A 55537-nucleotide genomic window follows, 5' to 3' on the forward strand; every position below is an offset into this window, starting at 1 on the left:
GCGCGCTCAGTGGACGTGACGTCACGCGCAAGGCTCAGCCATAGGCTGCTGCAGTTGCCGCAGAGCAGCCAATGGGCACGCGATTCGCCTGCCCTAGGTCTGCAGGCTGCCGCACTGCGTTGACAAGATTTTAAAAAATTAAGGATAATTTTTGGCTTCAGTATCTCGAGAAAGGAGACTTTCCCGCAGCGTAAGCTAGCTTACGCAATACGAGAGAACCTCTCGTAAGAGAACTACGGTGGCCCAGTAGTGCACAACACTACGACATTTAAAAAGCAAACAGAAGTTCACAACACAACGAAATTAATCCACAACACAACGGAAACAAGCCACAACACAACGGAAAATCTACAACACAACGAAATAAAGCCACAACACAACGGAAATGCTCCCGACCACTAGACAGCTCACGGAGCGCGATAAAGTTAGTTTTCCTTGTCATTGTTCATTAGAGAGTCAGCAGTCTATAAAAATATATATCAACACCACGATTAGTTTTAACAGTATGTAGCTAACCAAGTCATATTTTATGTTTCACTGTTAAAACTAATCGTGGTATTGATATATTAAGACTGCTGACTCTATAAACAATGGCTAGGAAAATGTCTCGGTTACGTATGTAACCCTCGTTCCCTGAGTAGGGAACGGAGACGTTACGTCGGATGACGACGATTGGGGTTTCGCTTAGAAGCCTATCACCTTCGAGTATATAAAACAAGCCAATGGCAATGAAATGCCATGGGTATGCGGAATTTGCATAGCGTATCTCCGCCCGCCGCAGGGGGTATATAAGGAAGTACGCCGGCAACATGCAGATATGTCTTCGCTGAGGAGTCGAGACTGGACCCAGGCGTTTTTCAGCGATACAGCGGAAGTGGCAGGAAGACGTAACGTCTCTGTTCCCTACTCAGGGAACGAGGGTTACATACGTAACCGAGACGTTCCCTTTCGTGGTCACTCCGAGTTACGTCGGATGACGACGATTGGGGTTCCAGTCTAATCACGCCACCTCGGCTGTCATCCAGTGCCCTGCGTAAGTCTGAGCTCCCTGTTGTGAGACTAGCACGAACGAAGGAGTCCTACTTAACACAGGAATACCAAGGTACACTGGGAAGCATATCTCAGGAGAAATATGCAATTATGTCCAACCATAAGGGGGGGACTTGAGAGACACATATGACCCAGAGGGATGCATATGGAGTATCACTGAGGTGTCCAGCCGCAGGTGGAATATTTAAACCCCAGGGGTGGCAAGGTGGCTTGCCAAGAGAAAGACACACGCTCAAAAGAGACTTATAGTGGAAATACACATGTGGGGGTCGCCCAGAGGGGGGACCATGCACATGGAGGCACCTAGTCAAGCGCAAAAGCTACGTTATGGCAGATTGGCATAAGTCAGGCGCTGACGTCACCGGTGCTGGAGGAAACTCAGAGCTTATCAGACTCACCTGAGAAGAAAATCGCACGTATCCCGTCCGTGGAGAGGAATGGCGAGCAAGCGAAGACACCTGAGCAGAATCTAGTACCGGCTGGTTGAAGCGAGTACATGAGTAGAAACTGGCTCTACTCGGAGATTATAGAATCTCGCGAATGTGTTGGGTGTCGCCCAGCCTGCAGCTCTACAAATGTCTGTTAGCGAGGCGCCATGCGCTAGAGCCCAAGAGGAAGCCACACTACGAGTGGAGTGGGCTTTCACACCAAGGGGGCATTGACGACCTTGCTGCTGGTATGCCAAAGCAATGGTATCCACTATCCAGTGAGATAACCTTTGCTTTGAGAGAGCCTTTCCCTTCAGCTTCCCACCATAACAGACAAAGAGCTGGTCTGAGGTCCTGAAACACTGCGTTCTGTCTACGTAAGCACGAAGGGCGCATACTGGACAGAGCAGTGTCAAGGCTGGGTCTGCCTCCTCCAAGGGCAGCGCTTGCAGGTTCACTACGTGGTCTCGAAAGGGTGTGGTAGGAACCTTGGGCACATATCCAGGCCGGGGTCTCAGGATCACGTGAGAGTTAGCCGGCCCGAATTCCAGGCACGCTTCGTCAACCGAAAATGCCTGCAGGTCCCCTACCCTCTTGATGGAGGCCAATGCAACCAGGAGCGCTGTCTTCATAGACAGGAACTTAAGCTCTACTGATTGCAAAGGCTCAAATGGAGCACTCTGCAGGGCAGTTAGAACCACTGAGAGGTCCCAAGAGGGTACGAGGGGAGGACGAGGAGGATTCAGTCTCCTCGCTCCGCTCAGGAACCTGATGATCAGGTCATGCTTTCCCAGAGACTTACCATCAACTGCGTCGTGATGTGCGGCAATGGCGGCAACATACACTTTCAGGGTGGAGGGAGACAGCCTTCGCTCCAACCCTTCTTGCAGGAAGGAAAGCACGACACTGATCGGGCATTTCGTGGGTTCTTGATGTTTAGAAGAACACCAGTTGACGAAGAGGTTCCACTTCAACGCATAGGCATGTCTCGTGGACGATGCTCTAGCGGAAGTGATGGTAGCCACCACCGCAGGTGGTAGGGAACTCAAATCTGCCTCGTCCCGTCCATTAGCCACACTTGGAGGATCCAAAGATCGGGACGAGGGTGCCAAAGGGTGCCCCGTCCCTGAGAAAGGAGGTCCTTCCTCAGAGGAATTGGCCAGGGAGGTGCTGTCGCGAGGAGTACTAGTTCGGAGAACCAGGTCCGGTTGTGCCAATATGGGGCAACCAAAATGACCTGCTCCTCGTCCTCCCTGATCTTGCGCAAGGTCTGCGCAAGAAGGCTCACTGGGGGAAACGCATACTTGCGTAGGCCCCGCGGCCAGCTGTGCGCCAGTGCATCCGTGCCGAGCGTGCCCTCGGTCAGGGAATAATACAGGTCGCAATGGGACGAGTCGTGGGAGGCAAACAGGTCTACCTGTGCGTCGCCGAACTGATCCCAAATCAGCTGGACCGACTGGGGATGGAGTCGCCATTCTCCAGCAAGAGGCCGAACTCGAGACAGCTCGTCGGCCGCCTGGTTCAGGTGTCCCGGGATATAAATGGCTCGAAGCGACCTCAGATGCTTCTGACTCCATATGAGGAGGTGGCGAGCGAGTCGCGACATACGGCGGGAGCGTAGACCACCCTGGTGGTTGATGTACGCTACTGTAGCGGTATTGTCTGAACGGACTAGTACGTGCTGACCCTTGAGCAGCGCATGGAAGCGGTGCAGGGCGAGACGTACAGCCAGCAACTCGAGGTAATTGACATGCCAAAGGTGCTGGGGTCCTGTCCAGGAGCCTGCGGCAGCATGTCCATTGCACATGGCGCCCCAGCCCGTGGTGGAGGCATCTGTTGACACAACAACATGCCGGGAAACTCGTTCTAGGGGCACTCCGGCCCGTAGAAACTTGAGGTTCGTCCACGGGGTGAAGGTCTGACGGCAGACTGGAGTCACTGGGACTCTGAGCGTGCCGTGTTGCCATGCCCACCTCGGGACTCGATCGCGAAGCCAAAGCTGAAGCGGTCTCATATGAAGCAATCCCAGCGGCGTTACTGCGGCTGCGGATGCCATATGCCCCAGGAGCCTCTGAAAAAGTTTCAGTGGAACCGCACTCTTGCCCTCGAACTGACGAAGACAAGTCAGCAGTAGCTGCGCGCACATGGCGACCGAGTCGATCTCCATACCGAGAAAAGAGATCCTCTGCGCGGGGCAGAGTTTGCTCTTCTCCCAGTTGACCCGAAGGCCCAGACGTGCTAGGTGCCGGAGCACTAGGTCCCTGTGTTCGCAAACCTGGTCTCGAGAGTGAGCTAGGATCAGCCAGTCGTCGAGATAGTTCAGGATGCGAACCCCGTGTTCCCGGAGGGGAACAAGGGCTGCCTCGACGACCTTCGTAAAGACGCAAGGAGACAGGGCTAGCCCGAAAGGGAGAACCGCGTACTGGTATGCCTGCCCCTCGAAAGCAAACCGTAGAAACGGTCTGTGTCGAGGTAAAATGGAGACATGGAAGTAGGCGTCCTTCAGGTCGATCGCTGCAAACCAATCCTGCGGCCGCACACACTGGAGGATGTGTTTGGCCGTTAGCATCTTGAACGGCAGCCTGTGAAGGGAGCGGTTCAAGACGCGCAGGTCGAGGATTGGCCGTAACCCACCGGACTTCTTGGGTACAATGAAGTAAGGGCTGTAGAAGCCGGACTTCATCTCGGCTGGAGGGACAATCTCGATCGCACCCTTCGCCAGTAGGGTGGCGACCTCCGCTCTCATGACAGGGGCATTGCCACCGACCATAGTGAAGCGGACTCCCCTGAAGCGGGGAGGAGATAGCGCAAACTGAATCGCGTAGCCGAATCTGATGGTTCTCGCGACCCAGCGGGACAGTCTGGGAAGCTCTAGCCAGGCCTCCAGAAAGTGCACCAGCGGGGTCATACGAACCACAGACGTACCGTCGGTGGGGCAGCGAGGCGGAATGACCGGCACCGGCGAGGGTGGCATAGCGGCCCTGTGCGGGGGCACGGTCATTCACCGCGTCCTGCCAGAGGAGGCCAGGGGAGGGCGCGCGTCCCACGGGGGCGTGCTCTGGCAGGGGTCTGGCGACAGAGGGGAATGAGAGGAGCGTGGCCCGTGGGCGGCGCGTGCTGTCATCCCACACCTCTGGAACAGAGGAGGGCGGAAGTGGCGGGACCCGAGGGTGGCGCGTACTACAGCCCTCGGACTCTGTTGGCTCAGGATTGGGGAATTCAATTCTGTCTTTAACCACATTAGGGTGCTGCTCGCCGTTGGACGAGCAGCGGGGAGTGGAGAACAAAAGATTCTCCCCCGGCCCTCCACCGGGGGAAGGAGTGGCCCTGCTACCATCTCCTGAACAGAAAAGAAAGCCAATCCTGAGCGGCCCGTCTCAGGAGCGCCGCTTAGCCTGGCGTTTAGCGGGCTGCGGGGCTAGAGAGGGCTGTGGCGCCTTCCTGCGGCTTCCTCCACGACGCGGCCCAGATGGAGGCTGCTGCTGGGGCCGTGCGGGAGGGGCGGGAGCCGCGGAAGGGCGCCCTCGGCGGCGAGCAGGCTGAGGATTCTGTGCCGACGGCTGAGCAGCGGAGCGTCGGGGCAGAATATGTTTAATAGCCTCAGTCTGCTTCTGGGCAGTCGAGAACTGTTGGGCAAAGTCCTCGACGGCACCGCCGAAAAGGCCGGCCTGGGATATGGGAGCGTCGAGCAGACGAGTCCGCTCGGGCTCACGCATATCGGCCAGGTTCAGCCAGAGATGTCGCTCCTGGACCACAGCTGTGGACATCACCAGACCCAGGGAGCGCGCGGTCACCTTCGTCGCTCGGAGAGCGAGGTCGGTGGCGGCGCGCAGCTCATCGAAGAGCCCTGGGTCTGTCCTACCCTCGTGCATGTCACGGAGCATCTTGGCCTGGTAGACCTGTAAGATGGCCATGGCATGCAAAGAGGCAGCTGCCTGTCCCGCCGCTCTGTAAGACTTCGCCACCATGGTAGACGAAAATCTACAGGCTTTGGATGGGTGCTTAGGATCACCACGCGATGAAGCGCTTGTCGGACACAGCTGCATCGCGACAGAACGTTCCACCGGGGGAATCCCAGTGTACCCACAAGCATCAGCCTTATCGAGGGGAGGAAAGGCGGAGAAAGCCGACGAACGATCACGGGAAGACATGGGAGCCTTCCAGGACCGCGTGACTTCCTCATGCACTTCCGGGAAGAATGGTATTGGGGTTGGGCGGTGACGAGTGTCAGCGGCCGCTCCCAAAAACCAATCATCCAGCCGCGAGCGCACTGGATCGGGTGGCGGGGACCACTCGAGCCCAATGGCTGCGGCTGCCCGGGAAAGCATGGCAGTCAGCTCGGGATCAGACTCGGGCAATGCTGGCACGCCCGAGGGCGGCAACACAGCCGAATCCTCACTTCCCGAGGACTCATGCCCACCTTGTGATGCAGTGATGGACATTGCATCCTCTGCTGGAGCTCCAAACGAAACACGCGGGGCCTCCGTAGAGGGACCAGCGGTTTCAGTTTGAATACTCGCGGGTACCGATGCTGAAGAGGGGCGTGTGGACCGTGGATGTATCGGCGGTGTGCTCCACACAGTCACCCTCAGGTCACCCCGGCCACCAGCCGGATGTTGAAGCGAACATTGAGAAATCACACTATCTGTCAGATCACTGAACAGATCAGCAGGGTAGTGAGCACTCGCTGAAATCGCCGTCACACCAACACCGGAGAGTGTGCTCGTCTCGAAGGGATGAGAAGAATAACTCCGAATTTTGGCTTGCAGGAGTGGAGAAGTTCTCAGCTCCGAAGCGAAAACATATCTGCATGTTGCCGGCGTACTTCCTTATATACCCCCTGCGGCGGGCGGAGATACGCTATGCAAATTCCGCAGACCCATGGCATTTCATTGCCATTGGCTCGTTTTATATACTCGAAGGTGATAGGCTTCTAAGCGAAACCCCAATCGTCGTCATCCGACGTAACTCGGAGTGACCACGAAAGGGAACTAACTTTACCGGGCTCCGAGAGCCCTCTAGTGGTCTGGAGCATTTCCGTTGTGTTGTGGCTTTATTTCGTTGTGTTGTAGATTTTCCGTTGTGTTGTGGCTTATTTCCGTTGTGTTGTGGCTTAATTCCGTTGTGTTGTGAACTTATGTTTGCTTTTTACATTTCGTTGTGTTGTGCACTACTGGGCCACCGTAGGGAAACAGTTCTGCTGCTTAATATTTTTTTTTTAAGTATTGTTATGGAAATTTTATATTTTACTCTTTCCCATTTACTTCTCAGATATTGTGTGGGTTTTCTTTCAATTCAATCATGTGTTTTACTCTCCTGGGATGTATGTATGTATGTATGTATGTATGTGACGGGAACAAAAGGACACACAGTAAAACAATTGGTCAGATGGGCCTTCGAACTCTTTTATTATGGATAATTTGTATTCAGGCTACAAACAAAGACTTTTCGGCCATACAGGTGGGAGAGCAATAAAACACAGAGGGGGGCCAGAAGGGCCATTAATTTCAACAAAAGGTAGACGGGCTATCTGGCTTCGACCTCACGGGGGTGAGAACGACCACTTAGAAAGACCACTGTACCTCTAGATCCAGCTAGATCTGGTTCATTGGGGGAGCGGAAAGTTACAGGAGAAGAGACTATAGGTATAAAAGACCGTCTGTTTTACTGTGTGGTCAGGTCTTGTTCCTACCACGAGGTAGCTGTCGCGGTATTTTTGTGAACAAACCTCTTAAAGAGAATAAACCTTTTTCTCTTTAATACAATTTGACTCTGAATGTTTCTTATGCCTTGATGCTGTTTTGTTAGTTATTGTTTTTGCCACAACAATTGGTGTCAGAAGTGCGATCCATGAGGTTTCTTCTGGCCCTGAGAAAGCGAATTGACGGACTGATCACCCTAAAGCACAAAAGGCTTTAGTCTTACCTCGCCGAATTGAGAGAGAAGAGCCAAAACTGCTATCAGGGCCAGGAGGAACCCACTGGAATCAGAAAGAACTCGGTGGCAGTAAAAGCATCTCGGGTAAGAGACAGTAAAATTATTTTAATTTGTGTGGTGTAATTTGATATAACTGGGTGAACCATAGTGGCTGGAACTATCTCTTTGGTACGGGCAGAGAAGGTTTTCGAGGGGGAGATTGTCAAATCAAGTCAAGTCAAGTCAAGCATATTTGTATAGCGCTTTTCACAATACAGATTGTATCAAAGCAGCTTCACAGTATTAAATTAAAATAATACTAGATTAATAGATTAAATATTAGATTGTAACCTGTAACAAGCCAATTTTATGCCAGAATATATTTATTAAGCTTGTGCACAAACACAAAAGTCAAGTCAAATTTGATGCCGAAAACTAGCTCGTAAACGTGGACGGAAGAGCCACACGGACGGAAGAGCCACACCTGATTAATTAGGTTTACTCAAAATCTCTGTAACCTGAGGAAGTCTTGTAAAAGTGGACGGAAGAGCCACACCTGATTAATTAGGTGAACCAGAATTAATCGAGCGCTAGAAAGTGCTCACGGAAAGATTTTGAGTAGACCGTAATTACAGGAAGCATATTTGCTAAACCTTGCCGATTTGAGGTGACAAAATCGGATCTGTTGAAGACGTTTAACAGATTATTAGACGCGCGTCGAAGGAAAATCCAGGAGAGATAGAAATCAGCCAATATGGGGTCATCTAACAGTAAACTGAATCATTTTAATACACCGGTTTTCTGTCAAATGAAAAAGAATTATGGACATAAATGTATGCTGGACATAGAAAAGTTGATAAAATATCATGATTTTCCCAAAGAAGGGACACTGAGCAAAATAAGACTGAATGTTGTGAAAAAAAATCAGTTGAAAAAAGTAGTGAAAAGGAACAGAGTTGTTGCGGTTGTTCTCATCATGTGTGTAAAGAGTGTGAACAGACAATAGATTGTTGGATTGAAGAAGCTGACAGGAGAGTTTCCCAAAATGCAGCCGAGATTGTCTCGGCGGCGCCGGCATATAACCATCACTACACCGGGGCAGAGCTGAAAGCACTGAAACTGGACCTCGATCTCGACCGCTCTCCATTGTTAATTTTTAAAGCTTGGACAGTGTCTGAAATGAGAGATGCGATGGCTCATCCGACAAACAAGCCTGCAACTCAACAAAAGACAAGAAGAAGAGGTGACGGAAAGAAATGGCGATGCTACGTGTGTGCTACGAATGATCACACGGTCAGAAACTGTACCAAATGCAGAGTGTGCAAGAAAGACGGCCATTGGAGCAATGCGTGCCCAAATCTGCTGTCGGATCGAAACAAGAGGAGCCGTGGCGATCAGGTCGCTGACCACAAGACAGGGAAGTGACCATTTATTACTAACACGCAAACACGACACACACACATACACTGATTTAAATTCTGCTATCTGCAATGAAGAAACTGCTTGCAAATCTTTGCGTGTGAATGACGACATTTTTGCAAAACATGTGTCTGCGGAGTTGTTTGAGAATGTATAAAAATTCAGGGTTTTTACAAAATACCCAGATTGTGGATTGCTAGCTTAAAAAAAAAAAAAAAGAGAAAAAAAAAAGGGAATATAGAAAGAATTAGCATTTAGGGAAAGATAGTAGGAAAATGTGGGTTTTTCCTGATAGAATTTACAAATAGTGAATTGTTGGATTAAGGATTGCAGATAAAAGAGAGATAGAATTCATGGAACTATTTATGAACGCCTGTTAAGGTAAAGTAAGTTGAAATGGTATGAAAAGTTTTATATGAAAAGTTTTATCAAGCAGAATGGGGAAAATTCTATATTTTAGTGATGTGAAAATGCTTTATTGTATTAATGATATGAAAACAAGAGTATTGAAGAATAGATTGCCATATTTTAGTAACAAGAGTTGAAGGTGCAAGCGGCTAAGATAGCTGTCTGTGTAATTTAGAGACTGAGAAGATTTAGAGAATCTTGTGGTTTCTGTGAAACAGTAGAGATAAGTGGGACTGAATAATTGTAATACAATCTTGTGATTTAAGTTGAATCTGCAAACTAACCATTTGATAGAAGAATAAGCTTTTAAAACCAGTGTTGATGAAATTAATGACACGTTGAAGTTTTAATACTGTATTGTTGGATTACAAATTTATTAAATGTTTAATTTAGTTTGCAACAGTAAAAGTTGAGTACATTGAAGTTAGCATTTTAAGGTTAGGTTAGGATAATGGTATCAACAGTTTCTGCCAGTTTTCTCTATTATAATTCACCCTATTGTCGTTAATGGCTCGAGCCAGTAGCCCCAAGACACACCTTTTGTCTTTAATGGCTCTTCGAGTCCCAGTATCACTCAGACTGATGGGATTAGCACACGAATGATTCGTCTATGATATTTGCAATGCAATAGACTGTTATGCTGACTGAATTAGGATAGGCCAGACATTCAGTCTAGGGTGGTAACTGAACAGTCCTGATAAATAGTGAGATAAAAGAGAGCAAATGCTGTAAGCAGCTGCAGAGATTTGCAGATGATGTTTTGTAAAAGTTTGATTGTGATTGGAAAGATAAACAATAACTTGACTGGCTCCAAACAAAGGAAGTGCCAAAATGACACAAATTTAGAGAAAAGTCTGTGTTAATATGGGTTAGAAAGTAGATCAATGTTAATATGATGAAGATTGTTTCAGCTATTGAAATTGAATTTGCAACTGGGACTGTAAAAGAAAAGACAGAGAACTGCTTATCAATGGGTCTGTTTGCATTTCCTGAATACAACACAATGTTTCAGAAGTGCAAAATAGGGTGAAGCTGTTAGAAAGATAAAAGGCAGAATAACAGAGAGTGTTTTATTGCGGTCAGCTGGGTCATTCAGTGACTGTATGCGCACTGTATGACTGTAAAAGTAAATGAGGGAGAAATAAAGTTGATAGTTGGAACTTTTGAAAGTTGTAAGAAGATTGAAAGATTTAAGTGTAAGGAATTCCTTTTGAAAGGAAAGAACTATAACAAGTACCAGTTGACGTAAAATTACGGATAAGACTAAATGAGTTGCAAAATATTTTAAAAGTACCGGTCACTAAAAGGATGATTGTGTTTTGAATGAAACGCTTTGATAAGGTTTTAGATGGTATGGAGAGACAAATCTAATGAATGATTTATAATGATAATCAAAAAAATGTATCACAAGCAGGGAGCGCAGCCTCAAAAGTTGAATCATAGAAGCAGATTGATAAACTCCTAGAGAAAACATTGAAGTCAGGTATTAAATTATGGCAATTGAAAACCTGACAACAAAAATTGAAATGAAATTTTAAACGTTATTAAGAACTAGAATAATTCTTATTATTTCTTTAAGATAAAATAAACAGAAGCAGTGTTACAGGATTAACAGTTGCTAAATGTAAAATGTGTAAAAGGCATTTGATTAAACAAAGGCTTGTTAATGTTGATTTTAAAAGATAAGATTGTGATTTGGCCAAAACAGGTTTGCTTATCTGAATCTGGCATGTGCTGTGACTGAAACTGCCACAGTTTCAGTGCAACAGAGACTCATTCTGAGTGGATATTTGTAATGTCTAAATTACAATACATGTAATTTATGGAAAAGATGCCTTAAGATGAGCTACAGTTGAAAAAGATGGTAGATAAAGTCTGAAGTTAAAAGTTTATGAGAATGCAGTGTACCAGTCCTGAATGCCTCAAGAGTCTCTCTCTCTCTCATTCAATATCAGCTGAAAGCTGTTGTCTGAGCCTGTGTAAAGCACAGTGTTTCAGTTGAAAATCATAGACACAGAGATGTTAAAGGAAATCGTTGCCATTCAAAGGGCAATTTGTACTAAATGTTCTAGAAGTAAAACTGAATGACTTTAGAAGTCTTTACAATAACACTGTTTAGGACTTGCTTATTTTAGGACCAGAGACTTTTAGCTCTCATTTTAGCTTCCACCATAAAACAGGGCCGATGGCTCCGGCTACAGAAGTAACAGTACACTGAATGTACGGTTGTGATCTAAATTCACTGACTATAATCTAAGCAGCTAGGTTGCTACCTTTAAGATGATTAATGAATTTAAGTGATTAAATACTGTTGTTATTAACTTGTTTCCCTGTGAACACTATTAGGTCCGAATGGCTCTGATGACTCTTGAATGCGCCTTTTCCTAAGCTCCAGAAAACAACAGATTATGTTGAAGAAAACGGTCACAGATTCTGTGATGGTAAAGAGCGGTAACCACGTGTGTACGAAGTGTTTACCCCAGAGACGGGTAAGACCCTCTGGCCAAAAGGGCAACCTAAGACAGGGGAATTCACGCCACAAACACTGGGCATCTCCTGATGGAGGTGTTTTTATGTGAGAAAGGTATTAGAGTTGAGCGGTGACTGTGAGGCCAGCAGCATCAGCAAATCATTGAGAGGCGAGATGAGCTGTAAGAAGTTACGGCCGTCTGACCCAGAAAATGTGAGTTCCTCTATATACCACTCACCAGAAACCGCGTTGATTGAATGGCTTGTTTTTCTGACAAGTGTCTGCAACTATGCCAGGGGACAACACCCTGAAGAAAAGACAATTATAGGTTAAGAGCTGATCTGAATGGGCATTCAGGAGCCAGCAGAGACCATTGAACTAATGGTTATCTGTTGTAGAGACAGTAAAAAAAAAAAAAAAAAAAAAAAAAAAAAAAAAAGTTGTAATGTTAGTTGCCTGATGGGCAAGGAAAACACAGAGATTTGTGTCGATGCTGAACTAATGTGTCAATTCTGACTCCTGCAGATCATTAGACATGACAAAGGACCATTATAAGATATGGTGGTGGCTAAAGATGAGAACAGCTTGTGATGAGTCAAGAGAATTTTCTGGAAAACAAAGGTTAGGTAAATTGGGTATTTAAACTAAAGATAACCTTAGAAAAGATCATAGCATTATGTATTTTAGATTGTTGTAATGGTTCTAATTTGAGTCAAACATTTGTATTTTGACATGTGTGAACTATTAAGGATTGACTATGACTATGATTATTTTAGTTACAGTCCTAGGAGGCTGTTGAAAAGATTATTCGCTTATAGTGAGAGATAAAGAGACTGCATGAGTGGAGGAAGGGATGGTACTCTGTCTGTCTGTCTGTTATCAGTCAGCCAAAGAAAGCTGAAGCAAAGTAATAATTATGTACCAAAACAATCCAGCTGACTTTTCTAAAATCAAATGAATAATGAACAGACATGCTTTGAAATTGGTTAAGAGGCCATAAAAACATTAGATAAAAGATACAGGAAAATGTAAGGTTAAAATGTCATTTAAAATTTAAATCTTTTTAGAGAAAAGATATGAATAAGAAATATGAGCAGTTCATAGTCAGGGATGAGTGTGAGTGTTAATTCATGTTTGTACAGTATGTGTTAGTTTAGGACAACTATTCTGTCTGAATAGTGTGTATAAATTTGTCATTAACCTCTGGAAAGAGTGTTTTAGCATTATAGATGGGTTAAGGCAAATGACAAATTTGAATTTGAATAAGCTGAGGATTGTGAGTCAATCTGATGAGAAGGCAACACAGAACATAGGATGAGCTTTAAGTTGATTGATCATCGAGCTCTGTCTATTAATTATTATTTTGGTCATTTATGATGTGCAGTAGATTTGAATTACTTTCTGGACAGGTTTAAGTATTGATGTGTAAATTAGAATTGTGAAGTCGTAGATAGCCGTCAGTCATGTGTTGAGAAAAGTTATAGATTTGACAGCAACAAACACGTAGGCTAAATAAATATCAGATTATCCAGAGAGCCCTTAACAGTTATGTATTGTAAAAAGGGAAGATTGTTATTCGACTGACGTTGACGAAGTGTACTGACGTTGACAAAGTGTACACGACCTGACCTGACCAATTGATGACCTGGAGAATGTTCGTAGATGACAGTTGATTAAGAGACCAAACAATAGGCCTGAAAATCAAGAAACGCTGTGAGACTAGGGGCCGTTGCCTTAAAAAACAATTTGATAAGAAGATGAAATTGTGGCTTTAAGTAATATTTTTATTTCAGAGGCAGAGAAAGATGGGAAATTTGGCTGAAGGACAACGTTTGGGTTAGCAAACTTTATCCAAACAAATGTTACCAAATAAATATGAACAAATATTGCAGTTTTCCTGTAGCTCAAACATTAGAGTTTGGCACCTGTAACGCCAAGGTCATGGGTTTGATTTCCGAGGGAAAGCAAGAACTGATAAGAAAGTAAATGTGTACCTTGAAATGTAAATCGCTTTGGATAAAAGCGTCTGATAAAAGCAAGAGAATTGTATTTTGATGCACGAGATGGGTCGTGCATCAAGAGGAGGATGATAACAGTTGCCAAATATGGTTTACTAAGGGGTTCAGATTTGCTAAAAGCAACCGCACAGGTGGGATCTGTCTGTAAGTGTGCAAATAACAAAGATTGTTTCAACAGGAAACGCCAGGGCAGATGTGGCAACAAAGGCCACGGCATGACAGCCGACAAAATCAGGGCAGAATGTGCCCAATAAAATAATGGCTACGGCTAAACATCCTAGCCTGGGCTATTATTGTGGCAGAAAGAAACAGTGCCTAACCTTGCGCAGCGCTTAACTTAAAATTTTAATTTTGCAGGATGTCAGGATGGATTGAATCAAACAGAACTGATTCTGTATTGTTTTGTTAACATGAGCAATGTGGGTTGAGTGTTTTTTTCAGGGGAAAAGGACCCTGAGTGCTATTCAATGAGCAAGAAATTATCAGATGATATGTTTCAGGTTGAAAATTCCACAGGTCACAACCAAAAGGGACGACAAGACAAGCGGTCACTAACAAAATCACTTAAGGTCTGCTTTCACAGGTGACAGCAGACAGTAAATGACTCATTCCAGTGGGGGTGCGATCGTGATCTAAGGGAAAATCTTGTAAGGATTTGAAAATGATTGAAGAGTGTTAGACCTAAGTCCAAGCATCTCACCTTAAACTACAAAACCAACGTCAGCAACCCCACACGCCAACGCAAAGAATAAAGTGGGGGGGGTCAATGATATGTGCTAGAAACATATCTCCCCTGCCTACGGTGGAAAATCCTCTCTACGGCATGCAAAGTGTCATATTGGTGAAAACGGAACATCCATGGGGCAACGAGATGATCAACATATCTGGAGAAAATGTTGACCAATTAATGGTTGAAGAAAAGTTTTGTGATTTTATTTGATTGAATCAAATTAGGGCTTAGTATTGATATAAATCTAATAATTTGACTTGTGCAAAGAAAAATGTGTTTTCAGGTAGAAGATCTATTAATTAATGTGAAGTATGGTGATAAGAAAAAAGACGGTATGTAATGGAAAAGTCAGGGATAATTTCAAACAACGAATGATCAAATTATAAAACTTTTCTGGTTAGATTTTATTAAATAGATTTTAATTAAATATAGCTTTAGAAGTAAAACCATTTCCTGACAAAATATTGTGATTAATTGAAAAAGGCTGAATACATAGTGTTATGATTGTATGTGTTATTCTGATAATTTTGTTATTAATGGGTACGGTCTATCCTAAGGGTGAACAAAATGATGCAGATCGTACGAGTAACAGAAGTTGAAATTATAATCATTTATGTTTTTTTCGGTATTATAATATCCTTTATTCTTACTATACTTTAAGTTATACTGGAGTGACTGAGGGTCCGATTTATCGGGAATGCGGTAGCAGTGCTTATCCATTTAGCCCGGCTTCAGATAAAATGTTTACTTGCTTGCTGCTAAATTTTATTTTATTTTTATTTTTATTATTTCTTTCAAGGTTCAAGTAGAGTGATCAGGTATATGAAAATCAGATATGAAAGGTAACTGTGATGTAAAGACTTGAAACAACTCTTATCATTTATGGGTTTGATGCAGAATTAGAAACAATCGTTTTTTTTAATTTTGAAGAAAAAAAAAAAAAAAAAAATGTAAGTTGTTATGACCAAACCTAATGTTAATGAAACTAAATCGTTTATCAGAGAATGATAAAGAGGAGGAATTGTTATGGAAATTTTATATTTTACTCTTTCCCATTTACTTCTCAGATATTGTGTGGGTTTTCTTTCAATTCAATCATGTGTTTTACTCTCCTGGGATGTATGTATGTATGTATGTATGTATGTATGTGACGGGAACAAAAGGACACACAGTAAAACAATTGGTCAGATGGGCCTTCGAACTCTTTTATTATGGATAATTTGTATTCAGGCTACAAACAAAGACTTTTCGGCCATACAGGTGGGAGAGCAATAAAACACAGAGGGGGGCCAGAAGGGCCATTAATTTCAACAAAAGGTAGACGGGCTATCTGGCTTCGACCTCACGGGGGTGAGAACGACCACTTAGAAAGACCACTGTACCTCTAGATCCAGCTAGATCTGGTTCATTGGGGGAGCGGAAAGTTACAGGAGAAGAGACTATAGGTATAAAAGACCGTCTGTTTTACTGTGTGGTCAGGTCTTGTTCCTACCACGAGGTAGCTGTCGCGGTATTTTTGTGAACAAACCTCTTAAAGAGAATAAACCTTTTTCTCTTTAATACAATTTGACTCTGAATGTTTCTTATGCCTTGATGCTGTTTTGTTAGTTATTGTTTTTGCCACAACAGTATTCAAATAGAAAACTATTATTTTAATTTGTAATAATATTTACAATAATAATATATTGTAATAATAATATTTTAATATTTATTTTTGATCAAATAAACGCAGCCTTGATAAGTAGAGACTTCTTTCAAAAATATATATAAAAAATTTAATGTTTCCAAACTTTTGACCTGTACTGTATATATCATTGGTTTGCATACATAATTTGAGATTTTATACACAGGAAAAAAAAAAACCTACAAGGTTGAATATCTTAATATATATTTTCTTAATTAATTCATTGTAATAGGCTACATTTAAAAAAAAATTTTTGTCGTTGTTATTTATAGGCCTAGGCCTGAGGGATGAAACAAGAGTAATATTCAACAAGAAAAAGGAAAACAAAGCAGTTGAAATGAAAATGTTTGGATATAAAATAAAGAAATTAACAACCTATTCAAGAGATGACAATTTTGGGATTTCGTAATAAAAATAAATAATATCGTTAAGGATAAAACGATGGGTCACATTAGTAGGGTTAAATATAAGAACTTAAAGGTCCCGTTCTTCGTGATCCCATGTTTCAAACTTTAGTTAGTGTGTAATGTTGTTGTTAGCTTATTTGCATTTAAAGGGCACACACTAACAGTGCGTTTTTCTGAGCCCCCAAAAAAATGACAATTTAAACATGCTGTAAAAAAATTATCTGTTGGGTATTTTGAGCTGAAACTTCACATACACACTCTGGGGACATCAGAGACTTATTTTACATCTTGTGAAAAGGGGCATAATACGGGACCTTTAAATCAACCCTAAATGTATTCACAAAATAAATGGGCAGCAGTTTATTCAAAAAGACCACAAAATGAGCAAGTTAATCAATATCAAGATTACAGATAGATGAATTAAATGTGTCGTTCAAATCTTTTAAGTTGTTGCGCGCGGAGTGTGATAACGTGTCGTAGGTTGTTGCGTGCGGAGTGTGATAACGTGTCTACTACTTCTGTGAGCGAGCTGTCAATCATAGTGCGCGAGGTCACTGTTGATACGCTGGAGCACTGTCTATGAGCAGAATGGCGCCTAGCGATTGTGGTGTTCTGTTCTTGGGTGTAATAAGGAACACAGCAGTAATTTCGATGTTCCTAAATCCGAACCGCTGAAGAGCTTTGTTTTCAAAGGGAATGTTCCCCACGATCAACGTCAATGCTTTCGTTTGCGCGAATCATTTCTCACCAGACTGCTTTACAAAGGAGGGTCAGTATAAAGCTGGTTTTGCTAAGAAGCTGCTCCTGAAAAAAGGATCGGTACCAACTATTCATGTTCCTGCTGAACCTCCAGAAGAAGAAGTGAGTGTAACGTTTTATTAACCTTTATATTAATATTTATATTAATCTTTGCAAATCGCTAGCACGCTTCACAATGAATACGGCTAAGGTTTACACTCAGGGTACATTACGGCATGTTTTCTATGTACGACGTTCTCAATATAATTCATAACCCCACGTTTATAATGAAGAACGCGTTATGGTTATTGTGTTATTGTGTTACAAACGGTGTACCCACAGAACAGAGGGGCGGGGTGAGCAAAGCTCATTATCATTTAAAGACACATGCACTTAAACGGTGTGCTGAAAACAGAGCTGTTTTTGACCAGGTGAAATGAGTGTTTTCTTACAATACTAATGAGAATTTTTTATTAAAGTATATTACAAACTTTTAATTTTAACCCTAAAGAATCATATTAGCTTGTACAAAAAAGGCATTATATGACCCCTTTAACAAAGTAAATATGTCAGAAAGGTTAGCACAAAGATGTGTAAACGTGTTAAATTAACACTTTATGTGCTTTCCTTCACTGCACACATTGTTAAAAACATACATAAAATCATAAACAAACCGTTAGCATTTGACAAAATGAATGTAGAGTCATTGGTTGTTTAGCTTATACAAGTATTATAATGAAACATCAACCATTATAGCCTACATTCATAAAACTGCAGAATATCAATACATTTTTAAGCAGTCAAAAAGGAAATGTCAAACACAGGACAAAACACAGTTCTTTTCACAATACATGACACATAACCCCACCTTCAAAATAATTTCACTTATTTACAAAAAAAATTACAATACAATTTGTTGGATTCATGTACACTGGTGGCTAAAAAAAGTATTTAATTGTCTTAATGTTTTTGAAAGAAGTCTCTTTGATGCTCAAGAAACATTTCTTATTATCAATGTCTGACTGTCTACTCCTCCATCTTTTCAACAGCATAGGAGTAAAAGTCATCATCAAAATAATCTTTGTGTCACGGTCACGTTCGTATGTCTTCATCTGTGTGTGTACTACACTTCCCATCATCCTCCTTGGCACACCTGCACTCATTCAGCCATCATCATTATCACCGTCACCTGTGTCCCATCACCAGCACTCCCCTTATATACTCACAGTCTCCCTTCATTCAGTGTCTGGTCTCGTTGATGTTCGCCTTGACATGACCCACAGACTTCTGAACAACTTCCCTGGATTCCTACCTGCCATTTATCCTCTCCAATCCGTCCTGCCTGTCATCCTGTTCTGCCTTCAGCCCGACGTCATCTGCAAAGAGAAAGAAAGACAAAGACATTACCAACCAGCTAAGCATCCACTGTTGGTACTAAAAATGTTAATTAAAAATGATGGATGGCACTATAACACTGCAGGTAAAACGTTAATTAAAAATGATGGATGGCACTAGAACACAGCAGGTGCATGTGACCAAAGATATTCTTTAAAAATGTGTAAATATGTGGACATAGGAAGTGAAATACCTGATGAAATTTGGGATGAGGTTCTTAATAGAGTAAATGGATCAACCTCTTGTGCACGCCTGAGCCTTATACAACTTAAAGTCTTCCAATGTGCCTACTACACAAAATGTAGACTTTCAAAAATGTTTTATGTGATCGATGTAAAGGTGACAAGGCAGACTTTTTTTCATATATTTTGTGCTTGTGAAAAGCTGAGTGACTATTGGACATTCATGTTTAAAACATTAAATGAGGCCTTTAGCTTAAAACCCAGTGTTGAAGTTGCTATTTTTGGAGTACCAGAACATAAAGTATCACTGACAAATAAAGTAAAAAATGTTATTGCTTTTGCCACCTTATTAACGAGTAGAGGAATATTATTGTAGTGGAAGTCAACAAGCCCACCTAAAGCCTCAATGTGGTTATATGATCTACTTAAAATTAGAGAAAATGTAATGACAGGATCTGTCCAAAATTTGTATAAGACTTGGCCACCCATGATTACATATTTTGAGAAGATGAAAACTCTCCTGCTTATTGATCAATGTTAAATATTATCACCAATTGGAGTTTTGTTTTATAATTATTTCCGGACCATAGGCTATGTCAGGAAATTGTATTATTAGCTATGTATGTGTGTAAATATATATTTATTATTTTTATTTCATTATTTTTTGATATTTAAAAAAATATTTAAATTGTTATTATTATAAGTGTTGTTGTCTTAACCTTTATGTAATGTATGGTTAATTATTTCGGCGTAAAGGGTTATAAAGGTGGGAAAAGTAATACAGGTGCACAAATATGCATTAATTCATGCTTAACTAATGCACAGATAATCATGTGTTAATGTATGACTCAACCATAAATTAATGATTACTGCATCATTAACTAATAAAGATTCTAAATGATAGATTAAGTAATATATGAATTGTTAATAATTAAATGTGTCATAATGTATTAATTTCTTAATAACATATTTTATTAACTAATAGTGTAAATTAATGCGTTAATTACCACAATGGGTTGGAGTCATGTACTTCAACTTCGAATTGTCTGCTTTAATTAATCATTAGCTAATGATTTGGTGTGCTGAAACGAGAGAAAGGTTAGACCAGCGTTTCATTCTGCTCGAGACCAGAGTCTGTCTGCTCAGCATGTGCTGCTTTAAACTTGCTTTATATTGTTATGCTTTATACTTTTATGGCTGTGGGCTGATTGGGAGCAGCTGTGACCAATCAGTCGGAGGTGAGGACATGCAGGTGTTTTGCGTTGGTTGCCAGCCAGGGCGACGCTGATTCTGGTGTGCTGATATTTGTGTGCAGCCCAACTCACCCATCCTTCAAACACATTCACTGACATTACATTCACTGCATGTGCAAACTGTCAAAACCCATAAATGGCATATTACTTAACAATTAGTTAATTAGTCATGTGCCTCAACAAGTCATAACGATACATTTGCAAATCATTAGTTAATGATTAATTAAAGCAGACAACTGGAAGCTGAAGTACATGACTTCAACCCATTGTGGTAATTTACGCATTAATTTACACTTTTAGTTAATAAAATATGTTATTAAGAAATTAATACGTATGACACATTTAATTAATAACAATTCATATATTACTTAATATATTAACCATATAGAATCTTAAGTAGTTACGGATGCAGTAATCATTAATTAATGGTTTAGTTCTTCATAAGTCATACATTAACACATGATTAGTTAAGCATGAATTAATGCATATTTGTGCACCCGTATTGTAAAGTGTAACCACTTTAATTGTATGAAGCTTTCTGTTAATGCTTTGAAAAGTTTATAAATAAATTATAAATAAAAAAAAAACGTGAAATTTCCTTGCTTTTTTTTCATGATAGCAAAGGTCTAGGGGCTATGAAACTACCATAAGTTTCAAAACAGTCGATCCACAGACAAATGCACACAGCCTGCATAAAGTAGCTGTCATAGACAGTAAAAGAAATGGACACAGCGACCCCATTGGATTCAACGGAGACAAAGTGAAGCCAATTAGAAACTCTTACTTCCTGGTGGTAAAGCGTACTGCGCAGACTCAAACTGAGTTTGACGACGTAGATGTGACGTGAGCAACCCGTCTGTCTTCTAGTAGCTGTGCCAAGCGAAATCTGAATCATTCCCTTCCGAATCTTGCAGAGACGGAGAGTGTGAGTAGGAGCCGTCCATGAGCTGTGAGCAAGAGAAACGTTTGCTATGTATTATGATTAATTATTTTGTCACTTTGCCTCCACGTCCCCCCGATTGCGTGCGAGCTTCTCCTCCTGTCCATACGGTAATTCTCTACTGTGCAACAGAGAGTCGCGTGGTTATGACACAATCGTTAGCCTAATTTTACAAAAATTGCTTCTACGGGGCCATAACAGAAGCTGCAAGGTAATGAAGCACTTTATACATTTTCGTGTTTCTTTAGAAATAAATAATGGACAAATGGAGTCTTTAAACGCCTCAGATGTGAAGTTATTTGCTGTCAAAGTGACTCCAAAATGAATGGGAGTCAGTGGAATGCTAACAGCAGGTGGGGGTCCGCTAGCCAATGGCGGCGCCCGGGGGTATCTTCAAAATAATATGAAACCCTGACCGCCTGGTAGCTGTGCCTTTTCACGAGCCATTGTGACTTCCATATAAATGTGATGTCAGCAATACTCAGTCCCCGCCTTCAGTCACCACCCCCACCAATGGTGTGTCACTCAGAAAACAACAGGCCAATCAGAAGAGAGGCTCATGAATATTAAGTAGAGAGGCCAAAATCGACCCGTTCTTGGCAGAGCTCCTGAGAAAGAAGCTGTAAAATATACATTGAGATGTTTTTGGTACTTATACAGCAAATATATATTGTTAAGGACATCAAAACCTAAAATACAACTTCAGAAAGATGCACAATATGGGACCTTTAAATAACAGATGCTACCCTCACCACCTGGTGAGGGGAGATATATCGGTCAAAAGACACAGGACACAGAGCTGCTGCAACATCTTCTGAGTCTCTGTATTGTCTGAGCAGCGTGCCCACTCCCCCAGCAGGTGAACAAGTCCCAAGGCAAAAGCAATCAAATGATCGATCGTCCATAGGCAAGGAATATCAATCATCCAAAATCATATATGCATTAATGACATTCAATTTCTTTTTTCAATGACAACAACATATTCTGATGACACTAATTATTTCTTTTCTTTTCTCTGTTTCTTAATTTTTTTTTGTAACCACCACACTAGGCATTGTCTTCAATTATGTTTTTAGACACACATACCTCTGTTAAAATTTAGTTTAGGGTCTCATGACCCTTTAAAAGAATGGTGACAAAACTTTTCTTATCATGTGACACATTCATTCATCTATCATCATTTTCGATGTCAACAACATAGCATGACATCCACTTCATTTAATCGTTACTAGGCAACCAGCAATGGGAACGCCTGCTAGCGAACTCTCTGGGCACTGAAGACAAAAGTGAAAGGGAGAGTTGTAAGAGTGTTTTGCAAACGGCTAGGGAATATGGTTAACGCTTTAGTTTTGTTCTGTGTGTGCTTGTGTCGTCTGGTTGGTAAGTTATTAATGTTTTATGACTTCACTTCTTGTACTTTTAGTTAAGCATCCGTTTAAAAATCAGTCAGGATTGTTTTACTGTTGTTCCAATAAAATAATAATAATAATAAAAAAAATAGGTTTTTCAGTTTCTCATCATTTTAATATCTTTACAAAAGCAATTTTATTTATTAGTTTAGGAGCCTGATGTGTAATTTTGCTGAAGGAATACTAGGCCTACTACAAATGTAGGCGACCAAAACAAAGTTGATCTTCTTATAAAATTCACAACTTAGAACGAAATTGAAATCAATGTTATAATATAACATATTTTCAACATTCATTTATCTTAAGATGCTTTATAACATTTCTTAACATAATGTTTTATTTTCTCATGCAAATTAAATTAGTCCATGATCCAATCAGTAAATATAACATGTAAACTGAATAACATTAAATCAGCTGATCCACAGATGAGTGTTTTAATGTTTCACTTCTGTTAGTACACAAAAATAAGTGCTCAAGAAATATCACGTGACACTCAAAAAGAAGAATTGCTTGTGTCCATTAATGAGGAACAAATAATTTCAGAACCATCCAAAACAGCTTGACACTTCTGCAGTCTTGCAAATGCTCTTATTATATTATCAACAGTAGACCTGGATAAATAAGATATTTATTGTACATAGTGATGTATTATGGATTGGGGCCAACGCCGAGGGGCCCTTGATTATCAGATGCTGTCCAGAAGTTTATTTACTATGTGTGCCTCGGAGGCTTTTCTCAATTTTTCTCTAATTTATTCAATATTTCAATAACAGTTTTGTTTAAAGGGGTCATGTATTGTTGTCTGAGGTCAACTTATGACGTTCGCTTGGTTTTTACATTCAAAAACATCAAAATGAATAATAATCGGCTATAGTTTCTACCGTGGTTTTGAGCCTAGCTCCTGAAACGCTCGGTTTTTATGGGTGTGCCGCATTGAAGACTTGGAAGTAAATGCCCACTGCTATGATTGGATAACAGTTTTGCATATTATAATGAGTTTCATGTAATGTGCGAATCGGTGGGCAGGGCTAAACAGGCAGTGTTGAAGTAGGCATTGATCTTCTGCGGAGGAGGTGTTTGATACCCTTTGACGTCATAGATCCCCACTTTGAAAAACCCGTTGTTCGCTTACACAAACCAGCTCTACGTATGATGAGAGATTCAGAGACAGACTGAAACTGGATGATCAAACCGGATCTCTGACCATCACAAACACCAGAACCACAGACTCTGGACTTTATCAACTAACAATTCTCAGTGGAGAGACCAAATACACAAGTTTCAATGTTACTGTCAATGGTGAGTTGACCATTATGGTTTAATTACTGACCATTCTTCATTTGAAATATATCTTTGTCAATGTAATATTTTTAAATGTTTGCTTTCTATTATTTTCAATATTCCTTACATCCACATTTTATGATTTTGACTGCTTTAATTAAGACCAGAAGTGTGTGATGAGACTGACATCACAGTTATCAATCATTATCAGTGACTCCACAATATTCTTCATCATCAGAAAGATCGTCAAGCTCAAATTGTGTGACGTTCAGCTGGGCTGTGAACAATTCAACCGTCAACCAGACTGAGGATGACAACATTACTGAACTCTATCAGCCAAGTTCAGGTACATCACTGATGATATTAGTGTTTATTTACAGAGCAGAACTCTGTTAGATGTGTTCAGGTAAATCAGTGTGATATTAGTTTTTCAGAGAAATCCACTGTTAGTTCATAGTGGCCTGTGTAATGGAGCTAGTAAGAGCTGTGCAGGTAAACCTCACTCCCCTGATCTCAAGAAGCACACTAGCGATTGATACTAGGCTGTGGTCTTTTGCCTCCCATGCCGTGGACCACGGTTCGAATCCCACTCGGAGCAGGTCAGTAGGACTGGTTTCACCTGATCGAAGTTAAAACCTAATACATATTCATTGCATTGATGCAGTATATATAGGTATTGATTCATATTACATCTGGTGAGCACCCTATAATCGACTGCATTCATGCATTTGGAAGATGCTTTTATCATGCTTTTATCTATTTTTAAGTGATTTACATTGCATTCAGGGTTTACATTTGATCAGCTCATGCATTCCCTGGGATTTATGGTTTATGGCTGTTGGGGGTAAGGCATTTGCTTGCTTTTTTGTATGTGAGTTTACAGAAATTGTGAACAGACAGCAGAGGAGCGACAGAGAAGTGAATCCCGTGTCTAAGAGCCGTGTTGGGTCTGCTCTATAAAACATTAGGCTAGTCAATGAGAAAAAGATCATGGAGAAAGAATCACATAATCAATCACATTTCTAGGAGAACTGAGACTAAAGACAGCGCTGAAGCCATTAGAATTGCAGATATTAAACAACCCTAGCTAATGTTATTTGGCTGAGCAAGGAAAGTGAGCATGCAGACACACACACACACACACACAGTAAAGCTTGTGGATTCATTGCCTTCCCAATAAATGGTTGATCTCCCAAAAACCCACAAAACCATCATCTTTTTTTTTTCAGACCACATCCACTGTTGTGGTTTCACTGAAGCTGTGATCCGATTGGCTCTCTCTGCTCTGGTGGGCGTGGCTACTGTCGCTGTGCTGGTTTATGACATCAGATCTACAAGAAGTGAGCTGATCAGAGAAGAAGAGACCAGACATCACTGTCAGACCTCTGGAGTCAAATCAGGCCAACAGTGTGAACTGAGCAGAAGGTTTAGTTCCAGATATGTATAAAGCAGATATAAAGCAAACTTACATTGATTCTCTGCACAATTCCTGTTCCTAGCACAGCTATTTATCAGCAGATTGTTTTTCAGCGTTCTCCTGTCCACATTTATAACGTCACAAAACAACATAGTTCAAGCAGTTGTGTGTGGACATGTGATACACTATCAGCTCAGTGTGTGAGGCGAAGTGAAACTGTTTAAGAGTCCAGCTTGTAGAGGAATTAAGGTCAATAGGGGAAAAGAAACCTCATACTTCACATTCTACATGTCCAAAACGGTTTTAATTGAATCTAATTAAAGGAAACAAGTCTGATTAATAAGATTTAAGCAAACTCCTATTCTTTTCCAACAGCAATTACTATAATGCAGAAGATTTGGCTCCCCTTATGACTGAATATGCAAACACACTCTGTTTTTTCATCGGGTCAGTGCATGTTGTAGTTCAATGAGAGTCTATTATATGTGGAGCTCCGGCAGTGTCATTTGTATTAGGAGAAACATCTGAACTGTTCATCATTACAGTACTATACTATACTAAATAGCAGACAAGATCCTTACATCACTGTTAATGTTTTTTTGGGGGGGGATATTAAACTTTATGTTTATGTCTCAGTTAATCTGTGCAAATATAGATCTAGACCAGAGTGTGGACCACTGGACCAGTGGATCTAGACAACTTGAATTCTATAAAATATTTAACCTAGTAATTAAGATAAAATGCTGTTTTTGTCTTTACTGGTTGTTGAATATGTTATGATGTTTAAACAATAGTGTGAATAAATCATGCTTTGACAACAAAATAACTAAGAACCACTTACTAAATATAAACCATAAAATAAGAAAGTTTGAATATGGCATAATCCACTTTTACAGCAGCTGTTTTTTTTATTTTTATTTTATTTTTTTTTATCTTATAACCAAACATAAACACCTTGTTAATTCTTTTGCCAGCCAAAATATGCAGACAGAGACAGGGGAAGAGCAGGAAAGAGGGAGACAAAATGATGGTCAGAATAAGCAGTTTATTAAATAATCAGTTTTCTTGATGCCACAAACACATGCAGAGTTCTTTAGATCATTAATCACCCCTCCCTCTCTATATTATTTATAAAAGCAAGCAATCCTTCATAATCGTGATCACAAGCATGCTTTGAAAAGCTCAGGTAATCAGCCCGAACTCTTCCCTTCTACATGTCTTTAAATGGACAGGTCTCTTCTGTCATACCAGCGCTGGTTAAAGAGTAATGCGTCGATAACAGACAGCCATCTTACAAGATAAGTGATCAGACAAAGCAAATCCATTCTCACTTTATTGAACCAAGTAATGCAATAATCTGGAGACATACCGCCAGCTTTCTCATCAGCATTATATTTCCTCAAAGGCCCCAAGATGTCTAACTATTCCCTGAACTAATGGACCGCAAAGATGATATCCAAAGCTTAATGACTAGTAATTTCCCAGTGCTTAATTCAGAAAAAAACAAAAACAGATTATTGGTCCTAAAACTGCCAAATGTGAGATTTTAGAGGACAATCTCTTGGTGGATGTATTCAGGTCCTCATCCTCGGATAAGGATCTGGCTGAACTGGTTTAAAAGTCTAATAGCAGGCATAAAACAGCATCCTTCCACCTGGGAAAGATTTCTAAGCTGCAACTAGGGTTGTCAAGAGGTACTGACATAAAAAAAGGCATTGAAACAAAATGAGGGAAAAAATGCTACATCTCTTCTCTTGCATCATCTTTTGTGCAGTTATCGATATTCTTCAATAGTGTCTCTTTTAGAGTGTTTTCAGTTAAACACAATCTGTCACGGAATGTCACTAGAGCCGTGTTTCCACCGAAATTCCTCTAAACAATTTGTCCTAGGAACTTTTTCCCCCAGACCTGTTGCTGTCTGTGTTTCCACCGTGGTCTATTTTACAATTCCCGCTGGATTTCTTCTGAATTTAAGCTAAATAAAGCCTGAACCTCGTCGTCGGTCCATCGGTTGAATTTTTTAAACTCCATTGTTGATTCGAATAGCAAACAACTGTTAATGCACGCACCACAACAGATTTTAAAAAATGGTGGTTGAAATGAAATGCCGTGTGGAGTCAACCAATCAAAATGCGGCATGCACTCAACCAATCAGTCTAAACTTCATTTAGACCTTGGTTCCTGCGGTGGAAACGTGGCTTAGGTTTCCTTTGACCAGCGTTTCCAAACCCTTTTCCTGGAGGCACGGCAATCAGCAACACATTTCAAATTACATGACACATTTTTTTAACTGAAATTAGATCATTAGATCAATCAGAAGCAAAAGTTTGCCTACTAGAGAATGTTGTAGCAAATTCAAAGTCCTTGGTTCAGGTCTCAAAGAAATTTCTCAGAGTCGAAGTTCCAGGTCAGAAGAATTAACTTTATTGTACAAACAACAAAGTGAGAAACCAGCTGGTCATTTCAGGATACCATGGCCAGTGTTCATGTCTTATTCTTATAGGTGCCCAATGGGCTCCCTCATATCTATCTCTTCTTCTTTGTCACTCCTTGTGGCCTTGCCACCATTAAAAACATCTCCCCCTAGACCTTCTTCTATTGGTGGAACATCTAAAAAACATCTTATATAACATGTTTTTCTTCCAGTGCATCCCAACACCCGCATCAACAGATTTGTGGGTACTTTTCCATTCTCTTATCCTTGTGACTGATTTTCTGCTTGACATTACAGCATTCAGACTTTTACATGACAAGGGAAATTCTCCAACAAGGACCAAATTGAACAGATCAGGGGTGCGTTTCCCAAAAGCATTGTTAGCTAACTATAGTCGCTTGTCTCATTGAATTGTGTTGGTAACGAGGGAACGCACCCCAGATGTTTTGAACTATGTGCCTCTATACACGAGGATTGTTAAAAAGATATTGGCTTTCAGAAACAAAGCTAAACATCAAACATTAACCTGATCCAGAAACACTGCTGTGGTAATAACCCTTATGAAAAGAACAATTATAATCCCTATGAATGATCAATATATTAAATGGTACAGGATAATATACTGTGTTAAATATATTGAGTAATACATAAGGAATTGCCGCTTTTAATATATTGAAAGATATGTGACAATATATTTACTAACATATCATAATGTATGTAATCTTATATTCAGTAATACACTTCATAATATATATATATATATATATATATATATATATATATATATATATATATATATATATATATGTATATGTGATCAGATATGGTACTGCATGTGTAATATATTGCAGAGATAACATAAATATGTAATGTAATATAAATCTTAGATTTTTGAATTATTTACATTATAAATGTTTCTTTTTTCAAGCTAGTTAACAATAGCACAAGCACACCTGCATGAACTAAAGTATTTAGCCAAGAGGCTATCACGGTGCTGAGGAGTACACAGATTTAACTTGTAAATATATAATTTAGTCTTAATGGTCTTTGGCCAATCGTCAGCACAATGGTAACCCCAAAAACTCAAACACACCAGAGACCCTTTTAAATTCCAAAATAATAGAACATTAAACACTAACAGACCTCTCCCCTATATTAATATTAAATAACACTTAATTTTCACATTTGCTCTCCTTTAACAGTCAGAAGCAAAGCATGCCGGAAACTAGAAAATCTGTTGTAACTTATTCCATGAATGTGTGTGTATATATGTGTGAACATACATTCACATTTATATGGGAACATGCATGTGCAATATATTTACACAATAAAGGATAAAACTTTGTAAATATTACATGTAGGCCTAATGCTATTTTGGTCTTCATTTATAAATATTTTATATGTATTAATATATAGCATGTCATGTCCAAGAGTCTAATTTTAATCTAATAATACTATATGTCCTCTCTATAAAGACTCACCATTGACAGAAAGAAGGAATCGCTGTGAGCTCTCACGGCCTCTGATCTGTAGTTCATAAAGTCCACTGTGTTCGGTTCTGGTGTTTGTGATGGTCGGATCTCTGACCATCACAAACACCAGAACCGAAGTTTGATGATCTATCTTCAGTCGGTCTCTGAATCTCTCATCAGCATGAGGTCTCGTTAGTTCCTACATCTATTGTGGCCAGGAGAATTCCTTTATCTCCAAATCTCCACAAGATCAGATCATGTGGATGTAAATCAGTAAAAGTGTTTAGAGTGACAGACTCTCCCTCCATCACTGACACTGTCTTCACTCCATCCGTCTCATTAACCACACCTGGAAAAGAAATGAGATCAGACGTGTGATTGAGCAGAATGCAGAGACATTTCAACTCGGATATTTCCACTGGAATTAGACTTACAATGATATAACAGTCATCCGATCAAGACTAGAGGTACTCACCACTGACAGTAACACCAAATGTCTTTGTCGTAGTCTCTTTTCTAGAGATGGAGAGTTTATATTGTCCTGCATGTCTGATTCTGGTGTTTCTGATGGTGAGAGATCCAGTTTTTTGATCCACCTGTAATCTGTCTTCGAATCTCACATCATCATCAGTGACAAAAAATTAGGTAAAATCATTCTTTCTCTTTATTTGAGATATGACAAAGCCTTTAGGTCCAAACATCCACAGTATAGTATCATCATTCTGTATTTCAGGAAGACCTGTGTGTAGAGTAACATAATCTTCCTCCATCACAGACACAGACACTGTTTCTTCTGCAAGAAACTCACTCCTGACAACAGACACTCCTGCAAAGCATAAAGCAACAGTTTACAGATATAGGTTGAAATCACTGAGCCCACACTATTAAACAGACTCAACTGAAAACATTGTGTTATGTTACTGTACATTGTGAATGGAAAAAAAAAAAAAAATTTAAGATTAAAATGTACTTCAAAAAGTAAGAATAATGTATAAGGAACTGATACCATAGTGCATTGACGAGGCTGAATCCAGTTACTTATTCGTTGTTACTGACGCGTGGACCTCGCCTTTAAATGACACAACGCTTCCTTACAACAGACAACCTGAAGGTATATGATTGTGATTATTCAGGAAATACCTGTAAAATAACAGTGTTTTTCGGTTTCTTTAATTTAGGATGTTTTACAGTTTTTTGGGGGGCTGACAGTCATTTGACCATTTTATCATTTAACTGTTTTGTTAGTGTTTAATTACAGATTATATTTGTAATTTTACATACATTTTTATGTAATTTAAGAAAACAGAAAAAATACTGTAAGAAAAATACAATAAATTTTCTGTATACAAAATGTGAATTACTGGAATTTGTCATTTATGTCACAATACCTAAAATAACAGCTGAATTTTTATTTTACAGATATTATTTGTAATTTTACAGTGTTTTGAGTACAATTTAAAATTAAAGGAACACTATGTAGCTTTTCAACCTTCATAATATATTTCCAAGACCCTTGTGATGGTACATCGACTTACAATAGGTTGAATGAGACGTCTGCCAGAGCCTGACGGGGTCTGTATCGGTTTTACTGGCACTACGTAACTTCAGGGTTCGGGTAGTAACCCGAGCACAAAAAGAACTACAAAATTCGACTGCTTTACGGCATACGTCACTTCCCCCACCACTTCCACAAATTTGGACAGGAGAGGCCAACCAGCGTTTGTTTTCGGCTTTCGTGCGTATGTTTTTGTCATGGGGGCTGTTTACACCTGGCCACTTCATGTTTTCTCAGATCGGATAGCTATCGGATCGTGAAAAGACCAGGTGTAAATGCCCTCCGAAACGCATTCGAGACGGATTTGAATCCGATCGCTCAAACCACTTCAGGAGGAGGTCTGAGACGCATTCCAGACGAAACTGGACAAGTGTAAATGCATCTGGTTGTTGAAACCACATATGTAAATTGTACTCCTCCCAAAAATGCACAAAAAAAACGAAAAAAAAAAAACGTGTGAGAGCGTGTTATAGGCAATATGTTATTGCCAGATATGACGACGCTACTGGAACACGCATCACCGCAGATGAGAAGCTGAGCATATTCATTAAGCCGACGTGCAAACTATCGCAAATCAAAGTGAAAGTAAGTCGCAGACGCTTAACACACAATCATCATCATTAAAAGTAAAGAAACGAAATTATTTTACCAGGGCTGTTGCTGCTCTCTCTTATTGCGGTCTTTAATTTTGAAATTTTAGCTGATGATCAATAAAATGCAGTTCATATCTGTTGCTTTCGGTGACGTGCACTCCATTAAATCTGCATATAGCGCGAGAATTGAAGATCGGATTTAAATCCGTTTCGCAAAAAAACACATTTATGTGACCAGGTGTAAATGGAATCGTTTTGATAAATCAGAAAACGCATGAAGTGGCCAGTAAATAAATCTCTTATTTGTAAACTTGTTTGCATTCTATGTTGTATGTTGTTGCGCTTGCTTGTAGTATGTCATTTTTTTACATGCTGTTCATTCATCCATTGCTGATAATTAGACCAGTCCAATAATTTCCACATATGTCGAACACATTCCACACATCCAATATTTATGACAGTGCAAGTATTACAGAGCGACTCTAGGGGTCGCTGTTTGACAAAAACACAATTTCTCCACAGTGTGCCTTTAAAGAAAATGATCGTCAAAAAATCAGTTATTTTCTGTAAAATTAGGATTTTTTTTTTTTTTACAGTGCATGCATTCGACGCAGAGATGATGCCTAAAAATAAAACCGAAAGTCTTACCTTCCGCGAATAATAAGAAAAGGGAGAGCAATGATATTCTCTTAATTTTTGTAGAACTATGCAGATTTGGAACGTAATAAAGATGGTCAGTGGATATTATTTGCTGGAGAGTTACTACAGCTACTTGACAAGCGTGAATATATCTCACAACAACAAAACAACGGCTATAGTTTACAGAGGCGTAGGAATGACTTTGACATTGGGGGGGATTGGCCACTTTGAATCAATGTCCATCCCACCACCGTAACATAGGCCTATACAGTATGACATGGTAGGCTACAACATGTTTGGAATCACAAACAGCAAATAAATAAACAAAATCATCCAATCTGCTTATTATTAGACAAATATTGGAGTTGGGAAACAAGTGCTGTAAGCCCCCCTGTAATTGCGGGCAGAAAGGAGAGTGGCACTTTACAAGGCACATATTTGATATGTAACACAGAGAAATCGATTGGCAGCTATGTAAAAAAAATTGTTGTGGGGTGGCATTATTCTGAAATGAGATGACAGAACATTTTACTTTTGCTAAGGTTAACACAGAGAAATCGATTGCCAGCTATTATAGAGCTATGGCAAGCCGTTTTAACACTTAATCCTTAAAACCTACTAGTCTCTATTTTCATGCTACTAGTACTTATTTTTTAGATACTAGTATCTATTCCATTAAGTACTAGTTCTTATTCTTTAGGTAGGCTACTAGTGCCTATTCTTTAGATACTAGTGCTTATTCTTTAGGTACCCTTTTAAAGATACTACTTATTAATTAGATACTAGTTATTTTTTATTAGATACTAGTACCTATTAAAAAGACACTAGTACTTATTCATTAGATTCTAGTGCCTATTAAATTGGTACTAGTACTTATTCATTATACTAGTACTTATTCATTAGTTACTGTATTATTAGATATAGTATTTATTCATTAGATACTAGTACCTATTAAATAGATACTACTTATTCATACTAGTACTTATTTCAGTAGTGACTAATCTTTTGTTACAAGTAACTTTTTTTTATTTATTTTGCCATTGACTTTATGGGGTTCTGTTATTCAGATATCAACATTTGTGACTAGTATGCGTTTATTAGATACTAGGCTAGTAGTTATTTATTAGGTAGGCTATTAGCAGGGGTTTTCCTGCATTGAGAATTATGAGGCGGCCGCCTCCGTCAAATGTCATGCCGCCTCCGCCTCTCAACAAAAATCGGACAGACAGTCACATGATCAGATACGCTTTTTCCACCGTGACGGTTCTGTTGCGGTTACCGCTTGTGTCCATTCTCAAACCGTATAGTGCTGTGCAGATTGCGGATAATCCGCAGGTCAGGCGGGCCAAGTAATAAAAACATTACATTCCAATTAATCGAGGGTGGATGACAGATAGATCATTATAATGTGTTTAGTTTAATAAAGACACGGAACTCTCATTACGGGAAAACGCAATGAACGAGAGTCACTCTTTTACTTTCGTTTTCAACAACGTAATTCTCTTCAGGGAAAACCAATCAAGGAAAACATATCAGGGCTCGACAATAACGCTTGTCCGGGACCAGGTCCATAGACTATGCTATTTAGTATAGTATAGTACTGTAATGATGAACAGTTCAGATATTTCTCCTAATACAAATGACACTGCCGGAGCTCCACATATAATAGACTCTCATTGAACTACAACATGCACTGACCTGATGTAAAAACAGAGTGTGTTTGCATATTCAGTCATAACGGGGAGCCAAAGCAGCATCTTCTGCATTATAATAATTGCTGTTGGAAAATAATAGGAATTTGCTTAAATCTTATTAATCAGACTTGTAAAGTAGATTAAATTAAAACCGTTTTGGACATGTAGAATGTGAAGTATGAGGTTTCTTTCCCCTATTGACCTTAATTCCTCTACAAGCTGGACTCTTTTACAAACAGTTTCACTTCGCCTCACACACTGAGCTGATAGTGAATCACATGTCCACACACAACTGCTTGAACTATGTTGTTTTGTGACGTTATAAATGTGGACAGGAGAACGCTGAAAAACAATCTGTTGATAAATAGCTGTGCAAGGAACAGGAATTGTGCAGAGAATCAATGTAAGTTTGCTTTATATCTGCTTTATATCTGGAACTAAACCTTCTGCTCAATTCACAATGTTGGCCTGATTTGACTCCAGAGGTCTGACAGTGATGTCTGGTCTCTTCTTCTCTGATCAGCTCACTTCTTGTAGATCTGATGTCATAAACCAGCACAGCAACAGTAGCCACGCCCACCAGAGCAGAGAGAGCCAATCGGATCACAGCTTCAGTAAAACCACAACAGTGGATGTGGTCTGAAAAAAAGATGATGGTTTTGTGGGTTATTGGGAGATCAACCATCTATTGGGAAGGCAATGAATCCACAAGCTTTACTGTGTGTGTGTGTGTGTGTGTCTGCATGCTTACTTTCCTTGCTCAGTCAAATAACATTAGCTAGGGTTGTTTAATATCTGCAATTCTAATGGCTTCAGCCCTGTCTTTAGTCTCAGTTCTCAGAAATGTGAGTGATTATATGATTCTTTCTCCATGATCTTTTTCTCATTGACTAGCCTAATGTTTTATAGAGCAGACCCAACACGGCTCTTAGACACGGGATTCATTTCTCTGTCGCTCCTTTGCGGTCTGTTCTCAATTCCTGTAAAGTCACACACAAACAAGCAAATACGCCTTACCCCCATATCCATTAACTGTAAACCCCAGGGAATGCATGAGCTTATCAAATGTAAACCCTGAATGCAATGTAAGTCATTTTGGATAAAAGCATTTTCTAAATGCATGAATGCAATGTAAATGTTGCAGTTTAATTGTGTTATACAGTCGATTCAACCCTGTATCACATGAAATACGTTCTGAGGAAACTATTTTGCAAATCGCAATTACGTTACATGCCAACATATAAGCAGTGCTATTACGTTGGTCCTTAACCTAATATAAGCAGTGCTATTACGTTGGTCCTTAACCTAATATAGCCAATCTATTGCAGTGCTATTACGTTTGTCCTGAACATAATACATCCAAAGCAGGTTTCTTTTCACACGTAGCAGCTCATTTTGTTTTAATTATTTACTCCCTTTTTTCTCATTGGGCTACAAAATAGTATCTATGCCAGGGCGAGTCAAATGGCGGCACCCAGATAATTTTTATCTGGCCCTCCAACTGGTTTTTGATGTTTAAAACCCCTCGCAATCTGATATCAAAGTCCCCGCAAAGGTTTAGCGCGTTCAGCGGTGAGTTTAACAACGCACGTGATCATTCAGCGGTGAGTTTAACAACGCACGGCAGTTCGTGATATGGTCACGTAATTTAATCTATTGATTCGTGCCACGGACACGTTTATTTCGTTATTTTCGTAATACCAGCACGTTTTTTAAACTATTGCATTTTCAATGGGAAGCGTCTTTCGTGACAACAGCACGATTCTTTCTGCCTGTCGGCTGCAGCAGAGAAGCTGTTTAATCAACATTTTTTTCACGAGATCTTATGTGTTTTTATGTATTTTTTTTAATGTTATTATTTCGGTCTTATTGCCAGGGAAGCTGGATTGCTTTGCTGTTTATTGATATTTTTAAAATTATATTTTATCAGTAGGAAATCGCGCTGAAGAAGTCTCGTTCCGAACACATCGCGATATTTGGCATCAGTTCACGTGTGTCAGATGTTGGTAAGTAAATACGCTGTCCTAATAATGTGTGATATCATGTCTTTTCTGTTTGTCGATATTAATCTGCCATTATATCTGCCATCTCCACGGAGACTTTGCGTTTCATTGCTTTCTAATTCAAAACAGGGTGATTAACACTGCCTGTCACGTGACGTGCTATAGGCTTAGATATTCATATCAGATTAAAAATAGTACAATTAGTTCCAAAGTTGTATTTGTAGTAGAAGCACAGTAAAAACAACACTTACCATGCTTTTACCACAGTAACATTAGTTTTACTGTGATAAGTGTAGTAAAAAGACAGTAATCACAAAACTTACCATGCTTTTACCACACTATTTGTAGTTTTAATGTGGTACTTATTGTAAATGCACAGTAACCACAACACTTACCATGCTTTTACCACAGTAACCATAGTTTTACTGTGATAGGTGTGGTAAAAGGACAGTAATCACAAAACTTACCATGCTTTTACCACACTATTTGTAGTTTTAATGTGGTACTTATTGTAAATGCACAGTAACCACAACACTTACCATGCTTTTACCACAGTAACCATAGTTTTACTGTGATAGGTGTGGTAAAAGGACAGTAACCACAAAACTTACCATGCTTTAAACCTCAGTAACCTTAGTTTTACTGTGATTGGTTTAGTAAGGACAGTAATCACAAAACTTACCATGCTTTTACCTCAGTATTGATAGTTTTAAAGTGATATTTGTTGTAAATGCACACAACAATTAACCACAACACTTGCCCTGCTTGTAAGGCTTTATAATGTAACATCCAATATTTGTAAGGTAAATCAGTACTTTTCCCTTTAAAGTCCAACTGAAATCAAAATGGACCCTATTTACTTTGTTAGCGCATATTACTAGTCTTGTGGTGAACAATTAATCCGTGCAAGTTAAAACACGGAAAAAAATGTTTTGGCTTCGTAATCTTTAATCAAAATCTGAAAATGCCCCTCCTCTCTGCATTGGAGGACCTTCCCTGATGACGTATGCTTGACGGCTTGGGTTGAGAAACGCTTAACCACTCCCCTCAAATCGTTAGTCTGTAATGAGCGAGAGATGGAGAGGAGGAGCACTAGAGTAAAACCCTGCCCTCTGTTCAATATTCCTTTTCACTGGGAAATACGTCACAGCACTGGAGAAAAGTCGTTTGCAACTTCCGGTTCACGCGGACTTTAAATAATCCTATATATTATACATAATGATATTTTCTTTTCTATTTTTTCAGCTGAAAAGACCAAAAGGGCCTTTCGGACTCAGTCGTTCCATTATTGTTGGAGGAGAAGTAAACGGAGGAGACGGACAGCTGCAAAGGCAAATATTCGCAATGGTATGTATGTGTTGGTTTTAACCCTAAATCAAACATTTTATCAAGCATTTGTTGTTTCTTAAAACTTTTCTCACAAAACCCATAGCCCAATCAGTACAAACATAGTCTGAAAGTCTTAATAATTCACAAGATTTAACAAGTTGTCAAATTCGTACGATACTCGTACATATTTGTATACTCGTACACAATCCTGCAGCTTTTACTCCTAGTGCTGTCATTGGCTACTGCCTCAATTCCTGTACATATTTATCGCGATATTTGTAAATCAGTTGCGCCACTTCTTGGAAAGTTGTCGGATGTCACACACACTGTCAGAAAGTTTATATTAATTGCAAATTGGACCCTGTCTGTTTATGTTCCAGTAATACATGATGTCTCTCCACACCTCATAACCTACCTCTGTTTGCAAGAGTGGAAAAGCTTATCTGACTTGTCACATGACATAAGATACTCGATTATTTTGTCAAAATCAGAGCAGTTACACTGCTGATAACTGTCCCGTTTGCATGTAAATCTTTTTCATGATTATTGCTTGCTATTAAAGACATACTTTTATTCATAGAAATGCCCACATATCAGTGAACTTATTACATAAAAAAGCTTTTAACAATTAATTATGCAACACTCTTTACAGAAAACATATCCTACAGTTATAAACTGACTATTTGCAAGTAATGTATTAAAATTACCTTCCTTTCTGTTTTGCAGGATTACTTAGTCCTTTTTTTTAAAGCTCTACCAATATCAAACTCAACAGCTCTTTTAAGAGCCAACCATTACGAGAGCTAGCGAATCTTGCCGTGATCAGCCCTTCCCAGGTGAAGTTTCTAGAATATTGCAATCAGTATTTACTCATCAAATGTTCTCTCCTGAATCATATGGTAAATTAACTTATTTATAACTGTCTTAATTTGTGTTTCAAGAACAATAGTAATTGCACATAGAGTAAGTCGAGACTATCTTGTTTTACAGCAGAGAAGGAAGACCAGTCCTTATATCAACGCAAGCTAATCGAATAAGTCCTTTGTTTCGGGTGAGGAAGGAACATCTGATGCCCAAAGAAGACAGAAAAGTGCGCGAGTCCATTGGTATGTCTTGTATTGAAACAATGCTGTAATATGTAGTACATAATTTGATGTTGACAATTTTACATTGTACAGGTTATCACTTGGTTTTTGACCAAGTGAAGCTCTTGAAACAATTGACAGAAGAGTATGTTGTCTGGAAAGAAATCAAGCATCACTGGCAAAGGCTCAAAAGAGACCATGCCTTTCTTAAAAATCTTTTAAAATATGTTGCTGTTGATATGGGTAAAACTGTTTTTGTTCAGTACTTAGCTTATTTTGTGCTGCAATATTTTATATATATATATATATATATATATATATATATATATATATATATATATATATATATATATATATATATATATATAATACTTCAATGTGTGTATATTATATAACGTACTGACTGCTGCTTTGTAAATTTATGTAAGGAACAGGCAACTCTGGCCATTTGCATTCTACTTTTTGAGGTTAGTTAAGAGTTAACCTCCAACCTTAATCGAGCACATCTGAAAATTTTAACCAAAGTCTTCAGGTTTACTTCTAGACAATAGGCAGGAGGGTTTGAGGTCGGAGCTAAATGTGCAGGACAGTGGACGCTGAGGGCCAGAGTAAACCATCACTGCTTTAAATAACGCAGAACATAAGCTGACCCGACTGTCCATTAAACAACTTTATTTGAATGGTTTCTGTCTTTTGTTTTCCTTTCAGACCAGGACTGGAGAACGCCTGACAATGGGATGTTGAGACTTCTTCCTCTGGTTGAGAAAAAGCTACTCCACATCAGTAATCACATCTTCTGTTCTTCTGTTCTTCAACTGAACAAACTGTTTAGACGAGGAAGAAGAACACTAACACGATCGAGACGTACAGGGAAGAGCAAGAAACCAGTTTAGCTGTGATAATGAATCATTATTTTCCAACACAATATCAAATCTGTTTTCTGTATCATATGTGACTGAATATGATTATCTGGCACTCGTTTTGTGGCTTCAGCAGCTGTGAATGGATTCATATGATGTTAACGTGTTTTTGAAGACACATTTTTATTTATCTTGAATCTCATTTGTCTTTATGCTACTTTATCAACTTTATGCTTTGTTCTCCAATAAAGTGTTGTTTAATAAAGTATGGTGACTATTGTGTATTGAAAGTGGTGTTTGGTACAGTAAATAGAAATTTTCTTTTGAGAAATTTTAATTTCTTGTTTCTTTAAAAATAACTACATATAATTAATAACTTATAAATAACTAAATATAATTAATTACCATGATTCTTTTACTTGGGACATAAAAATTTAGATCTGGTTAGGGTTATTTGGGACAACAATGCAACAAAAGTTGCACATACTTGCATGTATGCCAGTTTCCAGTGAAATAAAAGGAAGCTATGTGAATAACAAGAGGCTACAGTGGGCTATCTTGCTATAAATACTTAAAGCTTAATTGAAGATGATCCATGTTGATCATTCTAGTATACTCTATAGTATACTCTATATATCACTGATGTCAGGAATATAAGCAGCAATCAGAGGGGGTGAAAAGGAAATGTTGGCACTGTTTTTTTGTTGTTTTACTGAATGGTGCATTATCCTTGTGTAATAGTAATAGTATGTGTAGATCTGTGTAGATTATACTGTCCTTCCACCCCCAGGGCCCAGCAATGGCCCCCAGAAGAGCAAACAAATGCACATTTCAAATGGCTGTAACTCAAAGTCTGGTTAGTGTATCAAAGAGAAAATTGGCTGGACAACTGCTTATACTATGTTTAATAAATAATGTTGGCCACAGTTTTCAGACATATATGGAAAGCTGGCATAAAGGTTATTTTTAAAGTGCTCACAGTAAAATATCAAATTTCAGCCTGTCCCTCATATATGTCATAAAGGTTTGCACAATGAACAAATTTAGATATCCAGTTGTCCATTAAATATATTATTTATTTAACATTTATTGTTTTATTACTAAACGTTTTAAACTACATTACCCACATATCTCTGTCATTCTATCAGTGGAGCAGCATTGTGCTGTAGTTCATTGAAATGTGCAGACATGCTTAGGGTTAGGGTTAGGATCTAGGTAAAGGAGTAATTTCTCACAACATAGAGACACTTTATAGTTAGCTTAATGTATAACTAACGTAATAATAACACCAAAACATACTTTGTAACATGAAGCGCCGTTTTATATGGGTTAAACGATTGTCCAATCACAGCGAGTTCTGCGATAAAGTCACAGCCAATAACAACCCAGCTGAACAGATGCGTTACACTTACATGCCCATTTATGGTAAACGATGACAGATCTCTTCTGGTTCTGGCTGCGGGGATAGATACCTTAACTATTTTATATTTAGGCTGTTAAACATGCATTCCTTCTAATTAAATTATAAAACTCATATTTAAAAACAAAAGACTCCTTTGTGTGGTTACCATCCAAAAACGAGGTCACATGATCAATGACACAAATTTGCTTATTTGATTAGACTGATGCATAAATACATTTGAAAGAGAAACTTTTTTCTAAGCAATGGCCTACAGCAGGGGTAGGTTTGCAGTATTTTAATTAAAGATAATTACATGTACTAAAGTGCTTCTAACATTTACAGTGTATGTATAGTATATTAAAGGTATATCAATAATATTCAAATAAATGTAACAAAAGCACAATGAATGGACACCATTTTGAAAGCTTATTCCAATATTTAATGTCAAACTGTTTAAAGACAAATGTACTGCCAAAACTACTGCACAACAGTATAAAAATCAGTTTATTAAAAATATCCAGATACAGGAGCAATCTATTATAGTGACACATACATTAACGTAAAAAAAATTGCTATGATGAAGTTGAATATATTTACAAACCAAGAGATGAGATTCAAGTTTGTTATGTGAACATACATTTGTTTCTTCGCTTTAAAGAACAAATAGGCAAAAACATAAGCACAACATTTTACATTCTCAACTTTCATTCTATATCCTTGTGATTATTGGTCACTTTTATTGTAACTATGCAATGAATATGTCCTTTAGCAAAACACCTGATGAACACTTTTTTGATAAAGGCATTAGGCAGAAATCAAGTACAGTTTATGAAGCTGAAAAGAGAAAACAAAATGCTTTAAAAATATGGAAAAAGATAAATCACTATTTTCAATATTGGTTCTGCATATATCAAAGAGATCCTGAGGAGGAATGGGACTTCACATGAAGACTTTCAGAAACTGTGACAGAGCAAAGGGTGCACCTCGCTGGACACATCCTACGCATGCCCAAACAACAACACCCAAACACAGTGATGAAGTGGACACCACCAGGAGGATGCAGGAGACAGGGAAGACCAAGGAAGACATGGAGACAGATGTTTCACGAAGACCTGAAGAATGTCAGTGTCCCATGGGAAGATGTGAAGAACCTGGCCACGGATCGAATACGTTGGAGGACAGTTGTTGCCCAATGTGCCCAGCACAGGACTTGATGATGACGTTGTGAGTTTATAACTGTAGGATATGTTTTCTGTAAAGAGTGTTGCATAATTAAATGTTAAAAGCTTTTTTATGTAATAAGTTCACTGATATGTGGGCATTTCTATGAATAAAAGTATGTCTTTAATAGCAAGCAATAATCATGAAAAAGATTTACATGCAAACGGGACAGTTATCAGCAGTGTAACTGCTCTGATTATGACAAAATAATCGAGTATCTTATGTCATGTGACAAGTCAGATAAGCTTTTCCACTCTTGCAAACAGAGGTAGGTTATGAGGTGTGGAGAGACATCATGTATAGCCGCTTTTCCACCGAAATTACCCGGAACAATTTGTCCCAGGAACTTTTTTCCCAGGAACCTTTTTTGCCCCAGACCGGTTGCTTTCTGCGTTTACACCGCGGTCTAAAGTACCAGGAAGGTAAACTGCGCGCAACTGCTCCTCCCAGTCTGCGACGGACAGTAATCAGTTTTGAGCGCCACATTTATAAGTATGGAGGAGATTCAAACTGTGCTGCAGTTATTGGTTTACTAACGAGGTAATTAACATAACAAAATAGACGAGCACTGATACTAAAGCGTGTTCAGAAAGCTCGTATGCGTATAAAATTAGACAAGGCATGTTGTGAGATGACTGGGACGAACGCGCAAAAATGTCCTTTTGTCTGAACCCCGTCTATCAATCATAAATAGTGACAGTCTTGTAAATAGTTGTTTGTTACCAACCTCAAAGCGCTATTTCAATCCTGTTATAGTAAATTTGTAACATGGTTTGCCTTGCAATAGATGACAATGTGTAAACATAATGACTTAATATTAAAAGCTGTGGCAGAAAAGAGACGAGCACTGATAAAGCGTGTTCAGAGCTCTTAATGCTAACGTTAGATAAAAAATTGTATGTTATCAGCTATTGCGGACATTGGCCGTGAGATGGCTGTGACGAACGCGCAGAAAGTTTCCTCTTCCACAAATACCCAAATAATAAAGCCTGAAACTCGTCGCCAGTCCCCCAGTTTTTTTTATTAAATTCCATATTTGCAGACCGACAACTTTACTGCATGAAGCCACTTTTTAAAAGGGAGGTTAAAAATAAAGAAAATGCTGCGTGGAGTCATCCAACCAAAATGCGGCGTGAACACAACCAATCAGCTTGTGCAGCGCACAAGTCCCACCCCTGAAAGTTCCTGAACTTTGAAAAAGTACTACCTCATGAGCAGGGACTATCGGAGGGGGAAATATTTACCCGGAACTTCATTTAGACCCTGGTTCCTGCGGTGTAAACACATCGAGTACCAGCCCAAAGTTCCTAGTTCCTGGGGAAAGTTCCTGCGGTGGAAACGCGGCTTATTACTGGAACATAAACAGACAGGGTCCAATTTGCAATTAATATAAACTTTCTGACAGTGTGTGTGACATCCGACAACTTTCCAAGAAGTGGCGCAACTGATTTACAAATATCGCGATAAATATGTACAGGAATTGAGGCAGTAGCCAATGACAGCACTAGGAGTAAAAGCTGCAGGATTGTGTACGAGTATACAAATATGTACGAGTATCGTACGAATTTGACAACTTGTTAAATCTTGTGAATTATTAAGACTTTCAGACTATGTTTGTACTGATTGGGCTATGGGTTTTGTGAGAAAAGTTTTAAGAAACAACAAATGCTTGATAAAATGTTTGATTTAGGGTTAAAACCAACACATACATACCATTGCGAATATTTGCCTTTGCAGCTGTCCGTCTCCTCCGTTTACTTCTCCTCCAACAATAATGGAACGACTGAGTCCGAAAGGCCCTTTTGGTCTTTTCAGCTGAAAAAATAGAAAAGAAAATATCATTATGTATAATATATAGGATTATTTAAAGTCCGCGTGAACCGGAAGTTGCAAACGACTTTTCTCCAGTGCTGTGACGTATTTCCCAGTGAAAAGGAATATTGAACAGAGGGCAGGGTTTTACTCTAGTGCTCCTCCTCTCCATCTCTCGCTCATTACAGACTAACGATTTGAGGGGAGTGGTTAAGCGTTTCTCAACCCAAGCCGTCAAGCATACGTCATCAGGGAAGGTCCTCCAATGCAGAGAGGAGGGGCATTTTCAGATTTTGATTAAAGATTACGAAGCCAAAACATTTTTTTCCGTGTTTTAACTTGCACGGATTAATTGTTCACCACAAGACTAGTAATATGCGCTAACAAAGTAAATAGGGTCCATTTTGATTTCAGTTGGACTTTAAAGGGAAAAGTACTGATTTACCTTACAAATATTGGATGTTACATTATAAAGCCTTACAAGCAGGGCAAGTGTTGTGGTTAATTGTTGTGTGCATTTACAACAAATATCACTTTAAAACTATCAATACTGAGGTAAAAGCATGGTAAGTTTTGTGATTACTGTCCTTACTAAACCAATCACAGTAAAACTAAGGTTACTGAGGTTTAAAGCATGGTAAGTTTTGTGGTTACTGTCCTTTTACCACACCTATCACAGTAAAACTATGGTTACTGTGGTAAAAGCATGGTAAGTGTTGTGGTTACTGTGCATTTACAATAAGTACCACATTAAAACTACAAATAGTGTGGTAAAAGCATGGTAAGTTTTGTGATTACTGTCCTTTTACCACACCTATCACAGTAAAACTATGGTTACTGTGGTAAAAGCATGGTAAGTGTTGTGGTTACTGTGCATTTACAATAAGTACCACATTAAAACTACAAATAGTGTGGTAAAAGCATGGTAAGTTTTGTGATTACTGTCTTTTTACTACACTTATCACAGTAAAACTAATGTTACTGTGGTAAAAGCATGGTAAGTGTTGTTTTTACTGTGCTTCTACTACAAATACAACTTTGGAACTAATTGTACTATTTTTAATCTGATATGAATATCTAAGCCTATAGCACGTCACGTGACAGGCAGTGTTAATCACCCTGTTTTGAATTAGAAAGCAATGAAACGCAAAGTCTCCGTGGAGATGGCAGATATAATGGCAGATTAATATCGACAAACAGAAAAGACATGATATCACACATTATTAGGACAGCGTATTTACTTACCAACATCTGACACACGTGAACTGATGCCAAATATCGCGATGTGTTCGGAACGAGACTTCTTCAGCGCGATTTCCTACTGATAAAATATAATTTTAAAAATATCAATAAACAGCAAAGCAATCCAGCTTCCCTGGCAATAAGACCGAAATAATAACATTAAAAAAAATACATAAAAACACATAAGATCTCGTGAAAAAAATGTTGATTAAACAGCTTCTCTGCTGCAGCCGACAGGCAGAAAGAATCGTGCTGTTATCACGAAAGACGCTTCCCATTGAAAATGCAATAGTTTAAAAAACGTGCTGGTATTACGAAAATAACGAAATAAACGTGTCCGTGGCACGAATCAATAGATTAAATTACGTGACCATATCACGAACTGCCGTGCGTTGTTAAACTCACCGCTGAATGATCACGTGCGTTGTTAAACTCACCGCTGAACGCGCTAAACCTTTGCGGGGACTTTGATATCAGATTGCGAGGGGTTTTAAACATCAAAAACCAGTTGGAGGGCCAGATAAAAATTATCTGGGTGCCGCCATTTGACTCGCCCTGGCATAGATACTATTTTGTAGCCCAATGAGAAAAAAGGGAGTAAATAATTAAAACAAAATGAGCTGCTACGTGTGAAAAGAAACCTGCTTTGGATGTATTATGTTCAGGACAAACGTAATAGCACTGCAATAGATTGGCTATATTAGGTTAAGGACCAACGTAATAGCACTGCTTATATTAGGTTAAGGACCAACGTAATAGCACTGCTTATATGTTGGCATGTAACGTAATTGCGATTTGCAAAATAGTTTCCTCAGAACGTATTTCATGTGATACAGGGTTGAGTCGATTATAGGGTGCTCACCAGATCTAATATGAATCAACACCTATATGTACTGCATCAATGCAATGAATATGTTTTAGGTTTTAACTTCGATCAGGTGAAACCAGTCCTACTGACCCACTCCGAGTGGGATTCGAACCGTGGTCCACGGCATGGGAGGCAAAAGACCGCAGCCTAGCATCAATCGCTAGTGTGCTTCTTGAGATCAGGGGAGTGAGGTTTACCTGCACAGCTCTTACTAGCTCTTATCTAGATCTTGTCTATAAACATGTTTTCATGTTTATTTTTGTGTATGGGGGTGTTACGTCCCTTTTGGTCTGTCTGTGTTTTTATGCTGTTGTGGGAGGTGTTTGTTTTTATCCAGGAAGAAGACCGGATTGGTTCCTGCAGTCTGATTGGTGCCATGCCCTGATTGATCAGCTGACTCCTGGACGTGTATAAAGGCCTCCTTTGTTGTTGCTTCATTAGCCCTTTTGTGCTCACTTGCTGTTTTGCTTGCCTGACTTTGTTATCTGCTGCTGGAGTGTAAAGATTTCAGAGTGTTTGTCTTTGGATTGTTCATTTGAGTGTTTGGACCAACGCCTGTTTAACGACTTTGAGAACGGATTATCCCCTTACATTTTTCTGCTAGAACTTACAATTGTATATATTGTACATAGTAATTTGGGAGGTAGGGAGACCGATGCCACCTTTTTAATTTGATATATTTCTGTGCCTGTTTTGGATTAGGGAGTTAGGGAAGTAATTGTATTTTTCTTTTCTTTTCTTTTATGGATTAGGGCAGGAAGAGGTATATTCCAAATTAGTTGTTTTTGTTTGTTATTTTGGCCTTGTCGGCTCCTGAGGTAAAATCCCATGGTAACATAAATCTGTTAATTCCCATACACAAAAGAAATATATTTTCTGGATATGTTTTGGAATATATGCACATATTTGAAATTGGCCCAATAAATATATTTCATACTTATATTTCATATATTTTTGTTATATTTCAGAATATATTTCAATGTATTTTTTTCTGTACGGGTCCCCAAAAGTGTCAAAAATATATGTGGCATATATTCCAAATACATTGAAATATATTCTGAAATATAACAAAAATATATGAAATATAAGTATGAAATATATTTATTGGGCCAATTTCAAATATTTGCATATATTCCAAAACATATCCAGAAAATATATTTCAAATACAATTCTTTTGTGTATGGGTTTACTCAATAAATACTGTTTCATACACTTTTCTATAACCGCACTGTTGTTTTTTTTTTTTTTTTTTTTCATGTTAAGTCCTTTACCCTAGACGGGGCGTAACACTTACACAGGCCACTATGAACTAACAGTGGATTTCAGAGTGAAAAACTAATATCACACTGATTTACCTGAACACATCTAACAGAGTTCTGCTCTGTAAATAAACACTAATATCATCAGTGATGTACCTGAACTTGGCTGATAGAGTTCAGTAATGTTGCTGTCCTCAGTCTGGTTGATGGTTGAATTGTTCACAGCCCAGCTGGACGTCACACAATTTGAGCTTGATGATCTTTCTGATGATGAAGAATATTGTGGAGTCACTGATAATGATAGAGAATTAGGTTTGACCTATCACTCTGGGTTTGACTTGCTGGCAAAACCTGATATCTTCTTTGTCGCGCTTTCAAAATAAAAGTTCCAAATGTACAGTTTTTGTCCCTGCGGTGTAGGCTAATTTTTGGGTGGGACACATGCAGCATTTTCCAATATTGAGGGGGACACGTCCCCTCCGGTTCCTACACCAATGATAGTTTATAAACTCTTAACAGAGACGTTATACCACATGAGAATCAAGGCTTTTCTCAAATATGGGAAGACGCTTAAAAAGGCGCAGTAAATTCATCCCTATAAGACGAGTATTCTACAACTGTCGCTTGACTGTAAACTGATGGACCGACTGGCAGCAACTGCACATTTGCTGAAGGGTGCAATACCAGTGTTGCCAGCTGGCACCTTCAATATGTAATTTTAAAATATACATTTTGTATTTTTATCCATCATGTAATTTTCCATAGACATAATGCCATTCCATTTTGTGTACATAGATTTTTATATCATTCTAATATAGCTAAGATAAACATTTTAAACAATAAAAAAGACGGATTCACATGACTAATAATGCCTCAGTCAAGTTAAATAAATGTTCAATCATTATAGTTGCTTTTCACACCATTGTCTAAAACACTCAAAACAACATCGGAGATTGTAGGCTATACACTCAATTCAAAAACAAATATTTAGAAGGAAAAAGTCTGCCTAGATTGAGTCGTCTTCTAGAATTATCATTTTTATCAAGCTCGTATATTTAAGTTCAGTAATTTCACGTAAATGGCAATGAAAATGACCTATTAATTGTCATTTAAGTGAAATTACTGAGCTTAAATATACAAACTTGATAAAAATGATACCAACCTGCAGGTGGACGGAAGAGGAAAAGTTCTTTAGTGTTGCTTTAAGTTTGTATCCTATCTTTATCAATCTCTATGACATTATTTTATTTATGTGTAAGAAACCTCAGAATCACCTGCATTTGAGAAATAGTCTTCTATAATCATGTTCTAATAATCGTAAACTGTAAAACTTTAAAACATAGATTTTTAACAATGAATAAAAAAAAAGATATCTTATATCTTTTGCCAGTGTTTGAAGCTTAATGCAGACATTTATGGTTGCAAGCCATTAAACGGACAGACGAAACCTGCTACGATTAGCCTACGGCACTGAAGCATGAATTTGATGTAAGCAATAGACCCTTTTCACATTTCCAGGTTTTTTTAAAAGTGGAAGCCTATTGGGTAAACTTCTATAGCGGTGAAAGAGAGAATACGTTAAATATATTTTTGTGTTCCCATTTGCTTAAATAGTAAAAGAAAAACACAATAGTTTTTTCACAACTTTCAAAACTAGAAAAAAAAAATAGAGATAGATTGAAAACGGCAGTCAGAGAAGAGAAAGATGTAAATTTTACCATCACTCTCAGCCGCTGTATTAGAAACACAATCACAGCAGCGTTAACTAGTTTTTTTTATAATTTGATGCAAAGGAAATATATATATATATATATATATAAAACTATGACCGTTAAAATGCTTCATCACAGTCTGTGAAAAAGGTCCAAAGGTCTACATAATATTCACATATGCAGTTCAGGGAGCATAGCACATATGTCCACAAGATGTCTGTTAAAGATCACTTCATCTGGAAAGCATCTACTGTTTACTAACATCTAATAGAGTCTTTAAGATGTCAGTTTAACATGCATTCTGAACCATTACATCTTAAATACATCTTCTAAACGTCTATTTGACATCTGACAGGAAACGTCCTATAGACGGATTGCAGATGAGATGAGCAGATGAGCAAACACTGTAAAAATATATCTTCCAGATTTAAACATCAAATAGACGTCTCCGTGATGTACGTGCAAATCAGGGGATTAGCCCTATGTTACAGCATAACATAAAAACTGTAGAGTGTTTCTAGAAAAGCGTTATAAAAAATACATTTATTATTATTATTATTATAAAACAATATCCAATACCATTTTACATAGATAACATTAAACCTTAAACCAATTTTTACCTTTTACTCGCAATTGTGGGTTCATATCTCTCAATTCGAACTTTATAATATTACATTATATTTAGATCACAATTCCTAGGGGAAAAAAGTCTTGAGATATGTCTTGAGTTTTTAGAAAAAATTGAATATCGAGTTTAAATTTTGTAATTCTGGTTTTCAGAAGTTCAAGTCAAAATTGTGAGATATTTTTATACTGTTATTCATTGTCTTCCATAGACTGGTGTCAGAACTGTCACTGTCTGCCATCAGGTAGGCTCCGCCCACAAACACATCATTGCTCTTTGTCAACACCCAAATGGTCTTCTCTACAAATTCTCCTGCTGTGACCAGGGCATTTTTAGACATTTAGTGCTGGGCAAACGGCCAGCGAATATGGGTTATGCTTTTGTTTTGTTCTTGGTGTGCTTGTGGCATCTGGTTGGTAAGTTATAGATGTGTTTTAATGACTTCACTTCTTGCTGTTTTAGTGTTATTTCAACAAAAAACTTTCAATATATATGTTGAGACATTTATATGAAGGGCCTGTTAATTTGATGGACTTTTGATGGGTTAATTTGATGTAGCTAAACAAAATGTGTTATCTTGTTTTAAAACACTGATCATTATTTACACAAATTGAAATCAATGTTAAAATGTTTCAACATGCAGTTAGCTCATTTAAGGTCATTTATAGCATTTCATTTTCTCAGTATAAAAATTAAATTAATTGCTGGTCATCTGAATAAGATTAAAGCAGTCTGGTCAATAGATTATGTTTTATGTTTCACTTCTGTTTGCACATAAAAATGAGTGCATAAGAAAACATCACTGGAGAGGAACAAGTCTCAGCACAAGAGACTTTTTCAGTTTTGTTCAGCACAAACTCGCTGATCAACAATGTGATCGACCCGTTTTTTCTCCCATTATGAATTAGGGCCAAAGCCAGGGTCCTGGGTTCTCTTTTTTTTTTGCCTCTTTTTTTTTCATCTCTAGTGTTCAAACTGCTATTCTGAACTTTCACTGTTATTCATCTATTGATGGAAAAGTGTTTGTTCTCTGCAAATCATTTACCATTCATGTTAGTGGAAAACATCAGCATAATACAGATTTAAGTTGTCATTTAATTTGGTCTTTAACAGCACACATATTTCTGTTTGCTCATCAGGTGTATTTGGTGATGATGCAGATGCAGTGAAGTCAGTGTCAGTGATGGAGGGAGATTCTGTCACTCTAAACACTGATGTTACTGAAACACAGCAATATTTGATGATACAGTGGACGTTCGGAAGCACTCGAATCGCTGAAGTCAACAGACTCACACAAACCAACTTGACATATGATGGTCCTGATGAGAGATTCAGAGACCGACTGAAACTGGATCAAACCGGATCTCTGACCATCACAAACACCAGTACCTCAGACTCTGGACTTTATCAACTAACACTTGTCAGCAGAGGGACCAGCTACATGAGTTTCAATCTTAAAGTCTATGGTAAGACTTAAACTTATCTTTATCCTAAAATGGTTCTTTTCTATTCATTTCAATATTCTTTATGATATTGATGGCTGTCACACTTGCTTTGTAGTCAAAACAAAAAAAACAAAAAAATTATCCAATGAATCAAAATACTCAGGAGAAAACAATACTGTTATCATCCCCACGTAAACTATAAAAACGTGAATTTGTGAAAACATGCACGTGCATACGTATAATGTATTCAGTCTTTAGCAAGTAGTGTTTCTTTACAAACTGACATTTCCAACTACTGGCCTGGCATGATAATACAGCGTTTAGTCGTTTTCACAGATCCATGTGAACAGAGTCGTTTTGACAAAGTGTCGTCTTTACTTGAAAAACGTAAAGGAAACGTTTCCATTTTTAGTACATTGTTGTCATGTAAACGTACCACAAAGAAACAAAGAGAACAAAGAAAACAGGAACAGAAAACAGGGAAGCAATGTGATAAACTAAAAGTCCATGAAAACCATGGCATGGACACAGCTAAGAATGAGAAAATGCAGCTACAGCTCAAATATAAAACAGTCACAGATGTAAACAGAAACACAATAATGGCTGCACATTTATTTGTTTATATATATATAGTCAGTATTATAGTTACAGCAGCTGTGATTACGCAATCGAGAAAAGTGTCCATTATATCATCCTATTGAAATCTGCTCTTGTTGTTGCAAAACATTTTTGCAGCCTTCTAACCAATTACAAACAAGTAATTACATGAATGAATAAATGAATGAAGTGACTAAGCAGAGGCATTTAAATTAGTCCGTAAGCTAATCACTAACTGTAACTGACTCACTGAATGAAGATAAAGCAGTCTGATCCATAGATGAGTGTTTTGTGTTTCGGTTCCATTTTTCACAAGAAAGTGAGAGCTGAAGAAACATCACCTGAAACTGAACTCCTGAAATTTCATTGTTATTCATCTCTTATAAGATCCAAATTTAAAGTGTTGGTTCACTGCAGATCAGAAAACGTCTGCATAATACAGATTGAAATTGCAATTTTGATCATTAATAAGAAACATAATGATCTTAGTTTAACAAAACATGTTTCTGTTTGTTCTCTAGATGTGACAGATGCAGTGAAGTCAGTGTCAGTGATGGAGGGAGAGTCTGTCACTCTACACACTTATGTTACCGAAGTACAGAAATATTTGATGGTACAGTGGACGTTCGGCAGCACTCGAATCGCTGAAGTCAACAGACTCATGCAAACCAGCTCTACGTATGATGAGGGATTCAGAGACAGACTGAAACTGGATGATCAAACCGGATCTCTGACCATCACAAACACCAAAACTACAGACTCTGGACTTTATCAACTAACAATTGTCAGCCGAGAGACCAGCTACATGAGTTTTAATCTCATAGTCTATGGTAAGAGAATTACAACATTATTTGCCCTTCATTTGAATTATATCTTTGTCATTTTAAAACATTTATTTTCTATTATTTTCAATAGTCCTTAAATCCAAGTTATGATATTGACTGCTTTAATAACATTTTATAAATGCATCTAATATAAATAAAGATTGTCAGCACTGATCTGTGTGTGATTAACTACGACCCAATCTTCTTCATCATCAGAAAGATCGTCAAGCTCAAATTGTGTGACGTCCAGCAACAATTCAACCATCAACCACACTGAGGATGATGACATTACTGAACTCTATCAGCCAAGTTCAGGTACATCACTGGGTATATGGAGCACATTTGCTTGCATTTCTTGTGTGATTTCACAGGAACAGAAAACTGGCAGCAGACAGAGAAGTTAATTGCGCGTCTCAGAGTTGTGTGTGTGTGTGTGTGTTGTGCCTTATGCTGCACTACTCTAGAGAACAATAACGCTCAAGGCAAAAATCATCATGGATAAAGAATCACAGATTCCTCGGGTGCCATTTAAAGAGTCTAGAATTGCTTCTGTTAATCGAGCAATCCTAGCTAATGTTATTTGGCTAAGCGAGGAAACTGTGCATACAAACTTTCCAGTGGATGCTTGAGCTCTTAATAATAATAACTCACAAAACCAGCACCTATAAGTCTATACGGACAAGCCTTAAAATCATTGTTTTTCTTTTCAGACCACATCCACTGTTGTGGTTTTACTGAAGCTGTGATCCGATTGGTCGTCTCTGCTCTGGTGGGCGTGGCTACTGTTGCTGTGCTGGTTTATGACATCAGATCTACAAGAAGTGAGCTGATCAGAGAAGAAGAGACCAGACATCACTGTCAGACCTCTGGAGTCAAATCAGACCAACAGTGTGAATTGAGCAGAAGGTTTAGTTCCAGATATGTCCAGATATAAAGCAAAACATATATTCATGCTCTGCACCTTTCTTTGCACAGCTATTTATTAACAGATAGTCATTGCATTCTTTGACCACTTTAATTGACCTATGAAATTAAATGCATGGCTTTAACCATAATTAAGCAAAATAATAATTAACAACACAAACGATGGCATAGAATGATCTTAGGCTTGTGATTGATATGCATTTTGGTGACTTTTAATAAAGCTTTGGTTTTAGAACAAGGTGTAGCTTGTGTTTTTCTGTTCTCCTGTACATATATTGTTCAAACAGCAGTTGTGTGTGGACATGTGATTCACTGAATGCACGTGAGACACTATCAGCTCAGTTTGTGAGGCGAAGAGAAACCTTTTGATCTCAGTTATTCACATCTGTACAGCTGTGGTTTGATCTGATGACTGGACAAACTGTTGTGAAAGAGTCCAGCTATAGTAGAGGAATTGAGATCAATGGGGAAAATAAAACCTGCTACTTAACATTCTCCATACACCAAAACTGTTTTAATTTTCTTAAAGTCAATCGGTCTGATTAATAGGATTTAAGCAAATTCTAATTCCTTCCCACTGATTCTAATGCACATGATGCTGCTTTGGCTCCCCCTTATGGCTGAATATGGAAACACATGAAGGAAGCTGCAAGTGAAAATGAAAGTGAAAGTGAAAATCCACTGGATATGCAATGGGGTTTAAAAATCTGGGAATGCCTTTAGATTCAAGGAATGGAATGGTCGTACAAATAAATATATAGTCATTATAATATAATTATGAACCACTCACCAGTGACAGACACATTTAATCTCCTGAATTTGATCTGTTTGCTGTTGATGATCTGAGGATTTGATTGTGTCATATATACAATGCAGTATGAACCAAGGGATTTCACAGGACTTGATACATTTTTTTTAACAATTCACATAAAAAAGTATATTTATATTTAGAATCAAGCAATAAATACCTGTATCAGTGAACAACCGAATCCGTGTTTCTACTAGTTCAGGAGGACATTAATAATCAGATAAAAAAAGATCAGACATAGAAGATCAATATCTTTATATGAAATATTTATTCAAAACGACTTCCAGATGAGAATAATGCAAGCAAGTGAATAATACATAACACAATGTGGTCTCATAATACAATTATTTAGCTACTATTGAGCAAATGTGCAAAAATGTTCATCTTTTTTATATAAGTGCAATAAGAGTTTTTCAGTCAAGTGCTTTAGCATGTATATGAAAGACACTTTAAATTAGGGTCACATTAACAATTTGACATTCAGATCTAATTAAAGGACCAAAAAACAGATTGACTACAGACCGTCAATCCATTCCTTCTCCGAACGGCTTGTCCTCTGTAGTATCCTAGGGATGCTGGAGTTTATCCCAGCGACTCTGAATGGATGGCCAGTTTATTACAGGGATCACACACATTCACACACTCACTCACACTTGTGAACAATTAAGGCCTTGTTTATACCTGGTATTAAGATGCTTTTTAGTCGATCAGATCACAAGTGGATGATGCTAAATACAGGTGTAAATGTTTTGAGCTTGTCCACTGTCAACCACGGTAGTCAAAAACATATTTGAACGGATTGCTTTCGTAGTGTAAACACTCATGTGGTCGAATGTGATCAAACAGCCACAAAAGTCCATCTACTCTCCACCTAATGTGTAACATTATGGGAAGTGCGCTAGCCAGATGTGATATAAACTTTGTCGATGGTTTGAAGGCGATGGTTTGGACCTAATCGTCCATTAGATCGAAAGATCTGAAAAAACCCATATATTTACATACATAGCCCATACATAGACCCTCCCCTCGATGAAATCAGGACAGAATTGGTTGAAAGTGGACAAAAGAGACGGATTAAAACACCAGGTGTAAACAGGAATGTGTATCCCTCGTGTACTTGTGATCTGATCTACCAAAACGCATCTTAATACCAGGTGGAAACCATGTCTCTTATGTCTCCAATTCACACATCCTGCATGTCTGGATTGTGGATGAAACCAGAGAATCCAGAGGAAAAAACACATGAACATGCAAACTCCACACAGAAAGTCCTCCAGGCTCAGCCAGGACTCAAACTTTCTTGTGACCATGATAGAACATATGTTTGGATAACATATTTAAGAGTCTTTATTTCATATAGAAGAAAAAGGTAAAAAGTTTACAATATAAATAAAAAGAAAAGTCAAAAAGCTGAGAGAATGTTAAATAAGATAAGTAGCTGGTTGATTTCTACAACACGGCTATGCTCAGACTTTCAGTACAAATCCAATTTTTTGTGCATATCTGATTGAAATCTGATCAGATTTATCTAGTGTGAACGGCAAAAAAATAAATAAAATAAAATAATAATAATAATAATAACATGAAATGCGATGTAATGTATTTTTACAAATGCGTTTCGACCTACATTCAAATGTGGTTTGAAATCCTATTCAAATCTCATTTCTGTAAATCAGTTTCAGTCTGACTGGTCTGCTGAACGGATTTTGCAAGGTTTATGTGTAGGGTTGGGTATCGTTTTTTTTTTTTTTTTCAATACTGGTGCCAAATCGATACTTTTAAAACGGTACAGGTGCCTAAACAGTGCCTGAACCGATACTTAAAAAAATAAAAAAATAAAAAGAGCCTCAAAATGATGGTGAATGACATTAAAGAACGGCTTCCTAAATAGAAAACACAACAAATTTACATAACAAATTCACAATAAACCTAAGACACCTAACCCAACTACAATAATTTAACACTAAATAACACTAAAAAACAGTTACG

At 38.7% G+C, this 55537-nt stretch overlaps 1 protein-coding gene and 4 long non-coding RNA genes across 7 annotated transcripts; 4 read left to right on the forward strand and 1 right to left on the reverse strand.

Moving 5' to 3' along the window:
• Positions 1–22314: 22314 nt before the first annotated feature.
• LOC311295934 lies at positions 22315–26455 on the forward strand. 2 transcript variants are annotated; one of them, XR_014628431.1, is made up of 4 exons: positions 22315–22418; positions 23589–23746; positions 23967–24074; positions 24958–26455. It is a non-coding gene; the product is annotated as an uncharacterized lncRNA (long non-coding RNA). The 2 variants fall into 2 exon arrangements; XR_014628432.1 differs by lacking the exon at positions 22315–22418 and having other exon boundaries at positions 23337–23746.
• An 8905-nt stretch (positions 26456–35360) lies between these two features.
• LOC311295927 lies at positions 35361–37669 on the forward strand. Its single transcript, XR_014628421.1, has 3 exons — positions 35361–35538; positions 36781–36882; positions 37591–37669. It is a non-coding gene; the product is annotated as an uncharacterized lncRNA (long non-coding RNA).
• Positions 37665–39074, forward strand: LOC311295933. Of its 2 annotated transcripts, none has more exons than XR_014628429.1 (3): positions 37665–37700; positions 37855–37970; positions 38658–39074. It is a non-coding gene; the product is annotated as an uncharacterized lncRNA (long non-coding RNA). The 2 variants fall into 2 exon arrangements; XR_014628430.1 differs by having other exon boundaries at positions 37670–37700; positions 37858–37970.
• A 1933-nt stretch (positions 39075–41007) lies between these two features.
• On the reverse strand, positions 41008–44634 carry LOC311295936. The gene is made up of 3 exons (XR_014628434.1): positions 44490–44634; positions 43146–43247; positions 41008–41463 (listed from the first exon to the last, which is right to left on the reverse strand). It is a non-coding gene; the product is annotated as an uncharacterized lncRNA (long non-coding RNA).
• Positions 44635–49277: 4643 nt separating this feature from the next.
• On the forward strand, positions 49278–52973 carry LOC311295902 (uncharacterized protein). The gene is made up of 5 exons (XM_084417458.1): positions 49278–49366; positions 50090–50416; positions 51514–51822; positions 52033–52131; positions 52527–52973. Exons 1-5 carry the CDS (start codon positions 49318–49320, stop codon positions 52748–52750), a joined length of 1008 nt encoding a protein of 335 aa, XP_084273584.1. The 5' UTR covers positions 49278–49317; the 3' UTR covers positions 52751–52973.
• The last annotated feature ends 2564 nt before the right edge of the window (positions 52974–55537 follow it).

The sequence above is a fragment of the Rutilus rutilus genome (assembly GCF_951802725.1).
Source record: "Rutilus rutilus genome assembly, chromosome: 8".
Classification (NCBI taxonomy): domain Eukaryota; kingdom Metazoa; phylum Chordata; class Actinopteri; order Cypriniformes; family Leuciscidae; genus Rutilus; species Rutilus rutilus.

Bases quoted from the DNA above. Each gene is read 5' to 3' on its own strand.
- LOC311295902 (XM_084417458.1), top strand. From the start codon at position 49,318: ATGGGTTATGCTTTTGTTTTGTTCTTGGTGTGCTTGTGGCATCTGGTT. The intron at 49,367-50,089 runs GTAAGTTATAGA...TTTGCTCATCAG, and splicing joins GTGCTTGTGGCATCTGGTTG to GTGTATTTGGTGATGATGCA. The intron at 50,417-51,513 runs GTAAGACTTAAA...TTTGTTCTCTAG, and splicing joins TTTCAATCTTAAAGTCTATG to ATGTGACAGATGCAGTGAAG.